Raw genomic sequence first — 72089 nt, forward strand, 5'->3', positions numbered from 1 at the left:
CAATGGAATTAATTTTGTATGTGTGGGAAAGTGTGCTGAAGAGACCCCCGAAATTGATGAACAGCATGAAAAGCAACTATGCCTGCTTGTCATCCAGTTGTATTTCAGTTGGTTATGTATTTCTACATGTGTGTTCTCTGAGCAGTGCTTCATTATATCTGGATTATAACCTTGTAAGAAATCCTTATTGCGGGCCTTATTCCCACATTAAATGGTGAAATATGAAGATTTTATAACAGACCAACACAGATTGTCCAGGATAGTTAAATATAAAATTTTATTGTCTTTTCCCTGAGAGGCTTTTTCTTTTTAAAGAAATCCATCAGATCAACACAAATCATTTAATAGGGTGTATTATCAGTGCACATCACACAAATTGGCTTCATGCAAGCCTTGTTGGAACAATTGGGCTGATTTTTGTGTGCATGTGTGTGTGTCTGCACAGATAGCCTTCCAGGTTGTGATCTGTGCATGTTCAGCATGAACTGCAGAATATGCCTTTTTGACAGCTTGGTCATCTCTGAATTCAAAGAGAAATTGTCATGAGAGAGATTGAAAAATGTGATACTTAATATTTTCAATAAGAAGTCCTTGTGCAATCCCTTTGAGGAAACACTGGGCAAGCTTCAGAGTAACATAATGTTATTTAAATTTGATAGCCTGAATCCACCAGCAGTAAAAAAACACCACTTGAAATTGTGAAAGTAACACTTTACAGCTACTTGATCTACCCAAGAAATAGCATTTTAAATGAGTGTTTGAAAAAGAATTGTATAGCCACAGATCCTTTCAACCCCTTTTTATTGCAAATTAAAGCCTGTAGTATTTCTGCCTTTTTACCAAATCCAAGCCTGGTGATAATACCCATCCCCTATACCATCAAAACCTAAGTCATAGGATTACTGAGTGGTGTTTTCTTGATCAGTGCTTTGTTGTTCAGAATTACCAAGTTTTGCTGTGCTGAGAGTCCCTATATTAAGCACAGTTTGCATTGGAAAGAGGTGCTTGGTCTGTATGCACTGTCTTTATCCATATTTGTAAAGCATGGTCAGGAAAATTAACAGCTTAGCCTGTCACTGAAAAATGAGAAGTTTAGAAGATTGATTATGTTAGTAAAATATCTGCTCTGCCTGGATTTTTGCCCTTCTCTTGCTGTGTCTTTGTTGCTGAGCATGAGAGCCTATTTTGTTTGAATTTATTTAAAACCAGCACAAATTCTAAATTTATATATAAATCAATTTATTCTGATTTCTGAGTTCAGCTTTCCTGCTGTGAGATCCAGCCTGAAAACCAAGGATGCAGGACTTCAATCAATTGTCGTGATTTTATGTTAGTAAGATAGAATTATAGAAAAACATGACATCCTGAAGTCCTGATAGTAAATACTATAAAATCGTAAGAAAATGAGGGATGTTGAAATTGACAGCTTAGTATTGAACTGTTGTTTTTTCTGCTTTGCTATGACAGCAGTAGTTGTGTGTTGGTATTGATAAATATTGATGGTTTGTAGATAGGGAAGCTTTGCTGGGGTTAGTAATGCCAGTTTGGGTTGGGATGTGTGTGTGTCAGCACAGGGCCATGAAACAGGGTTTTACAGGGCTGGTTTTGGTGTTTTTTGGGCTTCCAAGTGTAGGCTGATTTGTTTGGGGATCTCTGTGCTGCATGCCTTTGTTCTGCTGTAGGTATGACATAATGTGTCTTTTCTTGGGAAATAAAATAATTTTTTTACAGTCCAGTCCTTCATGACCATCTGCATTTGTAAAAATGCAATCTCAGGCAGGGGTATGTATGTTTTTTGTGCTAGTATTTTACACATAGGATTGTATATACATGCAATCTTGTATATACATGCAATCTTGTATATACAGGACACAATTGTAAAGGCTCATACCTAATGTCCTTCCTTATCTTTCAAAATTAGTGTTAACATTGTCTTCCACATCATATAACCTGCTCTAAGTGCTTTTTAGATTTGGAAGACCAAAAGGAATGATATCTTTTAATTTATAAATAAATTTGTGTCCATATGAAGAAATGCTTCTAAAAAGTTTCTCACCTTGATTTACAGACTTGACTTCTGCCTTCTCTCTGAAATGTTTGATTATCCAGTCTCCTGTTAATCCTTATTTTTATTTATTTAAACAAATCCTTATTTAAATTTTTTTTTTCATATTTCCATGTTATTGTTTCTTTTGAAGTTTAGTCTCCACATAATAAAGAACAAAGACATGTTTTTGATGGAAAACAGTGGCTTAAATGAAGACATCCCTTTGAGGGAAGCCTTTATAAGGGTTCAGTTTATCTGCTTTCTTAAGGTTCAGTGCCCTTTCTCATAAATGATACAATATTTCTTGAGAGGTTTATCTTGTCAAACATTATTGAAATGTAAATAAAATAAAATAAATTGATCTGAAACCACAGGGTGCCTTTAATAGCATTCTGGCCCAGATGTGAAAAAAATATGGACTATATATAAACAGCAGATGTCTTTGAAATTGTAGATAATGATAGTTACATTCCTATGATGTTCCCTATAGCTTTTTCGGGCTTTATTTTTTGGAGTCAAGGGACAAAAAGTCAAACCTATGGATTTTGTGTTAAGAAGTTCATAAATTATTGACGAAGAGTGACAGTTATTGGTATTTAAAAGCATCATTCTTGTAGATGAATATTAATAGGGGCAAAAACCTGAAGGAATTCTGAATAAAAACTTTCTGAAATAGAGCAATTTGAAGAAAGATTTGCATAATTTTTTTGATTTGTGCATTGATACAGAAATGATGGATTATTGAGCAATGCATCTATAAGTATGGATCCATTTTTTGCCTGTTCTTTGTGTAGAGGGGTGAATCCTCATGGAACAACTCCTTCACTGCTAAACCAGTCTTCAAAATTCAAAGTGGTCATTCTTATGCAAGCAGCATGAATTAAACCTTTGGGTCTTTAATTTGTGCTCTGTGTTTGGGGCAGGTTTATGCAGTGGTTGGCCAACAAGCAAACAGAACCAGGCAAAAATATGCATGTTTGACAAACCAGTTGTTAGGGGTGTTTTCTCTGATAAGAGGTAAGTGCACTATCCAGTCCCAAAAGCTTCCATAAACTAGTTTGCGTTTCACAGATGATTTAAAAACATTTAAGATTGTACATTTTATTTCCACTTCATTTTCTTATCAAGAAAATGGAAATATTCCTGATAAAATAAATATGCAACATGTTAGGCAAGAACAGTGGAAGTGGGAATGCAGAGAGCACATACAAGATGGCAGTGAAAGTCAAGAGAAGAAAACTAAATACAGATGTAATTTATGGACTTAAAATAGACAAGTCTAATAGAACCTGGTATTGATTGCTGTTACATTTTTTCTTTCCCTGTCCTTGTGAAATAACTGATGGTTCTGTTCCTGCCCATCCAAAATGGGAGCTCTGGCTGGATTTGATCCCCTGTCATACAGAGTTTTGTTTATTCATTTTACATGGAATGCCAGGAAGGCAGCTATTCTCTTGTGCTTCTTTTTTAGGTTTTGTTGTACTACTGTAGCTTGCTAGAGGATGTGGGAGGGATCCCTGTGCTACTGCACAAGGATTTCATGAATTTATAAAGAAATTGCTGCGTTTACTCTCTATTTCTAAACGTTAGCGAAAGAAGTATAATTGATCATTTTAGAGTAATTCTGGTTTTGTTCTCAATGAGTATTTCCTTCAGATAATTTATTTCCACACAAATTAGCTATTTGTTTTTAAGTTTTGGTGAATCTTGCATAGTATATTAGAAATCTGCTGTGCAGAGGCTGAAACAGTAATTACAGAGTCACTGTGTGGAGCCTTGTGAGATTATGCCCTTACTGTAAAGCATTCTGTTTTGTCAATAAGCTTACATCAATACTTGGCAGGTCATTTATGCAGCTTTAATGTTTCAGAATATAAACTAGACAAAGTGACTAATATAAAATTGAGATTGCTTTGCATCTGCAATTGACAAATCCTATTTTGAAAGCATGCATGAACATGAGGATCAAACTTAGCTTTTATCATTTACATTTTTTTTTCCAATGGGGAAGTGTCTGATCCGCTTCTAATTCACCTGTTGTTGGTTTCCTCGTTCTTTCCTAATCCCTTGAAGTGGAGATGTCCTCACCATTAGGGGAGAAATTAACAAAATCCCTGACTGGAGGGTATGGAGCATCTGTTAGGGAAATGTAAGAGGTTAACCTAAATCCTAACACGCAGAGATGTCTAGACTAGAAAAAAATGAGCATGGAGAAATACCTGGAGGTGGCACAAGGTTAAGGTGGAGCATACATGTATCATAGAAAGTTTGTTTATTCCTAGCAGAATTAATTTTTCTGGATGAGAAGCTCAAACAGGCAGAAATGCAGATGTGCACAAGTCCATGGTGAGCAGAGGTGGTTTTAGGCTCCAGGTTTCACCTGGCAAGCACCAAGCTGGAATATTTTAGTGCTTTTGATATGTCCAAACTAAAAATACCTAAGTGTAGGGTTAGAGAAATTACAGGGTTACTGTCCTCTCTGGATGGATGTACCCTTAGCAATCAGTGATATTTTAAGCTCATTTTCATCCAAATGTATTTTGGACTAGTTTGAACAGATGTGTTGAATAGATTCTGAAGAAGGCTGTTCCCTTTTTGTTTCCTTACCCCGTAGTGTAAGATGTTTTAACCCTTCAAACTGGAGTCATTCAGCCAATTTCAAATTCAGCACATGTTGGTACAACAGCATTTTGCAGCATATGTATTAATTGACTAATTTACAAATCTAAATACTGTGGCTTCTATGATTCCTATGTCTAAGACAGGAATGTCTTAAATGAATGATGTGTATATCTATATCATAACTGTAAAATAATGGAAACATTCAGCTTGGATCTTGGTAGGACATGGACAGGCATTGTTCTGCTGCCTCTCTTGCTCAAGCTAGGCATGTATTCCCATCCCTGGAAGTCTTCAAGGCCAGGTTGACTGGGACTTTGGGCGACCTGATCTGGTGGAAGATGTCCCTGCACTTGGCCAATCTTTCAGGTCCCTTTCAATCCAAATCATCCTAGTGTTCTATATTACCACATGCTTCTAGCTGTTTCCTGGGGTAAAAGTTTAATTCCAGGACACTTGGGTGTTCTCCAAAGGATTTGCACTGGTGTGTGATTTTGTCTAAAATCTGTTTTGAAGTCATTCTATTTTGTGCTCAATATTTGCATGCACGTTTTTAATATGTAAAGGGTCCCGCATTAGCCGGATGAGCGCTCGTGCTGCTGGAGCTGGCACAACAAAATGTGAATTTGCTGAAAGGAACTCAGGGGAAAAAAAAAACCTATTAAAAGAGATTGGAGATTTGAAGAGACCAATTAGTGGGAGAAGATTAAATGGTTTCATTGTACCCTTTTCATGCAGGCAAAATTCAATGGAAGATGATGTATTTGGTTTTGGAGGGAGGGAGGAGCCCCACCAGAAAAGGGAGGCATAATTAGAGAGACAGTAGCTGAAGGGATACTATAACCATCTCAAATGCTTGAATAGAGAAAAATATTTAAAGGGAGCTCAGAGCCAAAAAAAAAAAAAAAGGGTAAATCAATTACAGAAAAGTAACTTCAAAAAAAATGGTGAATAGCGATAAAAGGAGAACAAAAAATGGTAAATGAAACTAAAATAGTTTAGGATGTGGAATGGCCACCCCAGAAATGCTACGGAGAATCTACTAGTGGGAGAATTTAAAATGGAATGCTTTCTAAGCATAAAAAATGTGAAAGCTAGAAAGGACAGGCATTTTGAAAGAATTGTGTAGTGCATCATAGGTGTTTTTAGCTCTGGCCTGTGTGTGCATTTATGCAAGAATGAGTGCAGTAATATTGAAAATGATAGATCCTGTGTGTGGGGTTGCTGTCTGCTAGTTTAGATATTTGACTTAAGAATGCCTACAAGGTGGAAATGCAAGGTTTTGCCCTCATCCTGCTTCTGGTGCTCTGTATTTCATTCATATTGTCAGGTACTCCATGCATTTCAGCTCACTTTCAGGAGGCTTTTCAGTAAGAAATCATTCCATTTTCCAGCCAGGCAACTCTGGGCTTTCACTGCTAAATTGTTCTTCCATAGGTAGAATTACAAATATTACAGGCTTGAAATATTTGAAGTTTGGCTATTATTTTTCCTTTATTGTTTTTAGTTTGGCTGGTTCAGTTGGGTGGTGTTGTTGCTTGGTTGGTTTTGTTTTCTAGTAACCTGAAAATGTTTGTTTTCGATGTGTTATTGAATTTTTAATCTTTACTCCCCAAAAAACGTTTCTGAAAATACTTTCTGAGACCTTGGTTGTGTGAGCTGTTTGCTTTTACTTCTTTATGTTGTATTTACTCTATCATGTAAGTCTTTGATAGTGCTAGGATTTTGGAGATGTTTTATTTCATTTTATATACTGCTTGTAGATAGTTCTTTCTACCAGAAAATGCAGATTTCCCTCTTGAACCAACAACAAGAAAGTCAGCATCAATAATACAGTGTCTGGTTATTAGATTTGCATACCAGCTCATGTGTTTTTAGGGCTTTAGATGAAGTCATTTCTTCTACCTCTTTGCTGAAGGTTGAGGTTGGGTGAGACAACCTTGTTTACCACTGCTAATATCAGCCCCATGACTGATTGAATCACTTTATCAGCCTTTCTGGTTTGGCTTTTTCCCACTTCCTTTAGGGTGTTCCTGCCTTTTAGAAAGGGGCTATAGGGAAAAAATCAGAACTGGTGCAGAACTCTGAGTGCTTTTTCCTGTTCAAAGCTGGGTGGAAAAACCATTTTCAGTCCATGAAATTACCCTTTAAACTGTCATATTTTCTTTGTATCAAACAGCTTTCTCAGTTGCATACATGTTGCCACATTTAAACAAAAGATATGTATATTTTCGCAAAGAGGCAAATTTGATTTTCAAAATCATCATGCTTTAAAATTTGCTTGCTGCTGCTCTATGTATGAAGGGCAAGGATTCAAATTTTAAGGCTGTGGAATTTTGTAATGGGTTGCATCTTATGTTGTTTATATTTCAGTCTTCTACAGACAAAATTTTTATCTTTTCATCTGTGACAGCATTTGAAGTTTTCTTTTGCAACGGAAAGGAAAAAAATTCCAACAACTAAATGCCACCCCACAACAACCAACATCCCTGTCCCCCTTCTCCAAATGGAGAGTGTGCAAATTCCCCAAGTGGGATAAGCGACAAAAAAACCCCCTTGGATAAATAAAGGTAGTCAACTGATTTGAGATATAACTGAACTGTGGCTAAGCAACTTAACTGAAAACTCATATTTTGGTAGGTTTTTCTAAAAACCTGCTTATTTGATGTCTGTTAGTCTTAACATCCTTATAAATAAAAGCTGATTTACTAATATACTTCTTAAATTGGTTTTCTGCATTGTGGTTTCTCTTTTCAATTGCTGACTTGTGATTAAAAGGTTTTAATGGCGAGAGTGTTGATATCATTACTTCTGTATTTTCATATCCATATCAAAAGTTTGTGTTAAACACTGGTGAGGAACAGATGAATCTACTTTTTATCTTCCTGGTCTCTTACCTGGTGTTTCAAGTGAAACATTTGATTATATTTGTGCTTGTGCCATGCGAGGAACATCTGTTCTAAAAAGCAGCCTGAGAAAGGAAGTGTCAGGAAGGGAAACACTGTAAGAATGAAAATTGGTGCTGTCTTTCATCAATGTTGAGACTATCAGAAGCTGCACAAGCCAGCCCTAACTATCCACAGCAGGCAATCTGATGCCAGCCTGCTGTTAAACAACCAACATTTAACAAGAAATAGCCTGTAGATTTTAAAACATGGTGTTAAGCATCATTAAAGCTGAGTCTCCTTAGAGTCTTATTAAAAAAAACCCTTTCTCTGTCTGTAATAAAACATTTCTCTCTGACTGTTTCAATTAAGGTTCTAACAATACAAACAGAGTGTCTCCTAATTCAGTACCACGTTGGAGAACCTCTGTCAAGCTCTGAAGGCAAATAAAACAAAATATCTTCACAGAGCCCTGCCTAGCCAGCAAATGAGAGGCAGAAGATGGCTGTATTCTCCTGGTTTTCTTCAGCCTATCAGTGTCTTAAATTTGCAAATATCTCAGTGTTTATGTCAGCTGCAATGCCCTTTATATCACTGGTTGGCACCAAGGTTTAGGGCTTGCACAAGCTGAGATGCTGAGCATGGCTGCTGAATCTGAATCTCTTGGATTAAGTGATGGTCAGTTGTGATGTCAATTCATCATTCACTTGCCTGGAGGAAAAATAAATATTACAGATACTTGCTCATTGTGCTTAGGTTGAATCAAGCTTTTCCTAACACCTTTTGGCTCAGTTTTGGAATTATATTCATACAGCATGATGTCTGCCTATGTGGAGTCCCACATGCTCATTGGTAATGCTTGCAGCACTTGTATCATCATTTGATGCAGTGGCCAAAATGAACAGGCCCAATTGCATTATCCTGGCTGTCAGGTGTTAAATGATAAGCACAAAGAGAAATTGAATTAGTATTTTAGAATATTAGGAGCTTTAGAATAACCTTGTCAGATGAAGATTCTGAGAGCTTAGTTCTCTTGGACCCTGGTGACACTACAAAAGCCCTAAAAATGGGGGTGAAACATTTGGTACAAGCAAGTAAAACACCTGTGCGCTTGATTTGGTGTACTTGAAGGACAAACCTTAGGGAAGAAAAGAGATACTTTCTTGTTCTAGACATCAAAAATAAATGATGGCAGTAAGATAAAGCCCTTTCAACAGTGAGTGTTTGTAGCAGGTGAAGGCAGTTATGTTGTACTGAGTGAAATAATGATTGCTCTTCAAACAATTCATTATTATGCAAATTAACCCTTTTTTTAAAGACAGATGAGCCACTACCAGTTAATACTGATGTATTTACTGCAGATGTATTTTAGTTTTTAGCTTTTAAAATGGAATACCCCCAAAGCCACAGTTTCACACGTGAGCTCTGCAGGATTAACCAATGATGATTCTTTGAGTTCCAGCCCAACTCTTGTGAGATTAATAGTGAATAAGGAGAATTTGAAATAAAGCCAAACATAAATTGCTTATGCAGGGTTTTGGCATTGCTGGTTCAGGAATGGTGATGTGTGTTGGCCCAACATTCCCTGTTTTTAAGGAGTGCTGCTCTCTCTCTCCTGGAGGCATAATGCTCCTGAAAGGGCTCATCCTGCTGAGTTTAATACTCAGGGGAAAATCACATGGAAAAATGTTAGTATGGAGCAGTGGATCTTCTCAAAATAGAGTATCAATGGGTCCAATAAGCTTCTCTGGAATGTGTCATTTGTTATTTTAACAGAATGTGTAGTCAATTATATCCTATTATGCAAACTTTGTTGCTGTGGCAAGTTGGTGATTGAAAAATATTTTATACAGATTTTGGCGACTTTATTTTTTTCTTTATTACAAAAAAAATATGTTAAAAGAACTTTGTGGGCTTTTTAATGTATATCATTTTCATTTTAGGTAGTGTAGCATAGCCTTAATTATGGTTATAGAGAAGTCTTGGGTCTGTTAAAATTGAAGTAATATTGTGAGAATGAAAGACATTATATACCCACAGCAGATTTCACTGCAGACTATAGAAAGTGTTTTAGATCATGTTATTAAAACCTGAAAGTATATTGATTTCTCATGGCCTCAGAAGGGCCATGCATTTTCTCCTGTTCTAAGTAAAAATAAGCCAATAAATGGCTGCATTAATGATGCTATCACTGGGTAGCAGCAGTTTGTTTCTTAATGTCTGAGGCCTCAAACATGCAATCTCTCACTCCTGTGTTTTACTCTGGGCAGCTTCAGAGAGCCATTAGACTCAATTGGGTCATTTGTCTCAGAAATGAATTCCCTGAAATCAGACTTGGTTGGAGTCACACATTCACTTGTGAATGGATGTGAATTTGCTGTGTGCTATGAAAGCCTAACCTGGAGGAAGATATTTAAAACTATTGCTAGCAGTGCAAATTGCTGTACAGTGCCTCACTCCCAGTGAATTTAGACTGTCTTCATCATTAGGAAGATTTATTTTTCATCTTTTATAGCAAGATAAGTGATATATGCCAACACTGCAAAAATCACTGCATAGGTAAAAGTAAGTAGTTTCTTCCATTATTTCTTAGGCTGTCATAGCCATATATTTCACTCCTTCCAGCCCTCATTCCCTCCATATCTGTGACCTTGTTTAGTCTTTCTTGTGGAAATCTAGAGCATTGTGCCTCCCTTGGGATTTCATAATGGGGCAGGTAACATTTCTTTGGCACTGGAGATGAGTGATTAAAAGTCTCTGAGAGAAACTGGAGTCAGTTGGGAAGATTATTTTTATATATTTATTTAAACTTATTTTGGTGTCACTCAATTTATGTGAAAACGTCTCAAAAACATGTATAAAAAAATCTGTTTTCACGTTTAGGACCTTTAACTATAGAAACATGGAGAGGTTTTCTTTGCTTGTACCAGTCCATACTGTGAAATAGGTAGTAAGAGCCACATAGGGAAGCTGCAACTACATTTATGCCTATTTATTTTATTTGATTCCAATATACTTTCCAAATTACCTGGCAGTATTGCATCAAGGATGCTGTAATGGTTCTTGGTTTATTAAGAAGTTTTTGATGGGTGTGAAGGCCAAAACCCCATCTACAGATCTAACAAAGGATCTGGATTAGAATTCCAAAAATCAGGAATTAGAGAACAGACAGGAAGAATTACTAGCTATGCAGTAAAGTTTATCATACTGAGCATTCCCTTAGGTATTTGTAGCCAAGAGATTTCTGCGACCCTATAGCTCCAAACCCACCAAAATTGCACTCTGATTAGTAGAAGATAAGAAACTAATGTTTGTTTTAAGTAGGCTTGCATCTCAAACAACACCTTAAGAATTTTGCTTTGGAGCTAGGAATAGTCTCAACACAGATCCACTGGGAATTTGGTTGCCTGTGCAGTCAATAGTTTAGGTGCAGCTTAACTCCTCCAGATGAAATAGATATTTGTTTTTACTGAGCTTCTTCCCTCTACAAATGGATGAAAATAGGAGTAAAAATCACCTGGACTGCTCACATATTGACTTTGTTTGGGCTGTTCTATCTGTGTTTATTAGTGGGTCTCGGCCACACCAAGGGTGTCATCATCAGCTGAAGGCTGGACCAGTTATTTTTTGTTTCTAGACCCTGATGGTTGGTGGCACATGAGCAGAAGTGTGCATAAATCTCACCTGTACTCCATCTCTCTTCTTTAGCAGTGTGAGCTTACAGTTAACAATGCAGAGATGACCTCTGCTCACTGAATTTGTCATGCTGATGATCAGAATGCTCACAATGAAAATGTCTTAAAATAGATCTTACAGTGCAGTCACAAAAAAAGCCCGAAACAGCAGGAAAGCTTGAACACACATGTCCTTAATTATTTCCAGATGAACAGAAGTTTTAGAATGAAAGGCAAACCATAGTTTAATTTTCTAATTAATCTAATTTACTTAGGGGAAAAATTATGGTTTTAAGGGGCTACAGGCACTGCTATAAATTAGAAAAATTACCATCTTAATTATTAAATTCAAAATGAAAACTACTGTACTTAAGAATTCTAAGGCCCTAATTCTTCAAACAGGTCCATGGACTTTAGTGTCCACTTAGAGTTAGCAGTAGTTATGCAAAATTTCTCGTAAATAATAAACATTTCTGAAAGAGAACAGGACAATGCAATAAAAATCAATATGAAAGCAATTGCAAAAAAAAAATAATAACTTGAATTTCTGGTCAGTTTTTCCAGCTACTTTATAAATTATTATCTTAGGCAATGTGTATTTTCAGTGACAGAATTGTACATGAAGATACTGCCATGAAGGCTTTCCAATATGAAATAAAATTCACAATATGCTCCTCCTAGAAAAATGAGGAGCAAAGTAACAATCCAAGAAAACTAATGTAATATGTAGGTGCTAGAATGACAACACACTAATGGCTGCACATGAATTAATTAGGAGTTAGTTAGTTAATTTACAGGTTGAATTCATTATCAGGTTTGCACAGAAAGAGCAGCAGAAAGATCTTAAATATTCCACTTGCATGGCTTGGATCTTCCATGTGGAGTCTGACAGTAGTGATCAAAATAGTTTATGTTGAATGGTGACTCCATGTCAAAACTTGATTTGGGACACAGAAATCCTCCTTACATATTCTCTTTGGATGTTCATATATTGATTGACTGAGTCATTTTCAGAAGTGTCCCTTTGCTGTGTTCAATGAAAAACTGAGCTAAAAAAGGTCTTGCCAGAAATTGTCTTAACTCCTCACTAACTCACTGAGGGAGGTTCTTAAAGTCATGTTCTTACCCAGCAAAAAACTTTCTTCATCTGATTTACTTTGTGCATAAATCTACTTTAATGGAAACAAAAGTGGTCTTTCTTATTTTTGTCTTTTTTTTTTTTTTTCAAGTCATCCTGAGTGCATCTTTAGGTTAGATAAAGAAAGGAAACCTGCAGTAGTCCCCACTCATTCTGCTTTGGGTCATGTGGTGATCTTTGCTGTGAGAACTGGATTCCTTTGGGATGAACCTGGATGGGAAGATGCAGTCCAGGAGGGCACCTAGCATGTCACAACCACTAAGTGGCATTGAGTCCATGGAATCAAGTTAGAGCAAGTCTGAAGGGGGAAAAAAAAAGGCAAATAAAAAAAACCCTGCCCCCCAAAAAACCACAAAACAAAATAAAAGGAGTGTTCTTTAGTACTTATTGATGTTCCCTTCAGAAATTGCTTTTCTGGAATTTACTGTTTGCTTTTATGGTGAGAGTTATTGATGACTGAAAGGATTTACTGCATATGGCAGCTCTGTGACCAGTTTATTTCCATGCCAAAACCACCAAAATAGAGATTTAGCGTGAACTGGCTTTTCTGTCTGCTTTCTGTCTGGAGCTGGTGTGGTCATGATATTTGGCAGCTGTGGCAAAGGAAGGCATGTGTGTGAAACTAGCATTAAGCTTTCTATTTCCTTGCCTTCAGCTCTGTGAAAATGTCTGTAAAGCCCTTGATGGTTCTACAATGGCTTTTGAAAAATATTTGTTCACCTGATATACTTTGCCCCATTTACAATTCCTTCAACTGAGAAATGTAATTTAAAGTGCTGTCCTAGAGAAGAAGGATTGCTCTTGGTGAAGGAGATTGTATCAGTCAACAGCAATTTTCTCACAGATTAAACTTTCTAAACCAGTTTGACCCAAATTTTCTTTCATTGCAAGAAAAATATCCAATGGAAAAACGTGTTTACTGAGACAACATAATTATTCTATGGCAAAATGGGGTGTACATGATTTATGCAATGATTGCACATAGCATCATTTTGTTTTTACTTTAACAAATGGTGATGTAAAATGTCATATTTATGAAAGAATATTTTAAAACACTCTTGCTATCAGCTCAGTATTAGTTTTCTCAGTGTATATAGGCCATGTTTTCCCTTAAGCGTGTCAGTCACCATCAGAAACAAAACCAGGAAGATTGCCATGGACGCATTTCGAGAGCACATCACTTAAAACTCAAAGAAGAAAAGTCAACAAAACAAATCCACATCTCCCACTTGTTTTAAAAATGTCACTTCAAAGTGTAAAATTTGATAAATGTAACTTTTGAGGAGAAAACAAATTTCACAGAGAGTCTGTCCAATTTGTGAGTGACTGGGATGATGGATGGCTCAAAGCATGTCGTGTGTGCTGGGTTTTGCTCTGGTGAGGCGATGCTCTGTTCCATCCATGCCCTGCTGCCCCCAGAGCCTGTATCCCAGCCTGTATCCCTGCCCATCCCTGGCACAGCAATGCTCCACACACACCTCTGGAGCCCCCAACCCAGCTCCTGAGTGCCCAAATGACCAGAAATCCCACCTGGAGGAGGGGCACAGGAAAGCCAAAGGATTTTTAAAGCAGAACGTGGGGCAGGCACGTGTTTTGACTCTACCCCCTCTTGGATTTTCCATCAGCTGAACACTGCTGGAAACCAGGGCTGGTAGTTATGTTTCTTCTTTTGTATCTCTCTTCTGTGTTTTTCTCCTACTAATTCCCTCTTGGAACTTTTGAGTCACTTAAAATGGACCTGACTTGGAGTGTGTGGAGTTGAATGGGTTAAATTAAATGCTTCATGAGGTATTTCATGTTGGTTGAATGCTGCTCTAAACCTTTTGACAAAGTTCTCTGTTTTTCTGGGGTTACCAGACAAGTTTTTTCTTTTGACCTCCTGAGAAAATTTTGTTGCTATTTCTCTGTGTGTCTAACTCAGAGAACATGATCAACTGTAATGCCCTTCTTTTAAAAGAAGTTTGAGTTTTTTTGGGGCCTTCCACAAATATGGAGGAGGTTAAAACCATAGGTACTTAAATACTTTTTCTTTTAGGAACATTAGCTAAACTGAGAATAGGCAAACTATCTTTGTAGTAGCAGTCAGGCACACTGACCCTTGCTTATTCCTGTGCTAGGGCTTGTTGCTCCATTCTCTTTAGGATTATCTTCTAGAAATGCATGGTTGTGCAGCTCTAGGATTGAATTTACTATGAGCCACTTGATAATACCTTTCTGAGACTTTTTTAGGCAGTAATATTTTAGTACAGGTTCACGGAACATTAAATCTCAGACAAAGTATAAAAAAGTTGATAAATAAGGTGTTACTTCCTGGAATTAAAAATGGGAACAAATTCTTCCCAACTGTAGTGCAGCATTGTTGTCTTCCCTGGAGAGATAATTATTGTTTTTTTCTTCTTCATTTGTTTGTTTAAAAGTGGAATGCAGGAAATTTCTCTTACAGCAATTAGTGGTGATGCATGGAGAGAACTGCTCAGCACTGATGACTGATCTGGAGAGACAGGGCTGTCCCCTGCTAATCACAATGGATATTGGGCTGTCCACAAAGAGAAGGGAGTGATATCAAAGAGAACAGTCAGCTATTACTGGGGCAAACTCCTGGCCATGAGCTTCTGCAGATGGTAATGTGAAAGGACAGAGATGAAATTAAAAGCAGTGTTAACAACCTAGGAGGCAGAAAAACATGCAGTTGTTTCTTTGCATTACTTGTGCATTGAGATTATGTTTGTCAGTGTTATTATATGCATTTTTTAATGTAGAAATGCTGTGGAATTATTTTTATATGGTAGCAAATGAATGAAGTAACTGGCTCCAGCAACACAGAGAACAATCACTACATTGAGTATGTGTTTTTTTTTTTTTTTTTTTTTTCTAAAGCTGTGTAGTAATTTGCTTTAGTATGTGTGGTATTTACAGGAGTCCCCAGGATGAGGTAAGAAATGAGCGAATCTGACTCCATGTTCCTAGAAGGCTAATTTATTATTATATTGTATTATATATTATGTATTTTATACTATATTATATATAATATATTATATATTACATTATATATTATATGTTATATTATATGATGTTATGTATTACAGAATGCTGTACTAAAACTACACTGAAGAATAGAGAAAGGATACAGACAGGTTTAACAAGAATGATAATGAAAAACTTGTGAAAGACACAGTCTGACACAGCTGATGGTGATTGGTCATTAAGTAAAAACAATTCACATGAAACCAATCAAACAATGACCAGTTGGTAAATAATCTCCAGACCTCTTTCCAAAGCAGCAAACACAGGAGAAGCAATCAGATAATTATTGTTTTCATTTTTCTCTGAGGCTTCTCTCCTTCCCAGGAGAAGAAATCCTGGTGAAGGGATTTTTCAGAAAATACGACAGTGACAGGTATGTAAAAATATCATCCTTTTGCTAAAGTCTGACCAGTGGTTATGTCCTCCAGAAGAAGTTGAGGGCCAATCACAGATGCACCTGTTGCATTCCACAGCAGCAGATAATCAATGTTTGCATTTTGTTCCTGAGGCCTCTCAGATTCTCAGGAGGAAAAATCCTAAGGAAAGGATTTTCCATAAAAGATGTCTGTGATGTAGAATGGTTTGGATTGGACTGGACTTTAAAGATCACCTTGTTCCAAGCACCTGTCATGGGCAGGGACACCAGGCATTGAAAACTTCCCGAGATAGGGCATCCGCAACTTCTCTGGGCAACCGGTTCCTGTGCCACATTCACAGTATTTTTTTTTTCCTTAATATCCAGTCTAAACTCACTCTTTCAATTTTAAGCTACTCTCCTGCATCCTTGTCTGTGCTCTTGCAAAAAGTCCCTCTCTGCCTTTTTTAAAGGTTCCCTTCAGGTGCTGGGTGGTCACAATTAGGTCACCTTCTATTTTCCAGATGGAATAAACCCAATTCTTGCAGTGACCTCCTCTGGACTTGCTCCAGCATCCTTCCTGTGCTGGGAGCCCAGAGCTGGATGTGGGTGGGGTCTCAGCAGAGCAGAGGGCCAGAATCCCTTCCTCCCTCCCTTTTATTAACTTTTTTGTTGCAAAAGCCTATTTTCGCATCATTGTGCACAAGGAAAATGTAATATTTCCCAGTTGCTTTTGTATGTGTTTAGCTCCCCAAAAAGCTAAGGAGAGTGGTGACATTTTCAAGTCATTTTCTTTCAAATTGTGGTTAAAATTTCACCTCTTCTTTAAGACTTTTATGTAAACTAACAACTAACCTTCAGGAAGTTATTTCCTTGGTATGTTATATGATTTTATTAGTTTTAAACCATTGAGCTCTTCCCTGAGTTACAAAAATGCAGAGGTCATTATATTTTAATAGCATTTTTAAGACATATTTTAACAATGTAGCATTTCCTTTTGCAAGTACTGAATTTTAGTACTGTGAGGAAGTCCCTTCACAGAGCCAAATTTGAGTTATTTCAGGAACTTATTAGTGAGAGTGTAAGAAAAATGGTCTAGAGCAAAATCTGGTGGCATTTTTAAGTGTTGGTGATGAATAAGTTGAGTCAGCCTGAATCCTGTTGTACTGCACATCACCAGTGTCACCATCCTTGAGATACCTTCAACAAAAAGATGATTCTGCTAGGAGATGCTTTCCCTGCTCCTACGTTTAGGTGAAACATTTGTGCTCAACTGTTGCCTCTTGTGGGGCCTTTTTTGTTAGCTCACCTTGGGCCAGACTTAGTTTTTTTTTATGCTTCACCTTTTTTTTTTTTTTTCCTATGAAAAGAGAAAAATGAATGTCCTCAAAGTCCAGGCCTCTAAATATCACCACCTTTAGCAAACCTTTAGAACTGGTTTGCTGAAGATAGTCATATTGAGGTGATAACAGTGAGGGTGAGAAGAAGTACGGATATGGGCTACTACTACTCAAAAATCTATTCCTTTTACCCTGAATTTTTGCAAAAAATAAAGGTTAAAATTAGGTCTGTGGAACAATAATGGATATTCAGATATGCAATGGCTCAGGATCTGGTCCAAAACTCCAGAACATCATGGCTGTTTTCTAACTCAAGAAATATTTTCCTTCTGCAAATCTGTAAGTTCATGCAACTGACTTGTGAATGCTAAAATGGTAATGTAAGCAGACAAGCCACTTTTTGGCTAGGTTTTTGGAGAACAGTTGTTCTGTTAAATGAAGTTTATTAAAAGTGAGTGGTTTGCCAGAAGTTGTCTTCTCCTGGCAAACAAGAGCCATGAGCACAGGAAGCCAGCAGCATATCTGTAACTCCTTTGACCCTCACCAGTTACTAAACCAGTGTGACTTCTCCAGGCTATCTTATGCTTTCAATTTGATTTAAGCCGGTAATGTCACTGACATATGTCTACATATCATGCTGTTTGAAAGAAAGCAATTTCAGGAGAAAAGATATTTTGCTGTGGTTGGGAGACAATGCTCATATTTCAGAGGAGAGTTTGTTCATCCTTAGTCTTGTGGCCTTAACTCTTGCACTTGACTGGAGCCCTAATGATATCCTTGGTTTTGTCCTCAGATACAAGTCTGCTGAAGCTAGAAATTCTTACTATGAGCACCTCCAAAGCTTTGAATATTTTTGTTTTTCATTTTGTTTTCATTTTATTTATTTAGAAAGTGATGAAAAGCACCTACATCACAAACCAAACTTCAATATGTGTTTATAGGGGGCCAAAAAAAAAAAAAAAAATCCAGTACCAGAAAGTGTAGGCAGAGAGTTTGTGGTGATTGGGAGTGAAGCTGCAGCAGAGCCTCATCCTGAATTGGCCACAGCTGTAGCAGCAGGTGAGCAGCATTCAAGGTAACGAGAGCCCAGGGCACTGCCCAACCACCAAAGGGAGCAGAGGGCACACAGGTGCAGGGCATCAACAGGAGGGGATAAAAGGCTGGGCTGAGGGACAGGAAGGGCAGATGCCTGCAGCCTTCTGGAGTGGTGTGGTGTTACTCTGTGTGGGCTGAAGCCTTCTGGAATTCTCTGGAACTCTTGTGTCTCATGGCCACCTCAACTGTGCCATGAGCCAGCACTGACCAGCTGGGAATACTGGGAAGCCAAATCACCCCCTCCACCCTTGGCTGCTGTGGTTACCAGACAGGTAAGTGAGAAGTGACTTGATTTGTTTCTGGGGTTATTTGTGGGGAAGAGGAATGCAGAAAGGCTGGTGTTTCTAAAACTGTTAGTTTATAATAGATAAAGTAATATATAATTCAAGCTGCTTTGGGACTTGTCTTTTAGGCATGCATGTGTATCCTGACTATTGGATTTTTTTTTAATTGCTGTGTATTTCTGTGAAAGTAATTGATGTTCTGCATTTTGTGACAAGTGCCTTTCACCAAGTTTGTGTTTCTGTTCTGATTGTTCTACCCGAAGTGCACAAGTGGCTTTCTCTGCCATGTCCACATTACAGTCTCAGTTGTAAAATAGAGTTCTTGGGGTTTTTTTCTCCCTTTCAGATTAAGTAAATAAGACAGAAGGAAGGAATGTTATAACTGCACGTTAGATTTTGGCTTTTTTTCCCAGGTAGATGGATCCATTTTATGGTTTAGTAAGAGACACAGTAGTTTTCATGTGGATTGTAAACTAGATGGTTTTATCTGGTGTTGAAGACATCTGTTGGACTTTGTCAGCTGTGTGTCACAATTACTTGCTGTTTTATTTCTGTCAGCTGTATTAAGATATAGATATTGCTCAGTTATGTCTCTGACTGAACCTTGGTGTGGGAACAGAGATTGTGGTGATGGGGAGTGGCTGATGGGCCATAGGTGTGAGCAGCAGGTGAATGCTATTGAAGGTAACGAGAGCCCAGGGCACTGCCCAACCACCAAAGGGAGCAGAGGGCACACAGGTGCAGGACATCAACAGGAGGGGATAAAAGGCTGGGCTGAGGGACAGGAAGGGCAGATGCCTGCAGCCTTCTGGAGTGATATGATCTTACTCTGTATGAGTTGAAGCCTTCTAGAATTGTATGATGGCACTGTGTGTCTCGTGGCTGTCTGTACTGTGACATGTGCTGTGACAAGAAAGTGTTTGAGAGAAAAGGCATCTCTGGGCATTGCTTTTGGTTTTGGCCTCCCTTGTGAGAAGTAGAAGCTGCAGTTGCTGCCAGATGGAGATGTTTTCTCTTGCCTGCTGGATGAGAGGCTGCTGCAGGATGGGGTGTCCCTATCAGACTGTGTGGGCATGGAGCAAACCCATTATCTCCTGGTGGCAGGAAAGGATGGAGGAGCTCCAGGCGGGAAGGGAGCTGTGCCCCTTCCAGTCTAGTGCTGATAATGGAGCCAAGAGTCTGCATTTGTTTAGGGGCATGAGGGTAGTCAGTCAAACCAGGCACATTTTGCTCCTGTTCTTTCAGGCTTGAAAACTCTTTATGCATCTGCAGGGGAAGGGGTAAGGAATAGCAAACCTGGGAAAGGAGCCTTCCAGCTTGCTGGACAGTGGCCCCTCTGCAGTTTCACATGCCCTCTGAATAGATAGAAGCTGTGAGAGAAGCAGAGAAAAGAATGATCAAAACAATTCTTATTTCATTTGCTGCTCCTGTGTTTGTGCCCATGTGGAGTGTGTTCTAGAGATTGTTTACCCAAGGTGATTGCTTGATTAGACTCCAGTGGTGGTGTTTTGATTCATTGTCCAGTTGGGTCCAGGTGTGTTGGGTATACCTGTTTATTCTGGACTGTGCTTTTTCTCTGTCCTAATTAAACCAAAGTGAATTGAGGAAAAAAACCCCCCTGATTTATATGATTCAGTGGCAGAGATGAATTTGCAGCTGCCTGAAGACGGTGGCTGTCATTTCATCTGGAATACAGCATGCAGAAGGGCTGCATATAAATAGTGCTGCACCCAGACAATGTTTTACAAAAGCAAGTGCTCCAAAATATCAGTGCATGATTCTAGTTTTTTGCTAGGCAGCTGGCTCCAATCAGAGTAGCAATTTGGTACCTATTAGAAAAGTCATCTTGCTGCTGGCTGTCCTATAAAGAGAGCTTGTTTGGTTCTCCTTTAGAAATAGCAGTTATCGCTGGCCTCTTTTATTGATAATGTAATATATGGTGGTAATAGCTGTGTAGTGCTTGAAGAACAGCTCCTTGGGACATTTTTGATCCTTTGCCCTAATTGCGGCTATAAGGAAAAAAAAAAAATCCAATGTCAACTGGGAATTGGTGAGAGGAAATGAAGTAACATCCATTTTTGGCTGGGTCTGAATTTGTGGTGCTAGCGTACACAAAAAGCTATCAAGATGAAAGCAATGAAGAAATTCCTGCTTGGATCTTTTCAAAACATTAAATAAGAAATCTTCACTTGGGAGGAATGACTAATGGGTCACCTGAGAACAGAAAAGTGTCTTATGAGACTGTAATCTCTTATTCCTCAGCATTTCCTGGAGTTGACTTGCTAAGACTGATATTTTTCCTGAGCAATGCCTGAATAGAAACTGATTGAATTGACATTCTTCCTTACTGTGGTAATTATTTCTTTTTCTTGTGGATGCTGCATCTGGTTCTTTTGGAGAAATATCTCAGCTTCCTTTAGTCCAGCTCTTAGGAAAGCCTGAAGTGATTGATGTAGGCATGTTTAACATAAATGTGTGTGAGCTCACAGGAGTGAGGAAAAGGCTCTCCATGAGTAGGTGCATGAAAAATTCCAAAGCAAAAAAGGAGTGACCTAAGTAATGGATAGAGAGTTGGCTCTGCACTCCTAGATTATTGAAAGAACAGCTGTATTTTTTCTTCAGAGAGCAGACAACATGAGTTTGGGCTACTTCTCAAGCTAGCTAGCTGGTTTTGGGCAGGAATCCTTTTTCTCAATATGTGAAATAAGCAAGACTTGAGACTGATGAAAAATCTGAGGTATGTTTGTAGTAGGGGCTTATTCTTAGACTTCATTTACAGATTTCCATCCTCAGACCAGTTGTAAGAGCAAGTTCAAGGCAGTGCTTGCCTCTTGCCAAAATTGAGACCTTACCTGTGCTGTTCCATTTGTGAGAAGTGTGTGACTGTCAGGGCACCTGAATTTCTGCCTGAATCCCTTTGTGAGATCGTGCTGAACCTCTGTATGCTGAGTCAAACACTGAGCCTCATGGAATCTTGCAATCTGTAGAGAGTAAGAGCTGACCAAAAAGTACTTGTCCATGGCTTGGTATGTGTTTTTGGTGTGTGTGTGTGTGGGTTTGAAGTTTTTTAAATGAAGTCTTTCATATATAGCTATTCTGATAATTGGTGGATTGTTCCCTCTCTGTGAAGAAATGCCTTCTCACTTTTGGTTTGATGGGACCTGTGCAAGCATGCAGCAGAGCAGTGCTGGATCCCTCTAAGGCTGCCCTTTCTCAGCCCACCACTGAAGAGGGAGGTGTCAAAGCCTTGCTCTGAAACATCCACCACAAATCCCAAACTCCATTCTGTCTGCTGTCACAGCTGATGCAGCTGTGTTGATGGTACCAAAAATGCCAAGAGTAAAATGAGACTTTGTGGCAGAGTATGTGCTCCAGTTCCTTAATTGGTTTGCAGAATCTTCTCTCCTTTTCATTAAAATGCAGGGAGAATTAAAGTTAAATTTGTTTATAAAGTATGCTTCTCTAAACACATTTACTTCTGTGGCAGAGATTTTTTTTTGCCTGTTTCTCAATGACAGAAAGAGAAGCTACTTTGGATGAAGCATGAAAGACTACAGACTGCAGTTTATTCCTCAGTGCTTGAAGCTGCTTTTTATTATTCATTTATATCCTTCTGGTCCTTTGAGCCATGATTTAAGCTTGGGTGTCTATGAATTTGTCTAATTCCTTTTCAAACTGTCTGATAGTGTCTTTCTCTACAACTTCATATAACAACAAATCCCAGAACTTTAGGACCCACTAAGAAGAAAGACTTTCTTTATCTTTTAAAAATGAATTCCCTTTTAGTTTCACCAAGTACCTCCCAATTGGTGGGGTTGCAAGGAGATGAGGAAATGCTGTTCTGAAATGTAGTTCTGCAAATTTCTTGCATGATTTGGTGAATCTTTGTCTTTCCTTTGGGACTTCTCTCCAGCCTTTTCACTCTCTTAAGGAAGCTGCTCCAACCCTTTGAATATTATAATTACCTCCTCTTTTCTCCTTACTTTTCCTAGCTCTGCTACATCCTTCTGAGCTGCCTTTGACCAGTGTAGATATATCTATAAAATGTGTGGAGACATGGATCCCTTTGCCTTGTTCTTTACAGAATTTCTGATAATTTTCAAAGTCTCTCTTGGTTTTGGCCCTTTCTGCACGTTGGGCTGGTTTATCTGGAGAGAATAATTTAGGAAGGGTGACTTCTAGATCCCCCTCCTCAGCTTTGACTCCCATTTCTGAGGTGAGCCTGTGTAAGTATAGCTTGGACTATTTTCCCTGAACACATTCCTCTATGATGAATGAACTGGTTCCCAACTTTTTGCCGGCTTGCTTGTGTTTGCCATCTAAAGTTTACCTTGGACACCTTTGTTTATCCTCTGCGTCCCTTCTTGGCTTCCTCTGGTATGTTTTCAAATATTTTACTCTGATTGAAAGCTTTTCATGAGGAACTCCTCCAAATTTCTTTAGTTCTCTTAATTTTCATTTTAGGTATCTTGTACAGGTATTCACATTTACCTTAATCCAGAAAGCTTTCATTTCCTTAAATTCCAACACTTTCTGTAAGATGGCACTTGTAACATTATTTCCTACTGAGGCTTGCTTGGGTTTTATTCTCTCTCTATGCAGGACTTATTTATTTTTTATTTATTCCAATTGCAAAAACCCTTTTAAGCATGCTTTGCAGTTACATAATAGAGGTTGTTTTTTCCTGCTACTTTATATTTTTAGTTAATATGCATTCTTGATCAGTTGTTTGTGAAGTCATCTGCAGATTAACTTGTTTTGTGTTTGAATTGGCATCATGATCTTTCTGTATTTGAGTCCCATTAGTTACACTATCATGTTTTACTCAAGAGCTCTCCTCAAAAGCTGGGCTAGAAATCCTGCCCAGTGAGCTCCAGGATCTTCCTGTGTTGATTATTTAATTTATGGGATTACTTCTAGCCTTGCCCCTCTGTGGGTCCAAACCAGCAATTCTTTTTTTCACTTTTACATTTATTAATTAGTCACTTGAATGTATTTTGTATTCATGCATGACATCGTGGTAGATTCATCTAGTCATTCATTGCAGGAAAAAAAAAGTATTGGGGTTTTGTTTTTGTTCAAGGGCCAGGGTTTTTACAGTTGACAAGTAATAAGGTTTATGCTTATTCTGTCTCTCTATCAGTGAGTCCATGTATTTCAGTTATGGCAAGAGTTGTCTTCTTCATACAGAATCCTAGACCTGCTGAAATTACTGAGAATTTTGCAACCAGAAAGGTGAAGTTTAGCCTGTTACCTTCTTAGAACTTGAGAATAATGCAGCCACCTTTCTCAGTTCACAATCCTATCTCACACCATCGTGCTTATCCCATTTAGGGATTTTGGCCTTGCTCTTTGATAATAATTTCAAGTGTTCCTCTGTTTATTGTAAATATATGTTATTGTAGTTGAGTGTATATTTGTGAAATCATGAATATCTATTACACAATAAATGCCAGTTTCCATTTTATTTAAACTTTATAATTTTCCTATTTACATTATTTTTCTTACCTTATGCTCTCTGCCCTTTTCCCAGATGCTAGCTAAAATACTTGTGCCTGAATTGGGATGAGATTGCTTATTGGAAAATGTAGCAGAAAATTGTCATTGCTTTTAGGACATTTTCCTTGCTGACAGTAGATTTTTCTGTCATCACACAGCTCTTATTTTGCCATGTCCCAGCAACTTCTGGTTTTCTACTGAGCCCTCTGAATGCACAGGCAGAAAATGCAACATTCAAATACCAGTGCATAAAATTACAAGGTTTAGCAAACAATCCACCAGAGAGGCATTGGGTTATATATTTACCTTAGCTCTACCTTCATTACTTCTGCACTTGCCTGCAACAGTAATAACTTGTGTTCACTGGGCTTTTTGTATGCATTAAGAATTTTAATTTACTCTAGGAGGAAGAGCTAGTTCATAACTCAATAGAACTGACTGGACTCATAAGTTATTTAGTTCAGCTCCTTGTGATAAAATCTGGACATGACACCATTTATTATATTTTTTCTGCCCTCTCAGCCCTGTACATGGACTCAGAGCTGAACAACTAAGTGGCAAATGGATTTGTTTACAATGCAAATGTGAGCCTGATCAGAAATAATGCAGAAGGCATCACCAATTACACGTTTCCTAGCATAGGATAGCATGAAATGAAAAAAGATTGGGCTGATCTGTGCTCAGGGATGCTGTACAGAGTCCTGACTGCCTTGTGCTTCTCAGTGGCTGCAAAGGATCTGATGCTGCTCACACACGCACTCTGAGAAAACAGCCTTGCTGCATGTTTGCCTTTACTTCTTTGCTGTTAGTACAGCAGGAAATGCAGTGGAAGATTTTCCACATTTAATTTTTGAGTAGAACAAAAAAACCCAATTCTGTGTCTGAAATAAACAGTCTGTGTGTGTGTGTAAATTAGGAACTTTTTGTAGTTGGGAAAAATGGAAGGGAAATAGGGATGTAAAAAAGACAGAAATAGTCTAAGTAAATATATTAATATGTAATATCAAATGATATAATATATCAAAGATAATATAGTAAAAAATATAATTTTCCTGGCAAAGTCTCTGTGCAAAATAGAGTTTCACAGAAGTGAAACTTTATAGAAAGCAATAATTAGTCAGTGTTTGTCCTTGTTTGAGGCTGTTTCAGGAACACACAGTAAAGTCTTGGACGCCTTGAGGTAAAGTTGACTCTCATGTAAAGCTGTTTTCTTCCTTATCTTTGCAATCAAGTTTTCCCCCACCCTGCCAACAGGTTCCTGTCCTCTGGGGGAATCTGAGACCCAATCTCAGTGATCTGAGTTCAGGTTTATGTTTTCATACAATTACCAGGTATTTAGGTTCTTTTTCCTTCTTGTTGTGTACTTATTCGTATTGTAGGGAATAAATATTTAGAGGCAAAGGACATAACTCTGTTTTTTGAAGCAGAATTGTTTTCATGAATACAAAATCATAACTTTATGCTGCTCACATAGCAAATCTAGTTTTAGCACTCAGCAGTGGCAAGCAAGGTCCATTTAATCAGAAAGCAGCTATTTAATGTGTGCATCACATTTTTGAAGGCTTGCTGCAGTAGTTGGAGGCCGTGCTTTCTTGTTGGCTTTTCAGAAACAGTTGTTGCAATTCTTAGGGATGCAGCTTATTGAGCACTGCACCTCCTGAAAGAGCAAACAAGAATATGTAAGTAATATTTCCTTTGGAGTTGGGCACTGGAGAAGATCTAACAGAAACATAGATGTGTATGTTTGGTACAGGAAGATGTCTCAATGTTGAGTAAATATTTGGGAAGACTTAAACAATTTGCTCCTGTATCACCATTGCTGCTTGGCTTACCTCTTAAAATAATTTTGGAAAGCAATGACTTGTCAGATGTGATAGATTCCATATTAAAAAAAAAACCCCAACAATGCAGTCTAAGGGACTCCACAAACACCAATTGCTATAATTTTGTCTTAAACTGTGAATTGATTTAAAACAATTGTCTGCCTTTGTGGTAGAATGTTTTCTATTTTGGTAGTAATTCTGGATGTCCTATGCAAATAATGGTACTGGAGCATATGTTATAAATTTCTTTTTAAAATCATCTTCAAAGCAAAGTGGGATCAAAGTGTCAGGAGTATAGATCAAAACCATCACATGCTCACAAATATAAATATCTATCTATTTATGTATGTATTTTAATCAAGAGTTCAAAGGAAGATTATAAACACTATCTTCTTGATTTCATTAGTGGCAAAGTAAACCTTCTAAATCAGTGTTCAAGTTTCATCATGATGAGGACAGTTGAGAGGAAGAAAGAAAGATGCTTCAAATTTTGTTAGAATAGTAACCTCCATCTCCCTAAAATGCTGAAAATATTAAGACAACTCCCATGGGAAAAGCTTCTACTCTTAATATACAATCATTACCAACTCTGTTGATTCAAATAATACTTTTTGCAAATAAGTTTTCTGTGCTGGTACTAATTGTTTTTTCTCTGTAAACTGTAATGTTGAAGATCAAATAGCTTGCACAGAGGGGCTCAGTTTCTATGGTTGCAGTAGTTTTCTGAAGTGTGCATTTATAAAACAGGACTCTTCAAATATTCTTCTAGTAGGAAGTGAGGGTGTGTGAGAAGCTGTAAATATCAAATTCTCCTGGTCGCTTGCTTCTTTACTTGATTATGTTCAAGTGCTTGGAGACTTCACCTCCTTCTGTGGTGAATGCCTCAATCAGATATATCAGAAAGCTTTTACCATTTCAGTATTTTAATGGAACATGCCTCTGCTTTGCTCTCAGTACTTGAAAAAGCATTCTTATTTTTCTAGCTAGCTGTGTTTCCCTCCAAGTTTGTGTACCAAATTAATCACAGACAACTTTTAGCAAATTCACAAAAGTTCTGCTTTGCTGTAAAAATCATGCATTTTCTTCTATGCTTTTGTTCTAACTAAAAGGATAAAATTAAAACCAGTGTTTATTCAAGTAAAAAAATCATAAATTAGAAAACTAATGTCCTCATCAACTTTTGCTTTCCAATTTTATGAAATGCTATTACTGGAACAAAATCCCTTAATAATATTGATAGATTCATTACAAAAAATGGTTAATAACAGCATGCATTTGTATTACTTATTTTTCTACTAATGATTTTCAAGATTTTAATTCTAGCTATTTTTGTGGCTGTTTTAACCTGACATTTGTTCATATTTATTTCATTAGTTGCTGTGTTTAATGTACCAGCATATCAAATCCACTCTAAATTTCAACATAGTTGCAATGGGAATAGTTTTCATTATGTTCTTAATTTACAGTGAGGAACTATTCTGTTTATTTTTCTATAAAATGACCAGGGATTTGGGGAATGTTGACCAGCAAGAAAGTGTGATATGATGAGTTTCTTCTACAGCTTTTCAAACTTTCCTGCAATGAAGAGTGTGTTTATAAATCTGACTTAGAACAATCCCTCAAAACATTTTTAGGAGGTAGAGTGATGATTAAGTAAGCCATTAAATGTTGATGTGCAGCTGTTGGTGTGGAAATAATAAAAAGCTGTTGTTAACTAAGGCTTGAGGAAATCAGATTGGCATGATTTGGGTGAGTAAAACTTTCCATGCAGGTCATAGAAAGTGGTGACACCTACCTCCAAAATTTTTAAGTAGGTAACATAAGATAAAGGACAGAAGTCAATTATAGGTTCTGTAGTGATCCAGGCAAGTTTTTCTCTTGAGGAGAGGCATAAACATTCTATACAGCAGACAAAGTTTTAGCTCTTCATTCCTAGTGCAGCTTTTTGCATAGCCATGCCCAAAATCAAGTCACTGACATTGTGTGTTCAAGGAAATAACAATCACCCTTCCCAGTCCTCTAAATAAATTTGTTGATGACTTGTGCCAGCATTGGTACCACTTTGGTCCTTGCTGAGCTGTATCCATTTGCAGTTTGCTTTGCTGAGCTTTTTGGTTGTGCTCCTCAAGTGTTTTTGGCTCCTTGAAGAGAATGTAATGTTAAAACTTGTTAATTCAAGGAAGAAGAAGACTGAAGGGTGTAGGAGCAAGATTCTTCCCAGTAGCCACTCAGCTGGCTCGCTCCTCTCCTAATAAACGCAGCCTGAATGTTTGCTCAGGAGTTTAGATGATGTTAAATGTCAAAGAGGAAAAGGAAGGCAGCTGCAGCCAAAATATCCAGCAGTCTAAGTGCTGCATGAGTGTGGCCACAGCTCCCTTCACAGAGAGCAGCAGGCACAACTCTTTCCCAAGGATTTTTCCTGGGAAATGCAGTGAGAAGCTCAGAAAAGAAAACAATTCTTATCTCTACTTCCTGCTCCTGATGTTTTTGCATATGTGGAACATGTTATGGAGATTGTTTACCTAAAGTGATTTATTAATTGGACACCAGTGAAGGTTGTTCTGATTCCTTGGCTGTGACGGTGTTCACAGGGGTCTTTGGATGAGGGAAGAGATGAGGATTTGACTCCATATTTCAGAAGGCTTGATTTATTATTTTATCATATACATTACATTAAAACTATACTAAAAGAATAGAAGGAAAGGTTTCATCTCAGAAGGCTAGCTAAGCTAAGAATAGAAAGGAATGAAAACAAAGGTCTGTGGCTTGGACAGAGTGTCCAAGCTAACTGGGCTGGGATTGGCCATTAATTACAAACATCCAACGTGGGCCAGTCACAGATGCACCTGTTGCATTCCACAGCAGCAGATAATCAATGTTTGCATTTTGTTCCTGAGGCCTCCCAGCGTCTCAGGAGGAAAAATCCTAAGAAAAGCATTTTTAGAAAAAGATGTCTTGGCCAATTGGGTCCAAGCTGTGTCCTGACTGTCTCAGACAGTCACAGGTTTTTCTTTAGTATCCAATTTAGTATAGTATTAGTGTAATATACTATAGCTTAATAAAGCAATTGTTCAGCCTCCTGAATAGTAGAGCACATTATTCCCTGGCTGGGGGATTGCCTGTTTCTACTTTACATGAGGGATGAGATTTGTGCAGACAAGGAAGTGCAAGGTGACTGAGACAATGCTGCTCTGCTCTCAGCACACCAGCAGTCTCCTGTCACAGACATATTTTATGAAAAATGAAAGATCCTTTCATTTGGATCTTTGCTCCTGAGAAGCTGGGAAGCTTCAGCTTCTCCATGTTTTGCTGCTTTGGAATGTGATTTGGAGAATTGTTTACCCAGCATGTGAAATTGTTTTTACTTTATGACCAATGACAGCCACTTGTGTCAAGGCTGTGAGTAGCCACAAGATTTTATCATTCCATTCCATTCCGTCCTTTGCTAGCCTGCTGATGAAATCCTTTCTCTTCCTTTTAGTGTAGTTTTAATATAGCATTTTCTTTTAATGTAATACATATCATGAAATAATAAATCAACCTCCTGAAACACGGAGTCAAGATTCTCATCTCTTCCCTCATCCTGAGACCCCTGTGAGCACCACCACAGTCTCCCCCTTGCCAACAGTAAGTTCTGAGGAGAGTGGGACTCATTTGGTTTTCAGAAAGCAACTTCGGTTACACTGATGAAGTGCAAGGAAGAAATGATAGGGGTAACAGATTAGTTTTATCTATATGATTATTAGAAATTTAATTATTTTTGAAGTAATAAGTTCGGAATATTTTTTCTTCTCTGCTCTGAAGGGTAGACTATGCATGCATGTATATTTATGGGTCACTGACATTAAATTATGCACAGAGACGCTCCAATCTGGATCTTGAAATTATAAAGCAAACAAATAAAAGCATCCAACACCTCCCCCTTTTCCCACTCCAGAAAAAGAAACGAAACACAACCAAAACAAACTCACTCCAGTGTTAATCCTGAACCTATCCTTGTCACTCTGTCTGACACTCACTATTAATTCAAATTTGTGAATGTCTCTTAGTCATTGCTCATTCAAAGGGCTCTTCAGACATTTCTAGCACTTAGGATCTGATACTCAGCTGGAATAAATGAGTCTGTTGCCATTTGAGGTCACTGCTTATATTACAGAATAGTTGTTTTTGGAAAGAGGGTTGTAGGTTGTTGGGACAAAAACCAAGAGCTGTTGCATTATTATCTGACAGCAGACCATGAACTCTCCCTGAGTATCCAAACTCTAGAGAGCAAAATCTAAACTAGGGATTTATTGAGTATTTCAGAACTATTGATTTATATTTTTTCCTATGGTTTAAATGATTTTTTTGGTATTTATTTCATTCTCTCTAAAATTGCTTTCTCGTGTTGGGTTGTGCCACTTTCTGTTTGTTCTAGAGAGCTCTAAACAGCCCTCCACTGGTGTGAGGTGCCTCTTGTTGTGACTCATCTCCAAGTCCATCAATGCAATGTATTCAGGGGGAAATGCTGCTGGAAATGTGGCAGCAGCCTTTTCTGGGAATGTGTCTGTGTTCCCCTGTTCAGGGTGTGCAGAGGTGGCACTCAGCCCTGTGCTGTGCAGCATTTGGGTCAAACTCTGCCTGTTCCTCTCACTGCGAGTGGCAGCAGGATGGGCTCTCATGGCTCCTGCTCTCTGCTGCACAAGTCAAGTGTCATTTGCTGGGCACTCTCAGATCAGCCTGATGGCTCTTCCTATCAAGAAAACATGTCTGTGAAACAGGCAGCTTTGGTGAGCTTTGGTGTAGTTCTGCTGGGTGGACGCTGTGCCTTGCTGCTTGATGATATTTGTAGAGCAACATCAGTCAGCAACTTGCGGATATTTCCCTGATATGTATCGACTCTGCCTTTAAAACATGAATGTTTCTTGACAGAGTGTTACAATAACAAGTTTTCTGGGTTTAGAGTAGATCTCCTCTGACAGCTGGGAAGCTCAATAACGCACCAGTAAGTTGGGCTTCTCTTTAAAATGTTACTATCTGAAAGAAAACTAATCAAAAAGGAAAGGGTGTCCCTTCACAGCCAGATGTAGAAGACCAGCAAGATAACTTGGGGTAGGGAAAAAACATCAGAGAAGTTCAACATCTTTGTAGTGAACTGTGCTTTGCCTGAGCATTATTCCTGTGTGCTTCTTTTCTTTACCTGAACCCTGATATCCAGAAGCTGAGGGCTGGCTCTAAAGTAGATCTTCTCATCTAATACCTGTTACTTCTGCATTTTGCCATCTGCTTGTAGATTTGGGTAGCTAAAATATTTGGTTGTATTCTTCTATGGTATGAATTCTTTTCTGTGTTTTAACACCCACTGAGTGTTTGTATCCAGGGACATTCAGTTGTTTTGTTATCATTTGCCCAGCCAAGGAGTATGCAGGAATGTGCTTGTTTATAATTGCACTAAAACCAGAAAACTGTCAGACTGTTTCATGCAGGTTCATTGAAACATTGAGCTCAGCATGGTTTGTGTTTCAATAGCTTCCAAAAGATGGCCTACAAGCTGATGTTTTCTCCCAACACATTTTAATTTTTTTTTTTTTTGCTGGTACTCCTTTGACATCTAAAATTCCCTTGCTATGACGAGTTTCTTTTTCAGTGTATCAGTAGTGTCTACTTGAGTTATTTTTTCTCTCTGCTCTCACATCTCAATGGAGAAACTTAAGAACAGTGTTTGAAGTGTGAGTATTGAATGCATGTGTGAAGGAATTTACTTTTTGAAAATGTTTTTTTCCTTTTAGGGAAGGGAGAGTTGGCATGCAGTGCTTTTACCTGTCTATGCTTTTATGTGTAGTAAAAAACAGAGGAGCAATTTAACTAAATAAACTATGTGTGTTTTTAACAGCATGCAAAGCAGCCAGAAATTTGGGTTTTACCTGCTTATTTCATTTCTGAGTAGTGAGCACCCCAAAGAATATAAGTGGGCTTTTAAGCTGACAGATGTGTTTTAATAGAAGAGAAACTTTACTCACTAAGCATAGAAATCTTGAAGCGATGTGAGAAAGAGATGCATGGATCAAGCACCTTAAATGTAAAATGTTAATTTAGGAGAATATCAAGTTGAAACTGATAACCTGCAAGTGCTGATGCCACACTCATGGTCCTGTTTTTGTTTGCCCCCATGGGTGACTGGGCAAGAGTGATGGGGAAGGGCTTGGAAGGGAATGCAGAGACCCTGCTCACCATTAGCTCTGATGTGCATCTCTCTCCCCACTGTACAGCTCTAACCTGGCAGTGAAAATTCTCTCTCATTGGGAGCTGCTGTCAGAAGGGGAAAACTGTAATCTTTGGTTTTAGGAATTTTATTTTGCATTTCCTTATTTTTTTCTACTGCGTGTTTGAACTCAGCCTCTCAGTAAATGCTTGCAGATTACCATCCTTTTCATTCAAAAGAAACTTGTAAAGGCAGCTGAAGATACACTCAGAAGGGTGCCATTTTTACAGCACTTAGAGCACTTAATGTTGGAGAACCTAATAAGTTTCAGGATGTGGCAGAAACAAGAGATTCTCAGAAGAAGAGCAGCACAGTCTGTAGTGTCATTGATGCTGTGGCTGAACTTGAAAGTTGCAGCAACTGCTCTTCCCATTATGGTTTCCAAGACAGTAAAATCTAATTGCTTTAAAGACAGATTTTTTTAATGCCGAACACTTAGAGGAAAGAGAACTTTTTTGAAATTTTTTTTCAATTTAGGATTTGTTTAAAAATTCCCTAGTGTTGTCTTTTATTCCCACTTTCAAACATATCGTATTTGAACTTTGCTCTTTTGACCCAATGATGCAATTTTTGCTTGAAAATCCTTATATGAACTCTGCACTCTAGTCCTGTTCTTAGCTTCCAGCCCTACCTCAGAAGGTATCAGAGTTGTATGTGATTTAACCTGATTTAAAATAAATGTGCTTAAAAATAGAAAACCATCAGTCTGTGAAAAACTTTGTGATCGTGTTGTCCTCATACTCAATCTGTTCCATTTAGCATTTCCTATTTATGTGAGCTGCATCTGTATTAGGCTAGATGTGGGAAATTTTCTATTATTGGTAAGTGCCTAAATTTATACTGACCTGAAAAAGACAGGCTTTCAGGATTTGTCTGGGATGTTCTTGACTGAGTGTCAGAACTTATTTTTAGCCTTTCATGGTGATCTCCTAGAGAAATTTGGTGTTTTTTAATGAATAATTTGAATATTAAACATTCCAGAGAGTTTACAGGATATAAACATAGGATTAGATGTCTTTTTATTTTTTTTTTTTTTAATGGAGCATTTTCAGATTTACTCAGAATGAAGAATAGGACAGAAAGGCAAATGTCTCATAATGTTCAAAATAGGGTTTTTTTCCAAGAGGAGTGCAGGAAGCAATGAACTCTATAGTACAAGAGAATCTAGTTCTAAAGAAAAAAAAAAGCAACAAGCAAACAAAAAAACCAAGCCAAGACTTTCCTGTTTTCAGTGGTACAGGGTTAAACCATCCAAAATTAATAGAGGAGAGAACCTTTAGCTCCCTTAACTTGGCTTCTTTTGGAAAGAATCAGTTGAGCCCATGGTGTTTAGGCATGACCCATCATGTTCAATTTAAATAATTTTGCAGTTTTTTGGCCCTGTTGGTTAATTACACATCACTTTTAAAATACTCATAGCCAAGTTATTTAAAGAAATAAAATTTTACATGCTTCTTCACTGCTTATAAAGTTACTTTATGTATTTATTTTAATTGCATGTATGGGAACATTTGCCTATTAGAGTAATATAAAATGTGCTGAAAACAATGAGCATTGTTTTTACCACTATGCACAAAGTCCCGCTTTGAGTTGAATTGAATAAATTAGTGTAAATTGGATTAATCTAGTAGGCACTGTTGGAGTTAATTGTAATCCTATATTTTATGGTAGCTATGAGAAGACAGCACTTGCATCCAAAATAAAGGCAGCTAGTTAGAAATTCAGATGTTTTGTGAGAAGAAAGTTTGGCTGATTATTGGTACACAAAGGAGTATGTTTGTGTGGCTGAACTACCTGGCCCAGGAAGCAGAGACAATCCTTGAAAATGGTTAAATGTTTCATTTAACCTGAGCAGATGCAAGCAGCTTTCTTGCAAGACAAATCTTTGGAATGGGATGAATGAAAGGGTTCTGATGCTGTAATTGTTTCAGTTCACTTCCACTGCAAAGAAGAACTTGATACATTCTTGTAAACAAGTGTTTTGCACCAGAATTCTGAATCAAACCTCAGCTTCTGACTGATAACTGATCACAAAATCCTGAGTTTTGGATTTGAGGATATGGGAGTTACCACTGTGCATATGATGAACTTCTAGAAGCTAATTCTTTGTTTTTCTCGATGTTTTACTCTGATAATTACTGTGAGACTCTGTAAAGATCTGTCTTGTCATATTGGTGCAACTCCTCATTCTTCTGAGCCTGTCAGTGTGACAGAACTCACTGACAGCCTAGAAAGATGCCTGGCTGGTTCTTTTAAAACCCTTCAGTTATCTGGATCTGATTTTTAAAATGTCAGACTTCAAAAGCTGCTAGGTAACATATTCCTGACTCAGTACAGGAAAGTGTTTCATCAATCCTGAGGCATACACCTTTGTCTCTGAAGTATACAGCAGAAATATTTCTTGGGCACTCCTGTCTTTTCTGAGTTGCAATTAATCATAATATTTTTACCATATTTTAACAAGCCACTGTTGTCACTTGATTTCTTTTTGCTGCTGAACCCTTACAAACATTGAATTTTGATCGAATTTTTGATTGGAAATAGCCCAAATTTATTCTGTAACATGCCTTCCAAATGTAGTGCTTTTTCTCCACCACAAAGCACAGCATGGAAAAGAAGTGGACTTTTGAAAAGTTCGAGGTAGTATTTTGAAAGAGCAGATTTGGCACATAAAGCTGAGACATCTGGAAGCATAAGAGGGTAAACATGTCTGTAGTTCATATTTGCTGTGGATCATCTTTCTTGGCATGGCTTGAAATGGAGTGCAAATCAAAGCTGGTGGTGGTTTTGTAGAAATAAATGGGGAGAAAACACTTTCTTTTCAGAGTATGTATTTGTGGGCAATCATTTGATATTTTGACACTGAACTCGTTCACACCCCAGTGTATTTAATTCCTTGGGCAGAAAATTGGTGCTGGTTACATTTACTCTCAGAGGCCGCAAATGAGCACATTATGCTGTCTGCCTTTTACATCTTCCCACCTCCGGTTCTGGGATGCAGTGTTTGGCAGGATGATTCTTTATGTGTCAGTCCAATGCATTCTCCTTCTCCTTTCCACTGACAGGCGTAGCATTATTTCATTAAAAACTTGTCATAAGGACTCGGAGTTCTCCTGAGCACTCGAGCAGTAAGATTCATGATTTCTGTGTTGGCAAATGTGTTACAGATTTGCTCTCTGGGTGTACAGTGCAGCTGAGAAGGTGCAGGAATGCAAAATTAGACTTTTGTCTAATAATTAGATGTGCTAGGTGTTCAATGTTCTCAAGCTAGGGCTTAGATTTGTACACAAGTCATTTGCAATCATGTTACCTACCCTGCTGAAGGACATATCCATAATGCCATGGATTTTCCTGATTTTTAATAAATTGTAATTGATACCACTTGGGTACCAGAGTGAACATGAGATGATGAATTAAATCAGTTCACAATTTCCCCCCCGCTTTATGACTAAGGTGTTGTAGCTTATTCAGTAAACCCATGGCTGTGAATTTTGTCCCACTTGTCATTTAAAGCTCATGCCTTTGTGAATGTTTGCTCTGCACTGTGTTAGAGCCAGCAAGAGCAGTAATTTCTTTTAGAGGAATACAATCACATTTCTTTCTCTAAACTTTGCATAAAATGGTTATAAAAATGTGTTAGGACTAAGCTTTTCAGCATGGAACTGCTTTCTAAGCAGTTAAGCAAAAACATTTAAATATTTGCTGGTTCAATTTCTACCTTTAAAAAGTAAGGCTGATTTTCCTGCTAAGTAATTAGTGCTGAAATAATTATAAGTATTATATGCAATATGTTAAAATTAATAAAATATTCAGGCTTTAAAATTTGTGTAGAAATGTTTCTATAAATAAACTTTGTTTTATTACTTCAGCTGCTCAATATGCAATGTTTCCACTGTAACAAAGAGATCAGGGCATAGATTGTGCTGAGAACCCTTGGCAGGCAGGTGTTTTGCTTTTCTGTGGAACTTTATAATTTTAGACCTCCAAAGCAAAAAAATAAGCCTATAACAGCTAATACTAGTCTGTGCTAATGAACCCTTAATACAATGCAAATATCTTGACCTTGCAAACAATCAAAACAAAGTTTGATTTACTCAATGACAATGCCCTTTGATTTTCCTGTCTTTTCTTAAAGTGTCCTGTCACTCATGGCAGCCTTCAAAGGCATTTTGTTCTGGCCACTGGTGTTATAAGACATTCATGATGACAGTTACACCCTGTATTGTCTCTTGTGCCTTCAGATCACTGCCAAAGGCATTTCATAATGTAGGATGGAAGAGTCTGAAAGCCAAGGAACTTTTTTGTGTGTGTGTATTGTGAGTATCTTAAAAAAATAATTTTCCTCTCTTTTGTATCGTTTCTTTTGAATATGCAGATTCAGGTGTTAAAGGCACACAATTAAATGTTTTCTTTCATTTTGAAACTTTACATAATATCTTTGGAGGAATATTCTTTAAGGCTTAATTTTGCAGAGCTCTCTCATGGTTTTTATTTTAAGCATGGACAATGATCAAACAATTTTTCAGAAGCAGGAACACAAGCCCCTCAGGGCTGCACCATTCCTGCCCACTCTCCAAACTTCTATTTTCTGCTGTTGGTGGCTTTGAAACCTTGAGACTTTTAAATCAGTTTTTAATGAGTTGCAGGTACTAAAAGACCAAACTCTTAATTCAGAGTCTCTCCCAGGATACTGTACTGAATGACATGACCTCCTGCACTGCACAAGTGACACTTCTGACACCACCAGAATTTGCTGGCTTTTTTTAACCATACAGAAATTATTCTAAAATTAAACAGCTCAGAGAGACTCTCATATAAGTCACAGAAGTTGCTTTCTATCATTAACTGTTTCCTTTTCTCAGTTAGCCATGACTTGCATGTCAGTGTATTTTTATGCTTTTATCCATGGCGAAGAGCGGTTCCTCCTACAATGGGCATTGTCCTCCTTATTCTTTCCTCCTTCTTACTTGTCAAAGCAAGTAAAAAAAAAGAAGACAAAAGGAGTGATTCTTGGAGAGGATTATTTTTCTGGCTTCTCCAAAGCCATGCAGGTCCTCCAGGTATCTGGATTACCTTGTTCTGCTCAACGTGAGCGATGTGCAGATCAAAGGCCGGATCTCAGCCCCTCAGGCTGTGTGCAGCAGATGCTGTTACGATGTTAAAGCAATAATTCATCACTGCTGTGTGTTCTCTGCATCGCAAACAAAAAGTAATTCCACTTCTGAGCAGAGTTAATGGGTTGGTTGTGTTCCTTGCGCGCTGCTTGGCCACTTCAGCTCCTCAGCCTCTCCCATGGAGAGCAGAGCCTGAACAAGGGGAGTGCTGAAGTCTGAGGTGCCTCTGCTTGAGGAAATGTGTTCAAACACAATGAATAGTGTTTATTTTTATCTCAACACTTTTCCCTCTTTGCACTGTTTTATTTTTGCAATAGCTGTATCAATACACAGTTTAAAATCCAACCAACCAAACCACACCAAAACCTCTTCGACACCAGCTGCAAAATCCATGTTTGAGCTGTTTATGATAAGAAATATTACACTTGCCCAAAGTTTTTATAGTTTATCTCCCTGTTCTTCTAAGTCACTTTTCCTGTGAAATAAACTGTTGCAGTTTTCCCAGTAGGATTATATGTTTTTGCTCAAAAATATATTTGCATTTGAATTTGGAAGGTGGTTGTTGTTGCCTCAATAGTAAAAGTGCTTATCCTCATTATTTAAGAATAAAAGTTATAATAATAAGAATAAAAGACCTTGAATTTTAGGGTAGCAGGTATCTTATTCTGGAAACATATGCCAGCTTTGATTTTCGTTTTGTTGTTTAAGGAAATTTTGTTCCTTAGAGAATTATCTCCATTCCAGCTGCCCTTAAATGATAGCAATTGGGAATTTGATAAATTTTGTGCAGCATATTTCAATTCAGTGTGTGCAGGACATTTTTAGAAAACCAGCATCATTTACAGCAGGAGACAAGATTAACTTTCGTGGTTTCTCCTGCACTCACTGAATTGCAAGACCTTCATTTCAGGGTGATGCTGCTGTCAGCAACCACTGGATGAGAAGACAAAATGGAGAGTTGCAGAGTGGTAAATCTTGCAGTTGGGTTGTTTGTCTGTAAACCAAATGAATTTCAGCCCAACATGGTATTACCTTGCAACAGCCTGCCTGGGCCTTCATGCTGTGTGCATGCCAGTCAGTCTATCCTGAATTTTACTTATTACAGACATAACAGTGAGTGAGAGGTAATCAGATATGGCTCAGTAGCTCTAAAAAGATTTAAGGGATTGTGTAAGTTTGGAACAGGAGACAAAACACTGATTTGTGGCATAGACTCATGCTAGTCCTATGAAATGTCATGCAGAAAAATTTCCAGATACTCTGGGTTGCTTAACAGTGGTGAAACAGGACATAGGCATGTACGTTTGCAAATGTTCTTCGATGATTTCATTTTCAGAGTCTGAGTACAGAAGGAATTAATGGTCAGGACCTGTTGGATAGATTTCTCTAGCACCTTGCTTTGGCCAAGGAGGAGCAAGCCTGTGGAAGGCACTCGAAATTCTGTGATGTAAAGTTTGTCAGCAAGGCATTCCTGTGTTCTGTGGGGCGCTGCCTTCTCTGAGCTCTTTATGCCAAGAGAATTTCTCAGAAAAGACGAGACACTGGAATGTGTTCAAATGAGTGTAAGCAATTATAAAAAATGAGGTCTCAAACACAATGCAGAACTTTAGAAATTCTTTTGTGAATGGTAGGTTTGGAGACATGAAAAACTGAGCACAAGTACTATAGACAAGACCTTATAAATTACTTTGTTGTTGCATTTTCTTCTTTCAAACTTGAATGTTACAATGAAAAGGCAAGGGTGAAGAAAAATCGCTTGATGCCTTGGATCAGAGAGCATGCAGAAATTCTTAGCAGGAAATAAAGCACAGGGAATCTAAGGAAGACCTTGAGTTTGTGCAGGGTATTGGTGTGCTGGTTGGGTTACAGTGAGGAAATCCCAGTTTGGTATATTTGCTTCCATGGAAGAGCACTGCATCACCTCATTTACGGGTCATTTTTAGCATACATTGGCCCAGGTTGCAGGAAGGTAGAACAGCTATGAGACCTAAATTCAGCTTTAAAGTGCAATTACATGTTGGTGGTTGAATAAATAGGGCATTAAGTCTTGGACCAAAATGTATAAAGATAAAAGATTTTTAATATGTAGGTGCACCAGTGACAATGTAGTCTGATATAAGGTGTCCCTAAGATGAAATCCATTTTTCACTTAACATAATAAGAACTGTGGTTTCCAGTGATTGGTATTTTATGATTAGTATTATAGGCAGTGAAATAAATGCTGTTATTAAGGAAATCCAATTAGCAGGTCCCTACGTAGCGTGCGCATAGTCCAGATTTATTAACATACCCTTCTCTAGTTACTTTCTTGAAAACAGTTTGACTTCCTATGAAATACTGAGGCATAATGCCATTAATAAACGTGTCTAATTGCAGTATGGAACTGTGAAAGCCTGAATTGATTTGGATGGATTTGAACAGAAGCAGGATTATTGCAGTGGGATGTACAAACATACATTGTACATCCCTAATTTTTGTACTTCTGTTATGTCAAGAGAAAGAGTATCAAGTATATAGTCAGGCAGCTAATAAAAACTCTAAGCTTTTTTTCATAAAGAGCTGTCAGTAGATGGCAATGTGACTGTTTTATACAGGCTTTTTATTCAATATGAGGCTTAAGTCTTATAATCATCTGCCATTGCTGCTTAAATTACTGGGGTTTTTTTAAACCTCTAAGAATGTTTTAAAACTGTTCTTTAAATAATTGATAGTTACAAATGGAAATCTTAGCCCAGAACCTCCAAAAGTGATCAAAGTTGTTTTAATTTTCCAATAGTTGGGGTTGAGTGAAAATAATGTTGCATAACACACCATCAGTAAACAGGAGATTATTGCACTTATGTCTCATGTTGCTGCAGATTCAGTGAGCCCATGTTTTATTGATAACTAGATAGTTTGGCCATAGCTCATCCAAAACTGTGGCGCTTATAATGAGCACCAGATGGAATAACAAAAATAAACATGTTCCTGTGCTGTCAACAGTACATCCAGTGGAAAAGCTTATCAGTGTTTTTTCTTTCCTCTACTCCCTCTTCCTAGAGAATTTAGCCAGGGAGAAATCAAGCTTTGGAACATCAAGCTCATCATCTGGCATCATATTGGATATTGTGGTCGCGTCAAGTGTGAACAAGTGCAGCGCAAATGTATATGTTCAGTGCTTAACTGGTAGTTGCTGTTGTTAATATTTCATGGGACAGCAGCACAGTGGGACATAAAGTGTTAGAGGCACAGCAAACAACTTGGAAAAATTGAGTAATGTATTCCTTATTAGGCCCCATTGGTTTTCAATAACAGCATGGATTTGAAGGACCTGCTTTGCCACAGCTTATTTGTGCTCTGAAGTGCTCAGCCCATGCTTGCATTTATAAAAGTGCCTCACGTATTTGATGTCCACTTTCTTATGAAGTTTTTCTTTTTATAAATCTGCCTGCAAATTCTTAAATGATAAGTAGCCGCTGCCCTCAGCAGGATTTAGGAGCAGTCCACCTTCATTACAATGGTCTCATTTGTAAATCATCCTGTGGTGTGAGGCAGCAGCCTGTGTGTGCATCCACACACCTAAGTGCAGAGGCTGCTCGTAGAATTTCATTGGTCTGCAGTGGGATTTACTGCTGTGTATCAGCATCCTTAACCATGCAGATTTCTCTTGCACAGAAGTTGTGGATACCCTACTCCTGGGAGTGTCCATGACCAAGGCAGGCCTTGCTCATGCAGTGATCTTTAAGGCCATTCCTGGATTTTGTGTTTTGGAGGGATGCAGAGCTGGCTGCACCTCCTGCACCCTTCCTGTTGGAGTGGGTTGCTGTCATAGTGGCTCTGGTGAACGTCCCTCCAAGTTCCTGGTACTGGAGATGTGGCTTGTGGTGGAGTGGGTGCAGCCGCCCATCCCAAAGTGCCTCTTAGAGACATTTGCAGGTGAAAAGGGCTGCTGTGCTCATCCCTGTGGGTGCACAACAAGCCCATGGGGCTCACTGTGTGGCCCTTGTGGCTCTGGAAACAAAGAGGCAGCTCCAGACAGAAGCAGCCACAGAGAGGGAAGTGGTGTAGGCTTTTGAAGCAAGAGGTTATCAGTGGTGTTCGCAATGGGAAGTTGACCCCATCTTTGAACTATTGAAGAAATAATTTCTTTAATTGTGGGCTGGATGCTGTAAACTGTTGTTTCTAGCTCCTTGCAACTGTCATCTGGGCTTTAGTGTTTTAGATTTTTTTTTCCTGCTTATACTGATGAAGCATTTTTTGGGCACATCCCTAGTTATCTAGATTGCCCGTATCCTCTATCCCTAAGCAGAGCAGAAATGGATAATTATGCACAGGACTTTTTAAATGCAGGCTTTTAAACCTATTTTTCCCCTTCACTCCTGCACCCAGGGAGGTCTATTTCTATTCTCAAGGCCAAGGCTACATCTGTTTTTCTGGCTTCCTGGTGGTTTTCTGCCTACATATACCAACACATCTACCTCCTGTCAATACAGGACTCGACGTTTCCAATCAATCCCCTGGGCCTCCCCACATGCCTTTCCGTTGTTTGAGCTGTTTTACTCCATTAAAGATCTTAATTCCTCCAAAAAAAAGAGCTGCTAGCATGCACATCTGCTTGCAGGGGCCATGATTTCCCATGTACCAGAGGCATCCTTGCTGGCAGCCATTAACACCTTCCAGGGAAACGACGCTCTGCAGCAGCATGGGGCATGGAAACCCACAGCTCCCATGTTGGAGCCCTTCTGCAGGGAAACCATCTGCCAGGATGCCTGCCCAGCCTCTCCCTCTTCTGATGGCTGTGCAGTGGGAAGGCAGCCTTAAAGGACCTTTGAGACTTTAAAAGTTTATTTATTCACGTATTTGGACTCACGTTGCCTTGAAGTTAAATTTAAAAATCTTCACTTTGCCCAAATCCCTATAACATAGATGGAAAGATGTTTTTCTTCCTATGGCTTTCTATAAATAGGTTTGAGCATGTAAAATCTATTTTCTTGTGTTTATATGTGACTTGCTTATATTTATATAGAAGACTGTGCCCCTTTAAATCTGTGCATCCAGAGTAGCTGTTGGCCAAAGTCATTTAGGATGAGAAATGATGTCCTCCAAAATGACAGGTTCCTGGTTAGTCTTAAATGCAGAGTTTGGAAAGAATGACAGATTATCAGCATTTAGAAGACAAATATTACTTTCTGACTAATTACAGGAAATATTCAAATACCTTGCATACATTCTTACAGAGAAGAAATACAGTCCCCCCTTTTTTGCTGCTCTTAACAAATTTGAAACAAGGACATTAAAATGTGGTGCTTCATTAGTTCCAGTTATGTTTCTTCACATTCAACCATGCCACCTATTTTATTTTGCTATGGATGCCCCTACTGTAACATTAAAAAAAAAAACACAATACCCTGCTTCCTTACCAGTCTCCTGAGAGCAATCCTTGAAAGATTAATGAGAAGGATGAAGTTTAGCAGTATTATATATAATTTGGAATTTCTGAATGGTTGAACAAAAACTCCTCCTAGGTTGTTAAGAGCTGAAAGCTGTGTCTCACGTTATTCCACAGCTAATTTTTCCTAAGTATGTAATAGGATTTTTGATTTAACCAGTGTGCTTAATGTCATATAGCTTTAATTATTATCCATACTTTTGGAAAGGCATTGAGATAAAAAAAAATTACACTGTTTCTAATGACAAGCTTTTGCTTGAACTTTCCCTGATCTGCCATTGATGATGGGCAAATATAATGGGTTTTTTTCTTATTTGCATAGAAATTCCGTCAATAAATTTAGTCTCAGAAATTTTGCTTCTGTTAATCGCTTGCTAATGAATTAATAACATTGATGGCTGAGGTATGCTAAACAAAAATTCAAAATGTAGGAAATTTCCTAATTAGCCCTTTGGTTTTTGGTTGTGAACTGACAAATACTGATGCTTAAACTTTCTCAGAAGACTTGTGTGAATATTAACCCTTTATGTTAGGTGTATTCTCAGTAAAAAAGATGTGCAATATTGCAATAAAAAAATGAATTAAGCTGCTGTATTTTCTGTCAGGAGATTTTCGCTTTCTGTTTGAGCTGGTTTACCTTTTTCCAGAAGCAACTAAATACTGTGTTGTGGATGGTCTTGCTGGGTCATCAGTTCAGAGAAACAGACATCAACAATGTCAATCATCATTCTGACAGGCAGAAAGTAACTGAGAAAGTAAAAAGCTTGACTTTTCTCCAAGAGTTTGATTTAAATTCACAGCAGTTTGTTTTAATCCTGCAACTCACCTTTTGGAAGGTTTTCAATGTTAAACTCAGATGTTAATAACCTTTGTTGACCAAAAAGGAATATTTCTGCAGTACTGGATCCTTTGAGAGATCAGGCTGGTTTTCCTGCTTTTTTTTCAGCACTTCTTCATGAGTTGAAATGTTGGTCTGGTGGTTGATGGTTAGACAGACAAAAGCTCTGGTTTTGCTGATGGAGCTGTGAGGGTTTTTTTGACTGCATAAGAAACAGACTGGGCAGAGAAGTGAGGTTGCCCTCATGTGTTAGTGCAGCCTCACTGGGAGCTTGATTGTGTACTAGACTATTTTCATTTTGTAATGTAGAGGTAGACAACTCAAGTCACCTAGACACAGCCTCTTGCATTCATAAATCATTGCAAGGCGCATCTCAGCTTTGTTTCACTGTGAACCAATAGGAAAATATAAACCTCCAATAAAATCCCGCATTACAGCTCTGAGATACAGAAAAGAGTAGCACCATACCAGATTTTAGAAAGCACTATATAATGAAATTGCTTCAATCTTTTGAACATCATTTATGCAGACAAAATAACTTCTGTGCTTTGGGTTTGTTGTGTTGAGCTTTTAAAAATTGGATGATTTGACACATTTAATTCAATACTCTCATTAATTCCTTGTGCTGAATGCTCTAATGCCAATCATGCAGAAAATGTTTAAATATGACAATTTCTCTTTAATTATAATAAAACTGTGTTACAATAAAAGCCAGGACTTGGTGAAGAAATTCAAATGACATAAATGAAATCAGAGTTAAACAAACAAATATTGCAAAAATTGCATGTGGAAAAATATGAGAATAACAAAAAAGGCTTTCATTATGGAATCACACTTCTCTGCTCTCATGTTTCACCTGGGAGATTAAAGATGCTTCTTCTCCAGAAAATGTCTGATTTTTGTTTTGTCACAGGAAGCAATCAAATGATTCCCATTAATTTCAATATGCATTTTAGGTATCTGAACTGGAAGGTTTTTTGTTTCCTTTACACTAAAGATTTCAGTATTATCCAGTGTTTGAAGTTGGGGAGTAAGGGAGCTGCTAATAGAAGGGGGAAATATACAGCAAACCATATGCAAATATTAATGCATTTTCTTTGATCTTATATGAAAAATACTGTAGACTTCTGAGGGCTGGAAATGTCACAGCTAAAATCAGCACCCTTCCTGGAGGGGGATGCTGCTTTCATCACTTTCTTGATTTACCAGTAGTCTGAGTTAAGATCTCCCAGTTCTGAGACTTGATTTCATAATTTACGTATTTAGTCCAACAGGCGTTAGATCTTGCCACTTCTGCAGCTCCTTTTTAGTCCTTAGATCTGTGACTTAATGGAGGGAAGAAGAGAGAGACAGCTTCTAAAGATGTGCTTGAAAGGAGAGCTTTTTATTATCAACTTGCCTCCTGTCAAGAGCCATTCCCGTAAATCAGATGAAAGAGTAAATAGATCATATAGACCTCTTGTTACTTTGGTAGCCTTGGAGGAGCCTGGAGAATACCATAGTGCTGTGATTTCCAGGGATGCGCCTGGGATGTACTCTTAAATGATAATTCTTGATGATAAAAAATGATAAATAATAAGGTGCAGTGTGGGGATCACTCATTCAGCCAGGATCCACTTGGTACTGCCCTGGATGTTCTTTCATCCATTTTGCAGCATGGCATGCAGCTGAAAAGTTGTCCCCACAGTGCTGTCCCTAGAAACAACATTTGCAGACTTATATAGATATTTGATGGCAAGCACTAGAAATGAAAGATGAGGCAGAGAATAAAAAGGTCAATTCTCTTAAAGTGTGTTAGTAAGTTTCCAAGGATCGTGTTCACCGCTTTTAATGAAAGATGTCTTGCCTGAGATTTGCCAAACTTTCAAAATTGTAACATGTGAAGGAAAATTGACTGGATTTCAATAAAAGTCACAGAAATCACAGGGTATTCTGAGTTGGAAGGGACCCACAAGGATTGTCAAGACCTTCTCCAAAGTGAATGACCCACAGACTTGTCCTTATTAGCACCAATCTCTAACCAACTGAGCTAATCTCATATATTCATCATGGATGGCTTGACTTGAAATTGCTTGTTTTGAAAATATGAGTGATTTCCTGCTGAAGTTTCCTTTGGTGTTATTGTTAGTCCATTGAGTAGGCAGAGATTGGTAAATTGGAGTCAGGCAGCAGAATCTCCTTGTGGGTTAACCCCTGTGATATAAGGCCTTTTATTCAATTCCTTCTTGTGAGAACTTTGAAGTTTCCAGCTTTTTTCTCAGAATCAGATCCACCCTCCCCAACCCAAAGCACAAAAAGCCTCAGCCAGCACCAAAATTTTCTCTGGTATGCAACCAGCTTTCCAATTTTAGCTTAAAATTAAACTCCTGAACAGGAAAATCTGTGTGTGTTAGTGCACAGGGATGCATGTACATATAAAACATTGCTGGCTTAGAGACATAAAGAAATCTTGGGGTTGAAATGCTTGTGCTTAATTCAGGATTACAGCAGTGTAGCAGCTGGTTTGGATATTTTGACCAAGAGCTTCACCTTGGATCTGTTATCAGTGGTGTAGCTCTTCTGTAGCAAGAGCAATACATTGAGTTGGCTTTTTTGCCTCTCTCTTACCAGGAAAAAAGTCTCTTAAAAACTTTCTCAGTGCTCTCAAGTGTTACAGCACAGAAAGACACATCAGTGCTGCCCCTGAAGGAGGGCAAGGTGGCTCTGGAGGTGACTCCAGCACCAGCAGAACTGTTGCCATTAGTCCTATGGTGACCTAGCTAGGTGGCATCCACGGCTCAGGGAATGTCTGATAAGGCAAAAGGTGATGGGTCAGGTCCTGCACTGGCACAGGAAATCTGGCCAGGATCAGGAGGAGCCGGTAAATGGGACCTCGGGGAGAGTGGTAGTTCTATTAGAACCTCCTAGTGCTCTCAGAACCTGAAAAACTGTGGAGAATGCAGGTTTGAAGCACATTGGTCATCCCCCTCCTGTGTTTCCTGGTCAGTCAGGAAGCTCTGCACCAATTTACTCACTGTTTTGAAGAAAGGAAGAGATATTTTGAAACAAGTATTATGCAGACCCTTTATCATCATTGAAGATGTCTCTCTGGAATGAGAGAGTTCCCCCATGGTGGGAGCTGTGGGAAGCAGAGAGCAGGGTGTGGTGGATGCATGGCTGCCTGCTCAGGCCCATGCATGATATTGCTCACAAATTAATTTGGTGTGTGAGCTGGTTTTCTGCTGTGCTGCTGGTGTGTGCTTTCCTTCACAGTCTTTTCTGCCCAAAGAAATGCTCTTGCTGTTGAAAACAACTGTGATTGTCGTGGCAGCCTACTTGCTGCTCAGATGAGATGCAAGATAATGCAGGAAAGACATGAATTTTAATGTAAAATGTTTTAGATGACCAGGAGGATAACAAAACCAGTGAAACAAATACAGTAGCAGTGTTAGAAAATGAAATATCAGTAAGTTTCTGTTTGTAATAGATGACAATTATAGAGAGAAGCCTGTTCTAAAGTTGACTGTAATAGTTTGCCTGTCAAGACAGATTATATCATTTGGGCAGAGCTGAGAAAAAAAAACCTTTGTTTTCATAAAATATATCTGTGGAGCTCTCTGCTATGCATATTGTGACAGATTATGACCCAATGATTTCTCTAGTGCCTTGTAAAGGAATATACAGGTTTGCTCCTTGGGGAACTCATGTTTCAGCATCCCTGTAAGAGTGCATTTCATAATTCTGTAAAGAAGCCTTGATGCCTGAGCTCTAAGGGTTTAATCTGTGACTAATATTGATCTGAAGGGGTAATGTAAATGTTTAATGGCCACAGGCTTTTAGAGATTTTGCTCTGTATGAAGGCCATCTATCTTCCAAAATTACGAAGAAATAGATCTCTCTTCTGATCCTACTTTATTTCAATGATGATTACAGGAGTCATTTTTGTGAAGACAGTGTAGGACTTTTGTCCTACCTTTTTCAACATAACAGTGCTTTTGAAATAAAAAGTTTAAGTAAGGCTACAATGCTTGAAAAAAATATAAGGAAGGTGTTACGAACTGCATAAATAAAATGCAGTGTAATATGAAATCCTCTTACCATCACAATGGAAAAAGCAGATACAAGGGTAATTAGCAAAATATAAAAATTATTTTGCCCTTTTGCTTAGGCTCCTGCAGGCAAATGACTTTTTAGGTTATGATATTCTTCTAAAGAACATTACCTTATTTTTTTTGGTCTCTTTTCTAAATATAGAGTTTAGTGGTCAGAAAATTTACCAGGTTGTCAATAGTGATGTTCCTTGAAGGCTTTCCATTTTTAAAGCATTTTGTTGGGTAATTTGAATGAATAATCCTTATATTAGACTTTCAAACTTTTCATTTAATTGGGCTTTCTTTTCTTATTGGTTGTATTGTGATGGGCCAGCTGGATCACATACCATTGCAAAGCCTCCCTGATAAAAAAATTGGGACTTTTTTCTTTAAATCAGAAAATAATCAGCAACCAATAACTGATGCTCAATTTTGGATGATGAAAAAGATTGCATTAAATACTGCAGCATTTGTGAAATATTTTTTAAAAATGTGAACATTTTCAGAACTAATAAGTATTGTCCTGCCTTCTGAGTACTAATCCAACCAAACCTAACAATTTATTTGTAGGCTCATCAAAATTTCTCAGGCAGTTACATGCAGATGTTAACTTGTTGGAGTTGTAGTCTGTCTAGTTTTCTTGGACAGAAAAGTAGCAGGTCATAGTTGAAGAGCTATTTCTTCATGTAGAAAAAATACCCCAAAAAGTGTCAGTTTGAGGCTTGAGTGTTGTATTCTACTAAAGAAAATTATTCTCAGAAGCAAATGTAGTTGAATTCTTGCTCTCAGGAGGCTGAATTGATGACCTGTCTTGGGGATTTTTGTCTGCTACTTTGATGTGTTGTAACAGTGAAATTTTTTTGTGGGGTGGGATGAATGAATCTCATTTTTGGGCAACGTCTAGTTATGGTAGATGGATTTATGAAGTCACATGCATGCTGTCTGTAATCAACCCTTCTTTTAGAATGTACATTTCTTCAACTAGAAAAAAACCCAAAGAAGTGTCAGTTTTCATCAAAATTTCTCAGGCAGTTACATGCAAATTTTAACCTGCTGGAGTTGCATTCTGTCTAGTTTTCTTGGACAGAGAAGTAGCAGGTCATAGCTGAAGAGCATTTCTTGATGTAGAAAAAAACCCAAAAAGTGTCATTTTTGGGTTTTTTAGGGTTTTTCTGATGCTGCTCATCATGGTCCCACAGATGAAAATGAAAAATGCTGTGAGCCATATCCTGTGGCTGTTCTCATCCTCTGAGTTCTGCTACTGCATGTGCTGAGCAGAGTTAACAGAATTTGGCCCATTTCTCTTTGCTGTTATTTGGGAGACTCGAATTTCCGTCAGGCAAAGGCAAAACCTGTTCTGTTATTTCTATCACAGGACAGTGGTCTGTCTCTGACAGGTTTGACAGATGGAAATGGCACTGAAAATATAACTCCACCTGACTGCCAACATTTCCACCTTAAAGACACTGGAAAGTATTAATTAGAAATATGATTTATTCTTCCAATGAGAGTGTGTGTGCAGTATTAGTCACCAATGGCAAGTGCCTTGTAAAACCTTTACAGAAAAAGATATGCTGCTCAGTTATTCATCTGTGAATTGCCTTGTGTTAAGAATTTAAATCATACCCTTTTGCCACTTTAATGCAAAGTGGATTTCCATTGTGCTAAGAAATGCAGACAAAGAAGTGATTTAAGATGAATGCTGTCGAACTGTAACTCTGTGTTAAATTCTTGCAGAATTCATCTGAAGATCAATATTGATGTGAAAAATATTTATGGTAGGAAGCTGTATGTCAGTAATGCAGGCTTTGTGTATTCTTCCAGCCTCTAGAAGCAATTTTTTCTTTTCTTTTGTCAGTTCTCCCACAGCTAAAGCATTTGTCAGGTTGTAACTGCTTAAGAAACACCTCTTCACTTAATATTGTGGTATACAGAATTTCTAATTTTCTCGGGGAAGTCATGAAAATAGAGATTTTTAGCCTGGAGGGATAAGATAGAAGTTGTCTGACTATCAAAGGAATACTCTTCTAAGAGGAGAAACCATCACAAAGTCTTGCAGTTTGAATATAAAACTGTACAAACCTTCAAACTCTTAAGTATAAAGGAGTGTCAAATTGCTGGTAGTTTTCCTTTTTCCTTTTTCCTTTCTTTCTCCCAGTTTCAATGAAAATGATCCTTCAGCTGATCAAGTGTAACAAGATGACAAGCAGTAATTTAAATGGGATCATATTCTCTATGTAAATGATTGCAAGGGAAGAATGGAAAGCTCATTTCTCCTGTGTGCCTGCACATCCAGCAGCTGCTCCTCACATAATACTTATGGATGGGTTCTGTGATTCTGACAGCACATTAGGAACCGAGGTAAAAGCACCAGGGAAATGAATGAAAGAAATAGCATGTGCTTGAGATGCTGCTGCAGCCAAGGTAGAGCAGATTTGTCACTGGAGATAAAACACTAATTCAAATGCATCCAAATGTAAGAAGGCTCCACCAAGAGGGAAAAAAAGAAAACCCTCTCTTTTTTATTTTTTTCCTTGCTTTTTATTTTTTTCTTTCATATTTTGACTTTTGATTTAAATGATTAATGAGAGGCTGGCCATTGTGGCTGTGTTAGGTGCATTTTGTGATTAAAAAATCAGTGGGGCTGAGGCTGCTCTGCAGCATTAGATCTGAACTTGAAGTTTCATGCTGTTGCTTTGAAAAAGGGAAACCAGCATGAGGTCATTGTAGAAATGGCCCAAAGAAATCTGTTGAAGCTATTTTCTTTATTAAAATTATTTTCTGTGTGAGGAATGTGTGCTTTTTACAGACAGTTTTGACTTCTGAGTGAAAAAAATGAAACACCTGAAAACAGAAACTTTCAGCTTTCAGCAGAAAGCTGGAAACCTTTGATTTGAAAATGCTGCTGTGCTGGTTCACAAATGTTGTATTCTACTAAAGAAAATGATTCTCAGAAGCAAATGTAATTGAATTCTACCTCTCAGGAGGCTGAATTTATGACCTGTCTTGGGGATTTTTGTCTGTTATTTTGATGTGTTGTAACAGTGAAATTTTTGTGGGATGGGATGAGTAAAGCTCATTTTTGGGCAACTTTTAGTTACAGTAGACGAATTTATGAGGACACATGCATGCTCTCTGTAATCAACCCTTCTTTTAGAATGTACAGAGACCTGATTCTTTTCACTTAAATCATACTTAACTGTCTTCCTTCCCTCACACTCCTAGAGAAATGCTTGTGTAATGGACAGCTTGTCAGCAGACAAACTCCTTTTCATCATCACAAATAACCCTAGACATGAAATATTACTCAATTTTCTGGAGCCAGGAAAGGAGTTTTACTTTAAGGGAAGGCTTCAAAAAATTGTTTCAACATTTCAGTTTTCCATCAGAATATACTGTGCTGTTATATATCTTAACTCCAGCATTTTGGATAACCTCCTGCTATGCTGGAATTTAGCATGCACCCTCCTTGCAATAATTTACTTTTAGATGAGGCACACTTGGAACCTCATCATGAGATAGTGAGGCATTTATGAGACTTCAAGGCTGTTGTCTAAGCTGCAGTCTGGCCTGGTGGAAAATGTCCCTGCCTATGACAAGGGGTTGGAACCAGAAAGTCTTCAGGGTCCCCTACCAAGCCAAACCATTTTGTGATTTATACTCAGTCAACTAGATGAGTGTTTTTTTTTTTTTTTTTAACTCTCCATTACTTAAATTGTTTAATATTCTGAAAATTTGACACAGAAAAATCAGGCAATTGTACAAATGTGGTTCTTCAATTATTAATACCTGCTATGACTCCTGTGCCACAAATGAGCAGAGCAAAGGTTTTGCTTTCACAGTGGGTTATTCACCCACTTGAACCATCCAAAAGTGTCACTTTATTTCTATGAAGTAAGGCAGGTGCATTAAGGCTTTAACATGCTCAGCTGCTTCTTACCTTGTCACATTAATATTCTGTCCAGATTGTTAAATAAGTTACAAGCATGCAAGTCAAACTGTGTTCATGCTGCAGGCTGCTTTCTTGTATTTCACTTGGAGCAGTGCTGGCAGGTCACAGTGGTATTAATCTATAATAAAGATAAGGAAATTTAAAACAATGATTGATTACAAGGTGAGTTTACTTTTATTTTTTGAGTTACTGGGTATGATTACCAGAAGGGCAATAATCTCCACATCAGAGCAGCAAGAGCAGCCCTGTCAGGATGGCTGTCCACAGGTGCACTCTGAGTGACTAATGGCAGAAAACAATATCAGAGAGCTGTGTGAGCAGTTTGAAACAACAATTAATCTGACTAATGGAGGATTCTTTGCTGTTTGTGAATAACCCACAATGTGTGATTTCTGTTTGTGGTTTTTATTGCTATCTTAAACTGCCCCTTAAATTTTCATGAGGGAGTTTCAGCTGTTGAGGTGATTGCAAAATGCTTTCTATTAGTATTCCGTGGAAGCAGCCAGTGTTACTGGGTGTCCCTGTATGGTTCAGATTTTGTCCTTTGCTTTTCCAAGGAGCCTAGAATGAGAATTCCCAATTTGGGGTGATGGATCTAATTGATGGTGGTCATTTTTATTAGACTGAATTCTGGAACTTTAAGTTCCAGTATTCTCTGAATTCTGAGATGTAGAATGCCTCAGCTGAGAAAAATGAAAATCACTAAACAGTGCTTTTAGAATTCTACCATTGGAATCAAGAGAAATTGATTCCAACAGCCTTGCAGGATCTAGAACCCTACTTATCACTTTTTGGTTGCAGCCAGTGCAGTTGCACAGCATCTTTATACTACAGTGTGGTAGTTTGAACCTTCATCTGCATTGCATGAATGCCATTCTCTTATGAAAAAACAAAAATTATTTAGGATTAAAAAAGAATGTTTAGCATTGAATAACTTCAAGCCATTCCCTTTTTTTTTTTGTTAATAATAACAAAGGTGTGGATGGCCTTTTTTCTCAGTGCAAAAGAAATAGTTAAAATTATGGCTGCTAAATACAACTTTGAAAGCTGATTGTGGACATTTTCCTTTTGTCCAGATCAAGGAGTGGGTTTCTGACAGCCTCCATGCTAGCTAATGCTGTTCTCTGAGGTTTCTCTGTCCAAATTTGCTTTCTATCCTCTTCTAAATGTTTTTTATGTGACAGAAGCAGACAAGGGAGGAGGCAATGGAAAATTTTAGTTTGGTAAAGTAATTAAGTATTTCTTTGCCCTGCATAACCTTCTTTAAAATGTAGTTGGCTTTTCCTGTACCTTTTTTCCATGTTGGCACAGGCCTGTGGCTCTAAAATTCAAAACGTTTTTTCCTCACCCTTCTAATAAAAGTTTTCAGCCAAAAGATTTAGTAAAGTTCAGATACAGAGTCCTCTTATGCCTTGTTTATCTCTTGCCTGGCAAGGCAGAAGGGCTCATCTTTGACACTGACAGCTCGGAGGGGCTCACACGACTGAAACATGTACATTTGTCTTGGTTTTTTAAAATTTCTTGCTGCCCTGGACACCAGAACAGCAGAATCTGCTACAGTGGTATGTTCATTTTAACTTCTCCTGCATAAATGTAGAGCCTTTTATGGAGGAAAACATGGTTTCTGCTCCACTTGCCTTTCCCTGTGCCTAGACAGGTACAAGCACAATTTCATGAGGCATTTTGTAGGTGGTGTCTCCCTGTGCCTAATCTTGACTGCATGAGTGCTGCTAAGCACAGACTAGTCAGTAGTCATATAGATTGTTTTAAAACAGTAAAATCTCTGCATTTTGGGCTTTTTATTATACAGGACCAGCAAATTATGTCAGATACTGGCTGCTGTCAGGTTTTTTTGTGCTCTGTGGCCTATTAATGTGTTTAAAATCCCCCATATTTTCTTTATATTCTCTGTAAGCTCTGTGGGTCAATCTTGTTCATGACATACTCCATGAGGATGCCATGGTGCTGTTCCACCTGAGAACAGCATTGCTCCAGATGTGCTCCTCTCTGTGTATCTCCAGAAGACCCACAGTCCTGTTCCAGATATTTGGAAGAAAGATTAAAAAAGTTAAGGACAGTGAAACTTCATAAAAATTTCACTGTCTCCATGCTTCACACCCACTAAGGCAGCTCTAAGAATCTCAGAAATAGCATTTATGTAGGTGGTTTCAAATCACAAAAGAGATGATCTTCATGATGGTCAAGGAGCAATAAATTATTGCTGTGGTCTAGAAATTCCAAGGAAGGAGAGGAGAGAAGGTTGGAAACTCCTGATGCCCCACCGGAAAACCCCAACAAGCAAGAAAGATGCCCCATTTCAAAGTGTTTTCTTATGAAGCTTTAAGACAAAAAGCTCTGCCATGTTTCCAATTCAGTGCTATGCAGAATATGGGTTTTAAAAGCAGTTTTTTATTTATAGACAAGCTTTACGCGTCAAGCAGGTAGCACAGCATGATTTACAGGCAATTAGAGCTTGTGCCACAAAAAATGCTGAAGGGTTTAAGTCTTGCCTTAGTGTCTTACATCTGAAATTATGACTCTCTGGAGGAAGTGAGAGCTCTTGCTCAGATGATGTTTCATGCTGAGAGTTTTGGACTGAAAGTTCTCCAGAAGACTGGGGTGCTGTGCACACACCAGGATGTGGGGTTAACTGCTCTAACTTTCTTGATTTTGCCTGAAAAATGCCCCTGAATGTGTTTCAGAGAGAGAAGGAAGCTTTAGCAGGGTTTTCCTGTGTCCTGGGTGAATTTTTGAAGTGAAGTCATAGTCAAAAATTTGGGCTTTTCCCTTTATCATTCTTAGAGGACGAGTGTCACCCTTGTTTAGTTTAAAAAGAAAAACAAACTCCAAGCCCATATATATGTGTTTGACTGGAATATGCAGGCCAGGGATTTAATAGTAGTTATTCATAATAGCTATAATAACTATCATAATAGTTATAATCTAAATAGTTATAATAATCTATATATAATAGAAAATATATTGTAATATATCATAACTATTATGATTAATTATTATGTTATATATATTATTATTATATAATATATTTAAATATTATATAATCATAGAAAATATTATTATGCAATCTATTATATTAATAGTTGCATTAAATATAATATTTATATCTATCATAATGTAGGTCATTAAAAGAGGAAGGCATTCCAGTCTAAATAAAAGCAAGCAGTGAAACTTTCAAGTGTGTTTGTCTCTGGCACTTCTGTTCACGTATCTGCAACATTTTTTTTGTGGCTGGTGCTTTTTAGAATTCCCATTCTGAGATGACCAAGCTCCACAGTGTTGGAAATCTTCAAGCATAATTCAAATTGATACGAGATCCACATGTAGTGAAGTTGTAGTTTTGCATACTTTGGGTGTAGTCCATTTGTCTAGTCTCTGAACATAGATAAGGTTTTGCTGTGTTAATTAAAAGACTTGGAAATAGTTGAGGTTTCAAAAAAAAATCTGTTATTTTTCTTTATTCCATTTTATAGTGCTGAAAATTTCCCAATTGTCCCAGCAGTCTGGGCTTTTTGTTGTTGTTTTTGTGGGATTTTTTAAAAATTTTTTTTGTCTTTATCACAACCATCTCTTCTGCATGTCACTGTGAATGCACAGACATGATATTACAATGTCAGATGAAATGCTCCTCCAAATCTTCAGAGATGTCAGTGATGCAAACCCATCACGGTTACATCATGTCAAGGCATTGGTGAGCAATGTCTCTGGGAATCTTTGGAGTGCATTTCGTGATAGAGAATTGAAACAAAAGCATGTCAAAGCAATTGCAAAATTGGAGCCTCCTGATGATGAAGGTGATTATGAAAGACAAAAGCTGTAACTTGGCCCGTGTTACCAGATGTTCTGTCTTCTGAACAACAGTTAAATCTTCCTCATATTAGCTCATAACAAAGTAAAGATGCCCATGCCATTAAAATGTCACCTCTGTCACTTGTCTAGGATTCTGGTAGCACCTGGGGGACAGTGGGATATCATTTGACTGACAAGGATAGAAGGAAGTTTTGGCTGGAATTTTGGAAGCTGAGAGTTTCACAGTTAGGATTGAATCCTTAGTATGATTACTGCAATATACACTAAGGAAGAGGTAATCCTTGTCAACAACTCTTCTGTGAAAAGGAGAAAAAGGAGAGTATGGATGGAGATGGGAGAGTTAGCTTTACCTTGTTAGAACTAAATGTGTGCTCAGCTCTCAGTGGCTTCTGAGCCTCAGTGTATCAAAGTACAAATTAACTGAGACGTTTCTCCTGCAAGTTAGGCAGATGAAAGGAAAAGGCTGCTGTTGACATTTGAGATCATTCTGATGATGCAGGTACGTGATTGCTTTTGAACCCACATGAAAGTTTGCAGAATGTGAGTGTTTTTCTCATTAGTTCCCAGCCTTTACTAAATTTCTTCTTAATTTGCGATCAATCCAGTTTTTGCAGGCTGGCTTTGCTGCGACCATTTTTCTACCCAGAAGTTTTACTTACAGCATTGTAATGTGAATACAGAAAGATGACAAATTACTTGAAGCAAAGCTGCTGTTTGTTCATTTAATGTCAGGTCTAGTGTCTTTTGAATGCTGGTATTTGGTTTCAGAAGGGAGATGTTCCCCTGTATCTGATCTTGGTTGGCTGGAGATGAAATTTAAAAAATATTGTAATGAGATGCCCTGGGCTGCCAAGGGACTTGATCCAGAAATATTGCAGGTCACTGCACAAGGTACTACAGTAGATAGGTATTTAATAGTAATGATGTTTTATATTACACTCAACTATCAATAGCTTATAGATAAAAGGAATATAAAAAAAAGGTAAAATCCTTTCCTCAGTTCTTGATATCTCTCCTGTCACTTTTTTTTTTGGGGTGGAACTCGTTTAAATGTGAAATTTTTCTGCTTTGAATTTTGCCTGTCTTAAAATTCACAGCTTTCATACTACATATTGAGATGCACAAAGTGAAAAGGGAGGATCTAGAAATATTAAGTTACTGAAATGTCATTTGTCAATATATATTCCTTTGTCAAATGAACATAGTTAAAGAATTAAGATATTTTCTCATTTATAACAAAGATCAAAGGAGGAGTTAAGCAGAAAATATGGAAGCATTCATCCATGATTTGTGATTATTCACTTGTAAATGAATTAGCTTTGCCCAGGTACTCTTATTTAAACTTTTATTTAGTCTATTCTAGCCAGGATATGAGAATCTGTATTTTTTTGATACAATCCTCTCAGTCAGTAAACTCCAAAGTATAATTTGATTTTCAGAGTACATTTCAGTATTCACAAAAATAGAGAGTTGCAGTTATGACATTAATAACCATCTGGCATAAATTTCAGAGGATTTAATTCTTGACCTCATTGTAAAATCTGCTATTCAAAATAATAATGCCTTTCACTTAAAAAAAAATCTGACTAATTTGCATAGATTCTGTAATAATCTTTGCTCCTTCCTCTAAGAAGTAACAATTTTTCAGGCTATGCCTCAAACATTAATCTATATTTTTTTTTTATGAAGATGGGTAAATTTGCAAATAGAAAACAATTTGTTTAAAAAGGCGTTTTTCTGGATGAAAAATGTGTGGAAAAAAATCTAGCAATTTTTCTTAAATTAACTGAGTCTTAAAATAAAATGAAAACATAATTGAGTAAATACAAATCTGAAGACCAGTTTAGGCCATCTAGGCAGAGTTAACAGGTTTTTTAAGCTAGAAAGAAAAGGGATCAATTTGATTCAAGAAGATTTTAAATCTGAAAAGTTCTTGTCCCTGCAGCCCCTGGTGTTCATTACAGTGTTGTTAAGACTTCATCCCATTTCTTTCAATTGATTCCAATCAGACCAGAGTTGTTCTTCAAGTGTTCTTGTGGGTTTGTTGCTGTTGTGTTAGAGCTGCAAGATAGTGCAGAAAAAAAAGAGAAATACTTGAAATGTTTCTGATGAAGGTAGTTTTCAGATGTTTTGGCTAGGTTTTAAAAATATCTTTCTGTGACACATGATGCTCTTGGGTGTTAGTGAAGCTTATAAAAATTAAATTGTCTTAGAAGACACCATTGAAAAAAGGAGCTGATGTTCTTAAGGGTGAGATAAATTTTCTTGCTCTAATTGAAAGAGAGACAGATGTCAGAAAACGCAAACTTTCCAACTTCCAATCTCTTTATTTGAAAGACCAAGCTCATCCTAATAAATCCTGATGATTTGGCAAAGCATTGTTGATTGGAAAATAAGTATTATTGCAAACATGGCATTTGAAAAACCTGATTTAGACTCTTGCACCCTTCCAAGATTAATTTTTGCATAGATCTATGCTTTTTAAAAAAATGTTTACATCCTCCTTGGCTGTTGTTTTCTCTGATGGAAATTATCCCCAGTAGATTGTTCAAACTTGTTAAACCTGGCCTGTTACCCTCTTGACTATCTTTACAATCTGTAGCCTAATCCTGAAGCTGACCTGCTTGGTGACTCCTTAAAATGTAGAGTTTTCTTCTTTTTTGGCCTTTTTTGGGGATTTCTTCCAGTGTAGGTCAATCTTTAGATGTCTAGGGAGCCATGAATGTGGAGTCTCCAGTGAGCAAGAGCGTTCTCCTTGGCTCAGGAGGACCTGGTGTGGTTACTCCCTCTCTTTGGGAGTTTGGGTTATTCCCTCTCTTTTGGTCTCAAGTCCACCATCGCAAACTCTTGTGCTTCAGTCACTGTAGGATCTGACCACAGCAAATGGAGAAAGAAAGGAACGGGTTTTCAGAGGTTTTAAGCAGGAATGTGAATGCTCTGACAAAGGACAAGCAGATGCTGCTTTTCTGGCCTGCTCCATGGGGCAGGTAGCTCTGAGGTAATTTGAAAATATTGTTTGCAGGAATGTCTTCATTCCGTGCCTTCAGCCACGGATGGATTTCTAGGGGAGAGCTCAAAAGGGTGCTGGGTCACTAGAGTTGCTCATTTCCACACCCTTGGAGTTTGTGCTTGGTGTAAACCTATACTGGAGATGACCCAAGTTCATCTGAGTCTGTTTTTAGATACTTGTAGAAAAATTCTGGCTAATGTGTTTTTTAAATTTATTTTTTATTAGATGGAGTTTTTAAATTCAAGACAGCCCTAAAAAGTCATATCTGGACTGCTTTTAATTTATTCACTGCAAACGTATTAACGCAAACACAAGGGTTGTGAGTAAACCTCTTAAGAGTTTATTTGCATTTAGCCTGAAAGAAAATAAATCAACAATTGGCTGCTGCAGACATTAAAATATAGCACTTGAATTGTAACACTGCTGTGAAATTAAATATAAATGCTTCAGAGATCCAAACAACATTAAAGTGTTGAAGAAGATGGAATTTTAAATCTTGATTTCTGGCAAGAGAATACATATATAATAAACAATTAGGAAGCAATCCAACTCCCTAGGAAAATAATTTCCTTGCATTAGTTTCTATCTGAGTCTACATTCTGAAAAATGCAGTTAAATGATTGTGCAAAATATTTGTTGTTAAATGTGATGCCATGAAAGGTAAAGAGGATAAAGCAATATGAGCCTGATGATAAAATGGTGCTGTTTTTTGAAATATAGTGTAATGAAAAAGTTGACTAACCACTTTGAAACAGAGTTAGACTCTGTTGCTTTCACTGACAAATTTGAGTATTAGCACAAGACTGTTTATGAGTTATGCATTCTTTTTTCTTATGTTCTACATTAAAATACAGGAAATAGGACTGATTTAGGGCTGTACTCTTAAATGACAATCAAAGACAGAAATCAGAGCAGGAGGGAACCAGAAAATCACCTCTCTCCAGAAGCACTATTGTGCAAGAGCATACGTTTGTCCTATACACAGGGTTGTCTTTAAAAGCAAGGTAATACAGCACCTTCAGGCAGGAATGAGTTGTGGATGTTTATTGTTTATTTGTCTAGGGTTTTATGTTGAAAAGAGATAGCTTCTAATATTAAAAAAAACACAAATAAACCCCAAACTAAAAAAAAAACAAAAAAGGGAAACATTTCTTTTTTTTTGTTTCATCTGCAATTAGAAAATTAGATTTGTAGTCCCAATTCAGCTTCTGCTGCAGAGTGGAAGACAGTTGACCTAAAAAGTCTTGGTGATTTTTGAAATACAGGGGACCCAGCAGACCTCTATGAAGTTGGGGCTATCTGTAGGAATTCCAACATCTTGTTCTACATGACACTTGTTAATTAATTTATAAATGTCATCAACTAACTTTTGTGGTCATCATTCAGTATTTATATTCTGGAATATCTTCAGCATCTTTCATGGAAGGGACCTCCCCCAGTAACAAGAAATTTTATAAAGGCTTTTTGCAGAGGATGAGGCAAATGTTTTATTTTGTCCCTTTTTGCCCAATTGCATTTTGGAAATTTCCAATGACAGGTGATTAGGTATTTATATGGCACTGCTATCCTTTCTAATAAAGTAAATTTCTCAATCCCAATGACCACTAGTGAGGTTAAGAACACCAAAAGAATTAAAGACAAATTGGAGTAGATGAAGAGAGGGAAAGCTAAAGAGACATGAGGCAGACTAGGTGCTATCCTCAGTATCTGTAATGATTTCAGGTCCATATGGAATTTCATTTGAGATATAACTCAGCATATTTTTATCCATAATGATTCAGAACCTCATAAGGTAAAATAAAGCAAGCAAGCAATAAATTTCTTTAACAAATTAAAGTAAAAATGTAGCAGTGATTTATGAAGTAGGTCAAACACGTTGATCACCACACCAAAGATGGGGCTACATCAGAAGATCAGCAACTTTCTAATCCTGGGCAGGATTCACAGGGATGGGCAATAATTTTTATGTAAACCACTCTAAAACTGAGCAGTTGTATTAACTCAGTTTATGGTTCTGCAGTAGTTAAACTTTGAATACCAAAGTAAATTCTCTAGTATGTGTCATGCATTCTCCCACCCCACTCAGTTTTAAAATTTCCACCTTATAAATTGATTAACTCTCCCTTTTAACACTGGTGACTTTAGTTAAAAGTTGATTTTTTGCTGTTCCTTTTTTTTTTTGCCAGAAATCACAAATGACAGATTTGTTACCTTTGTAGATCTTACACTGTGGAACAAGGCACAAATACTGATTCATGTCTTTGAGACAATTTTCAAGCTTTCTAAGCACAGGGTGCTCTTGTCCTGATGTCTTCATTGCGAGTCCTTGCCTATGCAAATGCTTTCATGCTCAGAATAAACAATCTTGAAAACTTTATATAGAGGAAAAAGGACATGACTGAAATAACATGAAAAGTAATTTGGAGTGTATCTTGCCTCTCAAAGTCTTCAGAAATCCAGCAACCAGTGACCTCAGAGCCATGCTACACATGCAAAGCTGCTTGTTACGAGATGATTTTTGTTGGACAGTGGCTGTTTATTTTCTCTGTGCGTGATTAGACACAGGTGTTCTGGAGCATCAGTCTCCCCCTGCTGATCTTTCAGCTCCAGTGGCAAAATCTTTTCATTGCTGGCTTATGGCATTACAGTTAAAAAGTGATTTTTATCCTGTAGACTCCTCCTGTGTGGTTTCTGAGTGATGGTCTGCCTTGCAGTGTGATTCAAATTAGGTCACCCTTGGCCATTTTGCCTCAGTAGCCAGGCCTGCTCACTCCCCACAGTTCAAAAAACCTGCTGCATTTAGAGAAGAAAGCATATTCCTGTTTACAGGATAAATAATATAACTCTTTTCCAGATATGTGCAGTCTTGTAAAAAAATTCCTGTAAAATGACTGAAAAACTTCAACAACCTTAAATGAGAAAATCAGGCACTCAGACTATGACCTGTCAAGCAACAAAATTAAGAATATAATTGCCCTCAAAGAAGAGAATTTGCAATGGTAATGGATCTACATCTAGGTCAAATAGTCTATCTTCATCTTTTCATCTTGATCGAAAATCTTACTTTTAAACTTCTTGAGGTTAAACTAATTTAAAATGCAAGCTTGTATAGGGTCTGTATTTTTTTGCAACCTGTTTTGGTCACAGTTTTGTGAAAGAGTACTGATTCTTTTTATTGTTTGTGTCCTGGAGTTGAAATAAATTTCACAGCTAAATTAGGTTATGTATTTATTTTGGCCATTGTTTTAACGTAGATATGCAGTTTAATTGTAAAATTTTGTTTAATTGTAGTATTTTGCCAAAGTTGACAGTGGCTTTGAGAAAAACCTAAACTACTTGAGGACAATAATACCTGTCATGCCTTCCAAATCATGATTGGTATCTTGAGAATAGCTATCCTCTGTGCAGTCATTTGTCCTTTATGTTCCTTTCTTCCCATCTACTTTCTAGTGGGGATGTTAGGGACAAAGGATGTAGTTGCGGCTAACATCAGATTCCAAACTCTGTTATCTACTGAGATACAGCAAAACCTGTAATTGCAGTAGACTTGAACAGCAGAGTGAAAAATAAAAAAAAAATCTGATGTATCTGAGACATCAAGCATAGCTATGAAATGCAAAAGGGTAATGGCAGTTTCACTAGGAATGAAATATTCATGTTGCTAACTTACATAAAACAAAAGATGGAGTGTTTTCTGCAGGGAAATTACTTTTGCTGATGAGCTCCATTTATGCATGATAGAGTTTTAAATTTTTGAAAACCCCCTTGGTTATTTTTTTCTCCTTTCAGTTTTAGCAGCTTTAATTTTAGGCTTATAAACAGATATAAGGAAAATTTCTTGCTGAAAGGGCCTTATTCTGTTTAAAGTCATATTTATTACATTCAGCAAAAATAGAATTGCTTCTTTCAATGGCAAGGAATACAAAATCAATATTTAAGACTGCAGTCTCATAGACTTCACATTGCAAAGTGAGTACTTCAGTTTTGAATTGCTCCATAATGAAATGTGTCTTCATTTATCATTCTTCTTTTAACATCCCCAGGGGCTCTGGTTTTGCAGCAGGTAGCTGGAAAGCAGCCAGTGCCAGAGGGAGCTGGGAAACCCAGCTTTGGCCAAGATTAAAGCATGTTGAAGACGTCTGACGTGCTTTCTTCATGCTCATGGTACAGGACCAACATGTCTCAAAGGCAAGCCCTGGTGGTATTAGTGGAGAGCTCCCACACACTCTGAAGCTGGAGTCTGGTCTTGAGCTAAGCCCAAATTCTCTGAAACATTCATGAATCTACCTTGTTTCTGTATCATTACAAGCAGTTTTTTGAAGGCCAAGTGATTACTGACCTTGTTGGCTTTTGGCCAAGACATCAGGCACAGAAACTTGTAAATGGCTTCTTCCGCCAGGCTTTGGGCAGCACTTCAGGCAATATTCAACTTCAGCAGTTCAGGGTGAGTTGTTGGCTTATGTTCAGTGTCCCAGGGGAAAAGAACCACTAAGAGAATATAATTCCATCACGCCTAAGAAAAATATGTTCTTGGAAGATGTTAGATAGTGCTAGGGTATACAAAATGTATAAAACAGCAGTAAATAAAACCTGTCTGTTAAAAATTAATACCATTACCTGAATTTCTTTCTCTTTTGGCCATAAATAATGCAGTATTCTTAGTATGTATATTTAGATACCAAAATGCAGCCAGGTTTGTTGCATAGAACAGAAGTTTTGTAAATAAGCAGTGAATTTATTGTTCTGATCTGTTTGAAATTATAATATTTGGCCTATTAAATAGGTAAATAATAAGATAGATTTATTTGATTGCACACAACAAAGAGTGTAGAATATACATCCTAGGGAATAAGTAGGTGCTTAAAATTATTTTTGTTTTTAAAGGCTACTGTGCTTTAGAGTCTCTTGTACAAATGTTTGCAAGAATAAATGTGCTAACAGTATTTTTGCCCTTGACACTCTTCAAAGTGACAGATATTTTAAGTTAGGAAAACTTCATCTTCCCTGTAGTAACCTTTTATTAACAGATCGTAATGGTGGCAGAAGCATAACTCTTGTGACATTCAAGATGATGAGCTAAGAAACAGGACAGGTTTGAAATGTGTATCAACAAATGATGAGAAAATTTTTGTGCTCTCCTACTATAAAAAGTGAGAATAGAGCATAATTTCAATATAGAGCTCTTCTAATGTAAATATTAGCTATAAATAGGTGCTGGTGGTGGTGAGGAACAGACTAGGAGTCTGTTCACCACCCTGCTCATGCTGTGGGTGCTGAAAAGCAGAGTCAGTTCTGCTGCTGGTGGTGCAGCACAGCTGGCTGAGCTGCTCGGGCCATGAGGCACCACATCTGTGAGGGTTGGGCTCCACATCTGTAAGGGTCTGGCACCACATCTGTAAGAGCCACCCAGCTTCCAGACTTCACGGCTCTCCTTGCTGTGGGACTGCTCTGGATGAAGTCATGCACAAACCCCAGCATGCAGAGGGAAGTCTTCAAACTTTCAGCTTATTGGCAAATCGATCGTTGCATCCTCTTCTTCTCCACCTGCTCAAATTTGGATGGTTGTTGCAGTATGTGAGGCCAGTTAAATTCAGTTCTTGCCTAGGTGCGTGAATCTATAGTGTTAACAGGTAAAATATCCTTCTTTCTTCTTTTTTCAGAGAAAAGGTTGATAGGGTTGACTAACAATAACAGTTCTAGTGTTGTGCTCTTTTTCTGTGACTCACAAAGGGCCTTTGCAAAGCTCGTAAGAATAATTAGACAGGAACAGAAACTTCCAGGCAGGATAGAGAATGCTGATGCAACAGGACTGACTGCTCTGGCTCCAGCCTTTCATCAAAACTAACAAGTTTTGGTAAGAGCAGAACACATGTTTATATTCTGTAATATGTAACATTTACAAAATCTACTTTCTAAAAAATCTCTTCAATGGTTCTCTCCCAAATTTACCCTAAATGCCGACACAGTGGTTCTATAAATGAGTTATTCCTGCAAGGAAATATCTTTCTGTTGTTTTACGTGATGGCTTGGAGAAGCCCTTATTGTGCTGAGGTTGAGCCTGTGTTTGGGAACTGGCCAACAACCTTATCAAGAATTAATTAATATTTTGAGGAATGTATTATATAATCCTTGGTTTCAACAGTTAGCCATGGCACTCATTCAGCACCCAGCAGGGTGCAGGAAGGTTTAGAGTTATCAGAAGGCAAATTGCCTCTGGTAGTTGATGTTTTCCTCTCTAAGCAGATATTTTATGAGGTGGATTTCTTAGAATTTGTATAAGAACCACTATTTAAAAAGAAAATGAGGCAATACTGAAATTTGAGCAAAGCAGGCTATTAGATTTGATCTCAGTATAGGGGTGAAATTTATATTTTACTCTTCTGCTGTCAACTGCAGATGATAAAAACATGGTGACAAATGGGAATCTGTAGAGTCCTAGGGAGACATCTGTTGCAATATAACAGCAGCCCATATAAACTTTGTGAATGTATTAATTAGAAATCCAGGAGAAATATTAAACTAGGAATAATAACCTAAAATATGATTTCCAAATAGAAGATGCATAAGGTCAGCTAGCTGTAAAAAGCTCAAGGTAACACTTCATGTTTCCAGACATTTTCTGATGAACATGTGAGCCAGTATCATCTTTTCTTGATGGGGGCGAACTTCACTAAGCTGCTGGGTTTACAAATTGGAGAGATTAGGTAGGAATTCACATTATATGTTTTACAGAAGATTGATTTTCCTCCTCTGTTTGGATTAGTGAAAGGCAACAATTCAAAGAATGGCTAAAAGCCTGTAATTCTTTGGATCCATGTTCCATCCTGCCATTATATACAACACTTTGACACTTTTTACCTCGAATAATGGCAAATTCCTGAAACATTGTAGGAGTTAGTTCTGAAATGCTTCACCCTGATGAGTTTTATAACACACTTGATTCATTGCAGGGATTTTCGTTATGAATGAAGTGTGATAATGTGCAAATAAAAAAAAAAAGTGGGGGACAAAAAGGTTTTTCTTCAAATAAATTCAAAAATAGACCCAGGGAATATTTTTTAATCATTAGCATGAAGATGTTGCCACTTTCCAGGGGGGAAGACATTTTGTAGGAGATGTTTAGCCTCGAGGCAGTTCGTTCTTAACACAGAGGCATAAAAAATACAGCTCCTGGCTGTTTTTATCATTACTAATAAATGAATAAGCACACATTCTGAAAAAAAAAACCCATATTTTATCAGAAGGACATGTTACACTGTTCTTATCAATAATTCTACGCAAGTAAAATTCAAGCCTGCGGGGTTGTATTGTTGCAATTCTTTTATGCAATCACTTTTCATAAAAGAAAAACAGACTCAGGTGATGATGGATGAAAATTTTAGATGTAATTAAAAGAAAACAAAAAGTTGAATTCCCAAGTTCCTTTAACAAAGGGAATTAAAAAAAATACTGTAATATATGGTTTGACAGGTAATATTGCTTTAAAGTGAGCTGCCTGCAGGAAAATGAGGCAGGTTTATATGAGAGAGATTGACAATCTTTAAATAGCCATGATTATGTGAATGGCTGACCTATTTTGCTGGCCATTTTAATTGTAGAGATGAAAATATTAAGGGTTGTGCTGGAGAATACAACTGGAGCTTTTAAGGGGGGAAAACCAGAGAAGCAGCAATCCTGCAAGAATAGTGCAAGAACTCAAAGGGAGTTCCATAGCTATTGACAGATCAGCTAGAGAGAGATCCAATTGCTGCCATCAAGTGTGTGAGCACCATGAAACGATTTTTGGCAGATACCTGAGGAACAGAGGAAAGATGATCCAGTCATTGGAGTTAGTTGAGATTATCATGGACTCGTTTCAGAACTAAGAAAAAAATTTCAAAGATAAAATCATACTTTGGCCACATATTATCCCAAACATAAGCAATTTTTATACTCATAGTCACGTTTGGTGAGTAAGTTTGTGAAGAAGAATTGTTGTTTGGAAGCTTCATCCATCAGAAGAAAGACAGCAGCTCACTTAAAATTTCCTGGATGAGTGGCATCACCTGATGTATTTCCTCTTACTAGTTTTCATACCAAGAGCCTAATACAATTCTCCTCGATTCACTTTCATATGTATATTGGTGGACACTCAGTATTTAACAATGTTTGTGAGCTTCAATTTCTTTAAAATCGAACTTAAAGAATTTCTAAATTTTCTTCACTGTGTTTTCCTCTGCTCCTTGGAAGATATGTGGGTTATCCAGAGCACAGAGCAGAATGAAAAGTTTCCAGTCAGGAGATTTACTTTTTTATTCTCTTTGGAAAGGCTGTATCAGGAGGTTGAAATTCAGGTGCATATCCCTTCTTTTCTGTTATCAGGGAAAATCTAGTTTTTAATCCTGTGGTCCCGTTTAGTAATAGCAAAACTTCTCAAGCTTGTCTAGCTTCTCTAACTTTCCTAATGTTACAAAGATTTTGATTTATTTTTTTGTGCCTTTTACCTTTTTTAGAAAACAAACCATCCTAAAGGTCTTGGTCTTTATTCAATGACAGGTAGCAAGTATGTAAGAGCAAAAGTTGACCTTACAGCCAGCACTGGATTTTTGTTGCTTTCAAATACATATGCATATATTTTTAATTTTTAATCTTTAATTCTGCTGTGCCACGAGTTTTTTTGACTCTGCCGGTAAAATCAGTGTCTTATTTGCTATGTAATTCTGGTAATAGTATTTTTCAGTGGGGATCCATGAGAGCAACCTATGTGAGAAATGGATCGCAACACAAATTTTCTTGCCTTTGTAAGGCTGCTTGCATCCATGTTACTAATGAAAAGCCCAGCATAAAGCTTGTAATTTTAAAAAATGAATTTTTAGAAAGGTCAGTTAATACTCCTAGATCTTGGAAACAAGGATGGTTTGGTTCAGAGCAGTAGTACCAAGAGACAGATCAATCATAACATGCCATTCCTGCAATTTCAAAGACACAAAGGCAACAGAGACAAAGCGTAAACTGCCTGGCTTGACTTTTGGAGGAACCATATTCACTACAGCAAGGACTGCAGAAATTGCTCTCAATGGGAGCTGCTGCAGCCCACTGAAGGAGATGGATGTTCTTGATGTAGCTTGTTTTAATTTTGGTGTTGCTTTGAACACCAAGTGTCTGATTTTCTTGGAATGATACTCTCATTCTGGCATGTGTCAGACATAACAAAGCTGCTATTTCTTATCAGCACAGATAACACAGCAGCATCTGGTGGATCATGGCTGCTTAAGAGGATGGTGGGACCTTCAGAGATCATGATTCAGACTATTTTTGACATTCCATGATGTTTTGAGGCAATTTCCCTGAACACTCCCCCAAATCTTTAGATTTCTATGGTCTTGAAGGAAATAAAGGATTCATTTGGGCAAGAATGGAAATGCCATCTGATGAGGCAGAGTAGCCACTTTCTTTGATCTTGGTATTGAGATATCTTAAAGACGATAAGTTCTTAGAGGAGGCAGCTTAAGGAGAAGGAAGTAGGTGTTTGTTCTTCTATCCAAAAGAGCAATTCCACATAAAAATGCCTAAAAATTGTAACTGTTGGGTAATATTTATTTTATTCCTCGGCTGCATAATTTTATTTCCAGTCTAAGAGCAAAGTACAGCAATGCCCTGGAGCTGTTGATTATAAGTTCATTGTTTTAAGTGCTTATTATGGATATGGAAAAGCATGAGAAGGGAAAAAAAGGATTAAGTACAGCAACTCATGGTAAAGCTTCATAGGAGAAGGATTCTTTGAGATGTTAGGAGGTGCTATCCAAAACCAACCTTTCTTAGAAAACAGCATGGCTTTATGGAAAGGCATAGAGACAGAGAAGATATCAAAGTGTAGATATGCTTATTTTGCAGAAGGCTTATCACTCTCTAGAGAGAACATGATGATTGTAGAGAATCTTGCAAGGAGTGACTTTTAAAAATTATTTTATATATGCTTGCTCAATAATAACAATAATTTTAAAATAGCAATGTTTGTCCAGTGCATACCAGTTATGGCTCTGCCTGCCAATTTATTTAATTTCATTCATTTATTTTGACTTTTTGCTAGCACTGAATTTCAGTGGGCATTTTTGGTGAGCACCACACACACCAAAAAAGTGGTGCTTAAATTCAGCTGTCATTACCTGATGTTGCAGAACCTTCTTGGCACCAAAATCAGCATTTCCTGCATATGTCACTGTGTGTATCACCCTCAGGGCAGCCACCCTTTTGTGTTTGTGTTCAAAGGAATTTTGAAAACATAGGTTAGGTGCATTGCAGGATCTACCTCTTTGCAAACACTGTTCTTTTATACTCATACACCTGCAAAATCTGTCTGTGCCCTGGGGATGCTGCATCCTTCAGTGACCTAGAAAGGAGGAATCTTTACTCCTTTCCCTCCTCCATAATTATCCTGGCTGCTTTGCAGCATGTTCTGCTACAGAGGCCAAAGACCTTTAACCTTCTGCTGAAACTCATGCTAAATTCTCTCCACTGTGTTTTCCTCTGCTCCTTGGAAGATATCTGGGTTATCCAGAACACAAAACAGAATGGAAAATTTCCAGTCAGGGCATTTACTTTTTTTATTCCTTTTGGGAAAGCTGTATCAGGAGGTTGAAATTTGGGTGCATATCCTTTCTTTTCTGTTATTTCTTTGTGCAAGTTCGTCCTTAGGCTCGGTGTTTGCTTTTTTTTATGTTCTTAAGACATTGTATTTTTTTTCTTGTCCTGCATCTTCATTCTCCGTTATTTGGAGGCAGGATAGGTTCAAAACAAGGAGCATTATATTTGTGACAGTGAAATTTAAGTCTGATAAACACAAAGAACAGACAACTGTGCTGTGTGGTGGTGAGAGCAGCAAGAACAAAGCAGGGCACAAGGGGAATAGAGAAGATGCAGAAGGTTCCTATCCCTGGAGACATCAAAGCAGGACATCAACACTTGTTGCTGGACAGCATAATTTGCTCTGAGGCACCTGATTTAGGTGAAGATGTCCCAGGTTATTGCAGGGGTTTGAACCCAATGACCTTCAGAGGTCTCTTCCAACTCTACCCTGGATCTGTGATTCCAAAAGTGTCAGGATGGATGGGATGCTGGTGGTAAAACCATGTAGTTTTGCTGGGCAAAGAGCTCTGTGTTACATGAGGGCTGAGATTCAGCCATATGGTAGGAGACTGGCTCTCTATTTCAGTTTATCTGAGTACAGGAAAATTGCTCATATCTGTCAGAAATCACGCTGTTTCTCCAGCTAATGTACAATCTCATAGCACTCGCATATTAAGTAACATTTATAAAAAATTCATAAACATAAAGAGTCTGAAGCATTCAAAATCCAATAGCAGGCAATTTGATGTTAAAATCTCACAGAAAAATTGAACTCTGCTTCTATTCATCTGAGAGCTTGCAGGCTCTTAGCAAGGCACTCATGGACTTGATGCTTAAATAGCCTTCCACACTCATTGGCCATGGTGTGGATTATATTAGTTCAATGAAAATTCCTTAATGTGGCTTATCTTGGGCTCTGTTTTAGCTGGATTCATTATGTGTGTGAAGAAGCCCAAGCTGTAAAAGATGACTGCTGTGCTTCTGAGATAGATGCCTCTCTATTTCTGGAGATCCTCCAGCATGGCTGAGGATATTAGGTCATGGATGTTTAGCTGGGTGGAATCTCTTGTTCCTTCTGCATTTTTGAAAGATGGAAAAGGCAATCTTTTGTACAAAGCAACATTTTCAGGGCTCCAGAGTTCCATTTTTGTCTTCTTTTTCATGTGGTCCTTTATTTTGAAGGATTTTCAGTTTTTGTAAATGCAAAATCCCAGCGTCCTCCTGGCAAACAAGCAAATCTGGCTCTCTGGTATTTCAGAATAAAAATCAGTTAGATTTTTGTTTTGTGTTGAATTGAAAATTAGGATTCAAGGTTATGTTTACATCAGTGAAGTTTACAGTATTTTAATGCAGCTAACTGAGCAGTGACATTTGGAGTACTTAAGAACTGTAGTGTTTGAATTTGGTCTCTTGTGAGAATATTAGCAAGTATGAAGTAGTTTACAAAATTCAGATCAGCAGTTTAAAATAGATTGGAAGAGCCTGGCTTTGATATTTTCATTTTAGCCACTGTCTTCTCATGTGTGTTTTTGCAGTGATATCTACTTAGGTGAGAGTCTTCCTCTGCTGAGTGATATACAAATACACAGTAGATAATAATTTCTGACTACATGAGCTTCGATACAGACACAGTTAAACATTACAGGTTCTGAAATTAAAATTAGGCCAATTGATTTGAAAGGAGTAGATGGTATTTTTTCTGTCAGGGGAAGATTGCCCTAAGGAAATGGACACAACATTTAAGATATTGTCACACACTGGCAATCCCTCTGCCTAAAGAAATCTCAGAGGTTGCCATGGGTGTGGAGCAATTTAATTGGGACAGCCATAATCAATGTGCAAAGACAGCTGAAAACAGCACAGGGCATGCTTCACAGCAGCTCCCAGTTTGAAGTTCAGAAGGAATTGTTGTAGTCACTGTATTTATTGAACCTTATAGCACTCCAGCTGAGTGAGGGATGTTGTGCAGCTTGCTGGTTGTGCTGTCACAGAGTCTCAGAGTGGTTGGGTGAGAGGGGACCTTGAAGATCGCCTGGTTCCATTCCCTCTAGTGGGACACCCTCCCTCTAGAGCAGGTTTTCTACTCAAGCTGGCCTTGAGCACTTTCAGGGATGGGACCATCCACAGCCTGTTCCAAGCAGATATTACATTTTTCCAAAACAAAGAATAATATTTCCATTTCACAGAGATATGTAGGACTAACTTCTAGGAATACATTAAGAAGACCTTCTGCATTATCTGACCTTTCTCATAGTACAATCTTTGCATAATTATGTTCTCTTGCAATTTAAATAGTTGTTTCTGTATCAGATTTCTATCTCATGGTACAAACGTGCAGCATTCAAAAAACCATTTCAGGGTCTATGAAATGCAAAGAATTAGGTGCATTCCTGGAGAAGTAGCTTGGGTACTCCCTCTCACTATTGAAAGCATTCACCTCTTTTTCTGAGCTGAACTAGCTTTCACTTTGTGTCTATTGGGGTTTTTTAAAACTACCTTAAAGTGCTTTCTGCTGTCAGAAATCTCTGCTAGATTTTCTGTCCAGATTTCTTGTGACAAAGTTATGCTATAATCCTTTATCATAAGAAGTGACTATGGATCTTCTGCCCTGGTGGATGGATCTTAAGTTCTCCATCTGCCTTCCATCTGAATATTTGTCATTTTTTTTTTGAATCATAAGTCCTCAAAGTGAGCCAAAATATAAGGCATTGCCTTGATATTACCTGTGTATGCCATCCATGGAGGCAATGCTACCCCTGCTCTGTTCCAGGGGTCCCTTATTCAAAGAATCTCTTTTGGCTACCATATTATGTCTAATTATCTTGATGAATATTCCATGTGTTAATTAAATTATCACCATTTTAGCACTGATTCCTGGAAGATCTCAGAGGATGTCATCCTTCCAGAATGAAATCTGGGCAACGCTGGGGGAATTGTTATGGAGTAGTCTTTAATAAATTACCTTTTCTTGTAAAAAACATATAAGTAACACACAAATGTTATTTGTGTGTGGGACAACAGAAACAGCTAAATGCCAAATTTGATGGCCACGTTGTCAATGACAATATACTGAAATGAAATACAATGTGAGGATTATAATTGTGTAATTTAAGCTAATGAACCTTAAAATAATTGTGCTGAAATTGTTTTTTTTCTTTCAATGGCCTTTTCTTTTTCTTTAAAGCTGAAGAATAATGGAGCAATATGTAACTGTGTTCAA

Source organism: Ammospiza caudacuta, chromosome 4 (genome assembly GCF_027887145.1).
Source record: "Ammospiza caudacuta isolate bAmmCau1 chromosome 4, bAmmCau1.pri, whole genome shotgun sequence".
NCBI classification, from domain to species: Eukaryota; Metazoa; Chordata; class Aves; order Passeriformes; family Passerellidae; genus Ammospiza; species Ammospiza caudacuta.